The 72,089-nt window shown below is 36.2% G+C and overlaps 1 pseudogene; it reads right to left on the bottom strand.

Moving 5' to 3' along the window:
• Nucleotides 1-39,923: 39,923 nt before the first annotated feature.
• LOC112629610 lies at nt 39,924-40,025 on the bottom strand (annotated as a pseudogene).
• Between the last annotated feature and the right edge of the window lie 32,064 nt (nt 40,026-72,089).

The raw sequence follows: 72,089 nt of genomic DNA, 5'->3' as shown, positions 1-72,089 counted from the left end.
GGGTTCTTGGTCTCGCTGACTTCAAGAATGAAGCCACGGACCCTCACAGTGAGTGTTACAGTTATTAAAGTTGGTGTGTCCGGAGTTTGTTCCTTCAGCTGTTCAGATGTGTCCACACTTTCTTCCTTCTGGTGGGTTCATGGTCTCGCTGACACAATGAAAGCTGCAGACTTTCGCAGTTACTGTTACAGCTCAAAAAAGCGTGCAGACCCAAAGAGTAAGCATCAGCATTTATTGCAAAAGGCAAAACCACCAACCTTCCACAAAGTTAAAGGGTACCCAAGTGGGTTGCGGCTGGATAGCGCCAGCAGCCTACTTTTATTCCCTTATCTGGCCCCACCCACATCCTGCTGATTGGTCCATTTTACAGAGAGCTGATTGGTCGGTTTTACAGAGAGCTAATTGGTCCATTTTGACAGAGTGCTGATTAGTGTGTTTACAATCCCTGAGCTAGTGCTGATTGGTTCATTTACAATCCCTTAGCTAGACAGAAAAGTTCTCCAAGTCCCCACTAGATTAGCTAGACACAGAGCACTGATTGGTGTATTTACAAACCTTGAGCTAGACACAGAGTGCTGATTGGTGCATTTATAATCCCTTAGCTAGACATAAAGGTTCTCCAAGTCCCCACTAGGTTAGCTAGATACTAACTAATCAGAGTACTGATTGGTGTACAAACCCTGAGCTAGACACAGAGTGCTGATTGGTGTATCTACAATCCCTCAGCCAGACATAAAAGCTCTCCAAGTCCCCACCAGACTCAGGAGCCCAGCTGGCTTCACCCAGTGGATTTTGCACCAGGGGTCCCCGGCTGGGTGGAGCTGCCCACCAGTCCCGGACCGTGCACCCGCACTCCTCAGCCCCTGGGTGGTCCATGGAACCCAGGGCAGGGGAGCAGGAGGTGGCACTGGTCAGGGAGGCTCGGGCTTTGTGGGTGCCCACCACCGGGGTGGGGGAAGGGTGGGGGTGTGGCAGGAGGGTTGGTGGGGGTTCGGGCATGGCAGGCTGCAGGTCCCGAGCCTTGCCCTGCGGGGAGGCAGCTGAGGCCCCGAGAAGTCAAGCGCAGCATCAGCGGCTGGCACTGCTAGCGGACCCGGCTGCTGGCCTTGGTGCTAAGTCCACTGCCCTGGGTCAGTGGGGCCTACCGGCCACTCAGAGTGCGGGGCCCACCCCCACGCCCGCCAGAACTCGAGCTGGCCTGGACGAGCACAGCTGCAGTTCCTGCCCGCACCTCTCCCTCCACACCTCCCGGCAAGGGGAGGGAGCCGGCTCCGGCCTTGGCCAGCCCAGAGAGGGGCTCCCACAATGCAGTGGCGGGCTGAAGGGCTCCTCAAGTGCTGCCAGAGGGGATGCTGAGGCCGAGGAGGTGCCAAGAGTGAGGGCTGCTAGCACATTGTCACCTCTCAAAGGAACTCTGCAGATGTAGTTAATGCTGTTCATCAGCTGACTTCAAGATAGAAACAGTAGCGTGGATTATCCAGGTGGGCCCACTGTTACCACATGAGCCCTTAAAAGCAGAAGAAGATGGCAGAAATCTCAAAGAGATGCAGTTCAGAGAAAAGCTGGGGAGTTTCAAACCATGGCAGGGCGTTGACCCCATGGTTCCTGAAAGGTGAGGTGGAAAAAAATGAGAAGATATGCAGATGGCCTCTAGGAGCAAAGACCAACATCCAGCTGACAGCCAATAAGAAATGGTACATCCTTTAACTGTAAGGAACTGAATTCTGCTGGGAACCTGAATGATCCTGGAAGCAGAGTATCTTCCAGAGCCCGTGGTAGGAAATGTAGACTGTCTGACATTGATTTCCACTTTATGAGACTCTAAGCAGAGCACCCAGCTAAGCCCACCAGACTTCTGACCTAAAGGTCTGTGAGCTAATAAATGATCACTGTTTAAAGTTGCTAAATATATGCTAGTTTGTTCTGTAGCAGGAGAGACTGATAGGGCATCCTATAATTAGAATAAAAGTCTGGCCCTTACAGCCCCTTGACCTCTTCTTTCTCTCTTCTAGAACTACTCCAGTCATCTTTCTGTCATTCTCCTCTTAGCCACAGAGGTGTGTGTTTGTTCTGAATGAAACATTCTCTTGACTTCTTCATACACGTAGCTGCTTCTGTCCCTTCTACACGTGAAATACCAGTTTTAGAACCTCAGGAAGGAGATATTGTTAAATTGAACCCTAAAAATTTGAATCTCCACATTATATTGCCACGTAATCACTCACTCTCCTTCCCAACACTTTGAGAAGTTGTCAATGTACATTTACCAGGCAGTTATTTTATTGGTCAATTACCACAACTGGAAAGCAGGCTTCAGAGAGCGAAGATCATCAGCTTTTAATCACCATTACACCTTCAGCATTGCACTGGGCTGAAAAAATCTGAGGTGAATGAATGAACGAACTGAAGAGTTGGGATACCACAGATAAAACTGGCAAAACTAGATTCAGGTTAACACCAATTTAAACTGAGTTCCAACCAGGGGTAGTCATCATGTTAGGGAAGAAAAAAGTTCTTTTTGGCTGTGATCTGATAAACTTTCTGTCATTCATGTTCTAGAATTTGAAAAGTATACCCCGACACAAATTTAAACAAACTACATCAGATATTTCTATTTTTCCTAGAGAGATGGCAGTGCAATCAGAGGCAGAACATGGATTAAGCACAGCCCTAGTTTATCAACACCAGATTAATATTTATATTCCGTACATAGTCCCTAAAGACAACAGTGGAAGAGAATTTCCATTCTGAAGAGAGAGAGAGAGAGAAAGAATCCAAACCAACTAAGATAATGAGCCACGTATTGGCCAAGTTCACCAACCGGTGGTGATTCTGTGTATATATAACAGAAAAGTGGGGAAAAAACAACTAGGAGGCAGTAGGTAGCTTAGAAATCAGCAGCACCTGACTGGAGAAACAAAAATCATAAGCAGTATTGGTGGGGTTCTGGGCCTCAGCTCACCTGGCAGGACTGTAGCCCTGGCAGGATATGTCATGGCAGGATCTATAACTATGAGAGTGTTGTAAGTGCTCTTGAAAATGCCCATGGGAGAGGAAGAAATGCCAGATTTCCCTATTCTCCCAAATTCCAGTCTTCCATTGGTACCCTTTATTGACCAACCTAGTTGAAAGCACTTTGATAGGCCCATGGAACTCAACCTTCCTACAAAACAAAGCAGAGTAGAAGGAGGAAGAGAAATAGATTCACCACAAAGGGGCTCAAGCATGAAACAGCCAACCACTCACCTCCAACAAGATCCTATTTGAATGCAGGTCCATGGCCAGATTCATTACTTGAACTTCCAAAAAATTTCTTGTTTGTTCACATGCATTCTCTCTCTTTCACAGTTCTTGGTGGAAATATTTCTTACTTCATTCTCTAAGTAGTAGCAGAAAATATTTTATATGACCACATATAGGAAAATCTCACATAGTCCCTAAAGACAACAGTGGAAAAAGATTTCCATTCCATTCTTATACTTTAAGAGCAACAGAGATAGAGTTAAACATGAAGAGTAATATTTTTCCTTGGGAAGAATGCACTGTAATTAATTATTTCTTCATTTCCTTGGGAAGGACTAACTGCAATCCACCAGCTCTTAATGATGACACATTGTTATTATTAAACCGAGGTTTGATTAACAATAACTTGATTCACTAGAGTACATTTTGAACTCTTATAAAATGAAATAAGTAGGAATAACTCCCAGGAAAACTGGAAGTTACTACACTAGATTAGATATGATTAGTACTATCGCAAATGGATTATATGAATTAAAAAGTTAATTTAACTTTGATACTTACAATATCTAATGTGTTTCTTCAGCTTGAGAAAAAGTTTTCTGGCATTAAGAGTAAACTGAAGTAACATGAGACGAAAGTAAGGAAAGACTTTTTCCTTAGTCCAAGTTTTTACTATTCTCTAGATTGAGTTTCCTCTCTTAATGCTCATATGCATTGTATAGTATGAAATGTAAATATCATTGTATGTTAAAATATTTACTTTTAAAACAATTTTTGGGAAAGGAATATTCTACTTAGATGTGAAAAACTGTAATAGGTAATAGAGATCATCTCCCTTATTTTACTTGCATGTGATACCCAGCCTTATCGTTTGTTTGCCACTTTCAAATCCTAGAGTGGATTATTGAAATTTTTTGAATCTAACCAAGTGTATTACAAACCTAAGCCTCATCAATCTCTTTCCTGACTGACTAATCACGGCCGCAACTTCCACATTTGACCTTACCCTGGGTCCACTTCATAGACAGCAGCCTGAGTAATCTTTCAAGAATGCATATTAGATCCAGTTGCACCCTGGCTCAGGCATCCTCAGTGCATCCCCATTGCATATATGCCACATCCAGAATCCTAACCTGGCTTGTAAGAACCCATAACTGGCTCCTGCCTACCATTCTGTATCTTGCTCTCTACATCCCACCCCATTTGGTGGTTTTCTTTTCCTTCAACATGACAGTTCACTGTACTGCCTTGGGGGCGTTGTACTAGCCATCGTTCTACCTAGAATTCTTTCTTCAGATTCTAGTTTCTCTGTTGATATGTCACCTCTCCATAATCCTTAATTAGAGTCTCAGTCAATCCCAATTGTGTTACTACATTTTACTTTTTATCATACTGTATTACTATGTTTTACTTTTTATATATTTCAATATTTTATTTTTATCATAGTACTTCTGACTACCCAATAATCTCACAATAAAGGAGAATGCGTCACACAAAAAACGAGAGTAAGAACTTTATATGTCTTGTTTAATTTTTTATCTCAGCTGTATCTCAGCTGCCAGAACAGTATCTGGCATACAATAGGCTCACAGTAAATGTTTGTTAAATAAATAAATACATTAAAAATCCTAGTACTCAACTTGGGGTGGCTCATCAAGAGATTTCACTAAAGAAATTAATTCATAAATCTGAATTTCAATATAGTATCCTTTTTACTTCTACCCTGAATTTGATTTTGAGGGAGAAGGGAAAAAATAATCATTATTATGTAATTTTGGAAAGCTGCTAGAGTTTACATGAACCTTTTTATGTTAGAGCAAAGCTATGTCGTAATGTCATTATTTCTATTTATTAGGGAGAACAGAACAATACACATTTCCTAATAGTATTAGTAGGATCAAACTGGCCTCTCGTCTGTGGACACCTTGGGATGAGACAAAACCAAACACTTTCTGGTAAGAATAATAGATAACTAGGCAACATTTTGCTTCTTCTTCTGTTTTTATCCCCACAAAAAATAAGACAGTTTTCATGACACTTTTGGGAAAATTAGAAAAAATATAATGCATTACACTCAGATAAACCAGAGATATTGTTCTAGTTCTCTAGGAAAAGCTACATATCCATGACTCTCTCATGCTAACATTTGCCTATAGTAATTTTTTGAAGTTGATATATATTTGATTTGCTACTTTGCACATATTAAAATGTTCAGTAATTTCTCTCACCCACACATCAAAATTTATTTGTTTCAAATGCCCTTCCTACTTCCAAGAGGACTTGAAAGAACTTGTAATTTAAAACAGTATTCAGAACCAGACAAGTAGGAATAAAATAGAACTCTATTTAAAAAAGAAAAAGTACTTAGGAATTGCTAGATTTCTATGATGAAAAAACTACTGTACTTGGATCCTTGATACACACTCGGTTTTCCAGCAATTAAGAAAACCTTTTTGTCTTAACCAAGGAAACATGTTGGTTTACAATGTTTGTCTTTTCTGACAATAGATAGCCTGCAAACCTATAATAAGCTCTACAGAACCAATATTTTCTTTTAGCTCTACAATTCAAGCAGGAAGTTGGGCTTTGCAGTGTATTGAATTATTGAGCCCGATTTTGCACTCTCTTTTTATAGAATGTTACATCCATATGGTTTCCATGGCCTCTTGGTAGGCAAAATATACTTCTCTGTACACTTGACATTGGCCTTAGCCTTGTGATATGGTCTGTTCAATGCTATGGTAGGGCACCACAGGAGAAGTGTTTGGGATTGCCTGCTTGTGCTTCCATGACTATTATGAGAACATACCCCACATAGGAGCTACTTCATTACGGGGTCCAGAAAACCATGAAGCATAGCCATCCAGCCAGCCTGTAACTTAGAGCAAAGCAATCCAATGCATGATGTATAAATAGAGCATAATTCTGGCAATAGCTAACACTAGTTCCTTCCTCAAGGCAAAAATGGAAATCATGCAAGGGAAATTGAGTAATAAAGAACAATCTCTTTATATACATACTCTAAAACTACACGCTAGTGTCTTTAGATCAGCAAAACATATATATGAGATTTCTATGTTTATTCTTCTCTTCCCATGTCAATGTATAATAACATAATCCCTAAATTGCTTGATTATATTAAAGGTGCAATAACACCTTTAATATAATTTTCTAGTGCAGAATTAATGTATACATATGTGCGTGTCACACTACCTCTAAAGATTTGGGAGAGGCCGGGCGCGGTGGCTCAAGCCTGTAATCCCAGCACTTTGGGAGGCCGAGACGGGCGGATCACGAGGTCAGGAGATCAAGACCATCCTGGCGAACACGGTGAAACCCCGTCTCTACTAAAAAATACAAAAAACTAGCCGGGCGAGGTGGCGGGCGCCTGTAGTCCCAGCTACACAGGAGGCTGACGCAGGAGAATGGCGTAAACCCGGGAGGCGGAGCTTGCAGTGACGGCCACTGCACTCCAGCCCGGGCGACAGAGCGAGATTCTGTCTCAAAAAAAAAAAAAAAAAAAGATTTGGGAGGTTTTTAATTATCAAAATATATTGAAAACAAACTTGTGTATATCTTACGACTGAAAATATGTACTTCAAAGGTATTACTTGTAACAAACTTGTGCATGTGTATAAAACCTTTATGAAGGAGGTCAGTTGTTTTTAATGGGTATAAAATTGAAAAAAACAAAAAGAAAAATCCAACAGTGACTAAATGTTTATATCATGGTGCATGCAATAAACATAAATAAGAAAAATATAAAAACTTAATTTTTATATTTTTGAATTTTCTAAATTATTTTCAATGAGCATAAATTAAATTTTTAAAAACTTTATTTTAAAATTTAATTTTTAAAAATTTTGTTCAATGCATATAAATTAAATTTAAAAAATTGTTCAATGAGTATGAATTACATTTTAATTTTAAATTTTAATGTTTTTAAATTTAATTCATACTCATTGAACAAAATTTGGAAAATTCAGAAATATCTGAAGGAAAAGAATTGTCAATATTTTTATCTTCTAGTCAGTCAATGTCAACATTCTGTTATATTTCCTTTTTGGCTTCTCTTGTGGTCCTTTGGGTGGTTAAGGAGAATATTGATATAATGGAGACTTCCATCAATTATATTAGGTGTAATTTGTCAGATTGCCTTTCACTTAAAATGTAAGCATTTGTTTTTAGTTAACAATTATTAAATACTAATTTTAGATGGCAGGGAATACTAATATATTTCTTTGGTCAAGTTAATCTCCTTTACTATGACTATTTCAAATTTTCTTCATTCTCTTCCAATATCTGGCCCTCCCATATTTTTTCTTACCTATCTGTTTTCTGTAGATCACCTTATTGAAAATTGGAATCCTCCCCTACCTTAGTACTGAATATGTATGGGCACCCTGCTTATCATTCTTGTATTTTGCTATGGTGAAGGTACTGTGGGTAAACCTATCAGATGTTGATCCCTCCTGGCTTTTCTTGCATACACTAGTAATTTTGGTTATTTCTTTCCTTCTTGTCTATTCACCCTCACCTTGGTAATAGATCATTCTGATGGCTGTTTACAATATTCAAATGACTCATAGTAAAGTGGAAAAAATTCTTTATAAACTCATCCATGTTGCCACTGCATCCCCCACACTCTATGTATGCCTTTCATAGACAAACAGAAGATCAATCCATACATGTGATTTCCTTTTAATCAAAACCATTCAGTTTTCAAGCCACTAAAATCTAGCTCCTGGCCTCATCCTTTCCTGAAATGACTGTCCAACTGGTCTGATTAGCTAAATCAAACATGTTCCATATTTAACTATGTAAATAAGCATATTGCTCTGACTGTTCAAAAATACCCTATGACACAAACACTTTTTGGAGCCATTTGGCCATCAAATGAAATGTAATAACTTGGTATTGCTGAATTCTTTAAGGCCTTTCCTAGGGTTCAGAAATTTATGACAGCTATTTTAAAATATGAATATTGTATGTTTTAGAGATTGACACCCTTCAGTCCCTCAACCCTGGTTCAGTTTATTTTCAGTTGATAATTTCCCTCCTTGCTCTCAAATTAGGAACAAAGCAGATTCTTTACTGTGGAATATGAGACCGTCCATAACCTTGTGAGTCACAATCTTTCTAGGCTTTTCTCTTTGTGAATCCTGAGCAGCCCTATTGAGGTTTTATTTTTATTTTTTTCTTCTAAGTAACAAACAACTGGTTGTGGTTACCCGCACATATCATATTACTAGGAACATTAAGATTATCAAGTCCTATTTTGCTTTTTTGTTGTTTGTTTGAGATAAAGTCTCACTCTGTTGCCTAGACTGGAGTGCAATGGTATGATCTCGGCTCACTGCAACCTCTGCGTCCTTGGTTCAAGTGATTCTCCTGCTTCAGCCATCCCAGGCCTGGGATTACAGGTGTGCACCACCATGCCCAGCTAATTTTTTGTATTTTTAGTAGAGGCAGGGTTTCACCATGTTGGCCATGCTGGTCTTGAACTTCTGGCCTCAAGTGATTCACCCTCCTTGGCCTCCCAAAGTGCTGGGATTACAGGTGTGAGCCACCACACCTGGCTCAAATCCTATTTTGGATATGTTTTCTCGTGTTTATCATTAAAACTTGGGAATATTTCTGTTCTATATAAATGTTTAAATATGTATAAATATATATAAAGTAGGTATTTACTATATAAATAAGTAAATAAATGAATATTAAATCCTGGATGAAAGCAGTTGCATAGCTTGACTAGATTTATACAATATGGACATACAGATTCATAAAAATAAAGGTGGAGTTAAGCATATGAATCTGTTTGCATGGATATTTTTACAAACAGTTCTTATCACTATATCCTGTCATTTGCTCCTCAGCCCTTCTGCCACTTTTTTCTGGGATCTGATTTATTAATATTGTATTTAGTAGCCATAACCCCTTCTTTTATACAACTGGGCATGAAGGTAAGCAATAAGAAGAAAAGGAAATATTTTGCATTCATTTTTGTACTTAATAAAAAAGATTCAGCATAGTGATTGAGCATAAAATTTGAAATTAAACTGCCTAGGTTTGAATGCCAGCCCTACCACAGATTAGCTGTGTGATTTTTCTAGAATTATCTATTCCCATCTCTTCCCCAGTTTTCTCACTTGTAGAATGGGAGACGCAGGAGTACTTCCTCCTCAGGTAATTAAACTTAGTGCAGAAATAAACAATAGCAAAAACAATCAAATGAAAACAACCTGGTATTATTTGCATTCCCATATTTTGTGAACTGCACACTAAACTAAAAAGAACCAATGAAACGTCACCCGAAATACAGAGGCTTTTGGTTGACAGAGTCTCATTTAATTTTCAGATTATATACAATTTATAACTGCTATTTAAGTCTGGCCTTTCTGGAACACCTGCTTCTATGTCATTTCCAAAATCTCTATATGATGAAAAATTGATGTTTAACTTTATTAACGTCATAGGAAGCTATGACTGAGAAATTGGAAAATTAAATAAAATAGAAATACATGGTTTGCCCTGAGGGAAAGGGAGACAGGGAGGCCCCCTTGAGAGCAAGACTTCTTCCTGGATTCTCCTCACTGATAAATTCCATGAAGTGCCTTTGTTTTACCCACACCTTATCTCCGGGGTGAGTAACACAGTTTTAAGAGTGATCAGGTTTCTTGTTAATTCATGCTACAGGTGGACCTGCTTTTGCTTTAATTCATCCAGCTGCAGCTTTTGAAGAAAGACAAAAATCATGTCATATATAGTAAGGATCTCTTCACTTCAGACCCAAGTGAAAAGTCAAACAATAGCGTTGGCTTTTATGCAGGAGGAAACAGTTATTTGTAGTGCCGTGGTTCTTAACAAGCAGATTCTTCTTTTATGCCATTAAAGCAAAAAGAACTGAGTTAGAAATTGTAACAATGGCCCCATAATGAGACCCAAAGTTCTGTGTTTGCAAAAATGTAAATTAACATATTATCTAAACTGTGATGGCGAGTATCTGTGTTATGTTAAATTCCTTTAATGCTGCCAAGGAGGTTAACCAAGTAGTAATGATAAAAGTGTTTCTATCATATGAGTAAGAGTGCCTCAATAGCTCAGACACCTGCATTTATTTTGTTGAAAATGTTATGGCTCCTTACTCAGCTTATACCTGCTTCCATAGATATTAACATCTAGTAGATGATGAAAGAAAATGTGTATATTTTCAAGAAGATCATTAACGCATTGCATACTCTCAGCACATTCCTTTTGGTTATTTTCTGTATTTCACTTTTTCTTATAACAGATTGCATAATTTTGCAAAATTATTTTTCTTTTAGCTGAGGGAGCAAAGGACACATGAAAGGATGTTTGCTGTATTTTTAGAGCTACTACTCATATATGAATTCCCTACAGTAGAGAAAAAGTAAAATGTTGCTGACTAATAGGAGTGAAGGCAAAACAATAGGAACGTGGCCATAGAATGCAGTGGCTTAGTTTTAAAGCACACACTAGCTGTATGATTCTTAGCAAATCATTTCCTCATCGGTAAAATGAGAAAGATACTTAAAACCTCATTTCTTAGAGTTTCTGTTATGAACATAAAATTAATATTTTTAGAATATCCAGAACTCTTTCTGAAATAAATTTTTACTGCTACAAAACTCAGAAAGAATAGACACCAAAGGTGCTTTTCTTTCTCTGGCGCCACTGCGCTAGATATTAACAATTACACTAATGAAAACAATTCAGTCCAATGTTAATTGAGTCCTTGCAATGCACTGGGTAGTTTGTTAAGCGCTATACAAATATGAATGACTTAATCCACATAAAACATGGCTTTGTATTTGCTATTTCTATCACTATTTTCCCAATGAAAAAAATGACTACCTAGAAAATTTAGCTAAATTGACATCTGACAATTGTCCTACATTAAATTAATGGTAGATATAGAATCAGTGCCCTTTTCTAAATGCTCTCACCTGCTCCCCATGTTTATAATAAATACATCCCCATCAGTCTCTCGATACAGCTGATATCTGACTTTAATTATATTTTCATCAGCTTTGTTCTTGCATGTGGGACTTTTTGCTGGAGGAGCAGAGAGGCCAGCAATTCTCTCATTTATGAAGTTGAGACAGGGAACATAAACTTTCCATTTTTCTAGACTACCTCCACTTCCTCTGTCCACTGAGCTGGAGGGTGGAGTGAATAAGGGAAACATTAACCAGATGTATCTCTACCTTGAAATCACATGTTTGACTCAATTACTGTTACAATAAATATTTTCTAAGTAAATTCTTTATGTTGTTTTTTTTTTATTATTATACTTTAAATTCTAGGATACATGTGCACAACGTGCAGATTTGTTACATATGTATACATGTGCCATGTTGCTGTGCTGCACCCATTAACTCGTCATTTACATTAGGTATATCTCCTAATGCTATCCCTCCCCCCTCTCCCCATTCCCCCTCCCCACAATAGGCCCCAATGTGTGATATTCCCCTTCCTGTGTCCAAGTGATCTCATTGTTCATTTCCCACCTATGAGTGAGAACATGCGTTGTTTGGTTTTCTGTTCTTGCGATAGTTTGCTGAGGATGATGGTTTCCAGCTGCATCCACGTCCCTGCAGAGGACATGAACTCATCCTTTTTTATGGCTGCATAGTATTCCATAGTGTATATGTGCCACATTTTCTTAATCCAGTCTGTCACTGATGGACATTTAGGTTGATTCCAAGTCTTTGCTATTGTGAAGAGTGCCACAATAAACATACGTGAGCATGTGTCTTTATAGCAGCATGATTTATAATCCTTTGGGTATATACCCAGTAAAGGAATGGCTGGGTCAAATAGTATTTCTAGTTCCAGATCCTTGAAGAATCACCACACTGCCTTCCACAATGGTTGAACTAGTTTACAGTCCCACCAACAGTGTGCAAGTGTTCCTATTTCTCCACATCCTCTCCAGCACCTGTTGTTTCCTGATTTTTTAATGATTGCCATTCTAACTGATGTGAGATGGTATCTCATTGTGGTTTTGATTTGCATTTCTCTGATGGCGAGTGATGATGAGCATTTTTTCATGTGTGTGTTGGCTGTATAAATGTCTTCTTTTGAGAAGTGTCTGTTCATATCCTTTGCCCACTTTTTGATGGGGTTGTTTGTTTTTTTCTTGGAAATTTGTTTGAGTTCTTTTTAGGTTCCTGGCAGAAATGTGAATTGAAACAATATGATTCATGAGACTTATAATCAATATGCCATGTGATAAGGAAAATGATAAAAAATGAACACAATGTTATGGACAAAAACTTTCAAAAAATCTAAGGTAAATATAAGGATCAGGGGAAAGAGTAATATTTGAGGTTCATCATGTCAAATTAAACATTTGTGAATGATACAATGTGAGAAAAGCAACAAAGAGAACAGCTTGCCCAGAGACCTGGGACACTAGGTTTAAATTAAGTAATTTACCATGCTAAGGGGTGGTGCTTGAGTATAGTTGAGAGGCAGCAGGTGGACCAAGGATTAAGCCCTGGTAGACATATGGGCTAGAGAAGGCAGCAAGTACAAATAATGGCTAGCCATAGATAGCATACAAAGATTTCTTATTTAATTCTGTAGATTATGGGAAGTGAATGGAGGGTGTGGGGTAGTGAAATAAAGTGATCAGTTTTAATTTTAGAAATATGATTCTGGTGAGAGGGTTTGAACATGCAAACCTGGAGGTAGTGAAGTGTCAGGAGTCTTTAAAAATAGCCTACTTGCAAAAAGATAAACACATTAGGTGGTCAAATATATTGGTTAGGAACAGAAACCCTACAGTTTACTGTGACTTGTCTATGTGATCAGTCAGGGCACCTCTGATCTGGAAGTTCTATGGTCTTTTCAGATACTGATTAATCACAAACTGCAACAGAGAGGAAATTTCTAATTTTGTCTACAGGTACATGGGAATCGAATTTGTTATGAATTATTTCAGACATATAAATGATATTATGAATAAATATTCAACACATTTAAGTTTAGAAAGCACATTAGTACATACACAATTAATGTCATTGTGGAATCCTTGCTGATATATAGAACCCTCCCTAATAGGCATAAACACTGTGGTAGTTTTCAGCCCCATGCATGTCATTCTATTTTGGGGTCATATGTGTGTTTTCATAGAAATTAATATTTTACTACTCAATACTATGTTTATGGTATTTATACATGTTATTAATGTTAAGTATAGTTCTAATTTATTTGTGTTTCTGTACAGTATATTCCATTTTATAAACAAACATAAACTTATTTTCTACTGTGGCCATTCAGATTGTTTATAAGCTCTCACTTTATCAAATCATGTTGCTATGAACAATCATGTTAACTAGTGCAATATTCTAGAATGTTTTAAATGTATATGCCAACTGGTACAATTCCTAAACCATAGAGTATTCCTATCTTGCAATTTACCAGGTATAAACAAATTTCCAAAATACTTTAACAAGCTTATTCTTCCTTGAGCAACATATAAATGAGGGATACTGCATTTTTCACAGAACTTACCATCATCATCACATTTTTAAGTGTTGCTCAATCTCATGTGTGTAAGAGAGAGCGTATGTTTGCTTATTATTGATATTTTAAAATTTTAATTCCATTTAGCTACCGTTGAAATGAGCGTGTTCATCAAAATCTGGCTAACATTTGTCAATGCATCAATTCCTTTAGTAAAATTCCTTTGTCATTCCTCTTAATTTTTTTGTGAAAGAAAAAGTCAACAGGCAGTTGGATGTGGAATTCATTCAGGCTGTTACTCTTCAATTCATATAACAGCACTTCAGATCTATCTTTTATTAAGAAAAAAATAATAGTATGGTACCGGCCAAGGAGCGCTGGGATTTATTTCATGGTAATACCTAGTTCTCAAATATTCATTTTAATCCATTAGAAAAATGTCAGATCATCCTCCCATGAATAGTGATCTATGTTTTTATTGTGGGCTTCAGATTAATATTTTGTAGCAGAAGCATCAATCTGATTAAACTGAATGAAAAAGCAATGATGCCGAAGCAGCAAATTTCCACATACAGATGGTGTATTAGCTTGAATCTGGGATAATGGTGATGATTGGGTTTATTTTTATGTAAGATTTGCTGCTATGCTTATGAGTGCTGACATTTGCATACTCTGCTTTATATTCTGAGGTTCTTTTTAAAAAATGGTTCAATATTTGCTTATAATACATTGTTCTACCATTATCCCAGCATGTGGCTACTGACCACTAACAATTTGTGTGTGTAAGTGTGTGTGTGTGCGCGTGTGTGCTATTATTTTAAGCAACATAATATGATAGTATCTGAATCTGTAACATGATATGTTTACTCAAAGTACAAAAATGTGCTAGAGTCAGCATTGGTTTTCAATTAGCATCCATTTTTTTCCCCTAGTAGGAAGAGTTGCCTGAGGGATAAGGGATAAAGATAGAGAAGAAAGTGACTGACTGGATATGGAATTCAAATGACTTACCATCAGGGTTACCTGTGGCAAATAATTCAGCATCTATTGCTTTTCTGAAAATGAGAATGATATTGACTACACAAAATATTGTGATGTTTCTTCAGTGCCTTGTTTATGAGCAATCAGCTGTATGTATATATATATATATATATATATATATATATATAAGTTCAATGTGAGCTGTTGTTTATAAACAAACAACAAAGCAGAAAAAAATGCGACAAAGTGCAACATTATGCCACATAATACTTTAGAATTCAAATGATTTATGTACCTCAGAAGTTTATAAGTTACTACTTCTTAAACAGGCTTTCTAGACCCCAAGAATCTGCTAATGCTTTCCTCTTTTATTTCCACACAAATTTAGGCCAAAATTTAATAATAATAAAAGTACATTCTGGATCATCCATATAACTCCCATACATGCTCATTTAATTATGCTGGTTATATGTATATCTTTGGTTTTGCTTGTGTTGGATATAAGTAGTACTAATTTTATTGACAGAGGCTAATAATATAAAGAAAGGGTAAACACTGTATGTACATGAGCTGAAGATTGCCTAAGTGATTTCATAAAGTTTGAATTGCACCAAGATACTTTTGAAAGTTTGAAGGAAAAAAAAAAATATGTGCCAGAAGAATTGAGTTTCATAAAGCATAAGCCAAAATTGGCATATTAAACTTTAAGTTTGTTTGACAATCTCAGTCAATACCATAACTATATTTGCATATAAACTTAGATTCAACAAAGCAACTGAACTATTTATTTCATTGAAAATGTAGTATTGCACGAGTCAATTTGAAGGGAATTAACATGGTCAAATTTGGAAAAACTTGAGCACCAAAATAATTGAGGACAATAACAAATTGTAAGTCAATAAAAAATTATGTTAAGTTGTAAGTCTACACTGATAAGATAATAAGTTAATAGAAGAGAAGAAGAATTATTGCATTATGGTAGGATACTGAGGACTGGAGTTGGAGCCTCAATGGTTTGCATACAATTATTACATCTGCCACTTATATTTAAATGTTTCAGTTGAACTAAAACTAACTTTTACTGCAACCATCATAGTAAAGTTTGGATCACAAAGGAATAATAAATGGATGCTTAATCTAGGGGAAAATTTGGGTGAGGAACTTAATATTTGCATAGTTCAGATCACTTTAAATTTAAAATTTAATATCATAATGGGAGTTAAGCATGCTTTAGGCAGTATAAAATGAGGGTTGTGTTAGATAAACCCAGATTAAAATAATTCATTTTCATTCAGCCATTTACTCATTTGAAAATATCTATTGGGCCAGACACGGTGGCTCACACCTGTAATCCCAGCATGCTGGGAAGATGAGGTGGGTGGATCATTTGAGGTCAGGAGTTTGAGACCAGCCTGGCCAACATGACGAAACCCCATCTCTACTAAAAATACAAAAAATTAGCCAGGCTTGGTAGCGCATGCTTGTAATCCCAGCTACTTGGGAGGCTGAGGCAGGATAAATGCTTGAATCCAGGAGGTGGAGGTTGCAGTGAGCCAAGATCATGCCATTGCACTACAGCCAGGGCAACAGAGTGAAATTCTGTCTCAAAAAAAAATAGCAATAATAATAATAATTTTATATATTTTATATATATAGAGAGAGAGAATATTTAGGTGTATCAGGTACTCTTGTAACCACTAAATATCAAGATTTTGTCCTTTTTATACCCTACTTTGTAACAAAACCCTGGCTCATGATCAAGAACATCCTGTTCAACTCCTTCGCCAAATACTTGAGAATATATTATTTGGAGCAGGGATTGTACTGATAAGTGCTTTTTTTAAGTTTGTGCTCCATAATTCTTTAATTGGAGAGAGAAGACATAAATCTGAGGCAATATATTAATGCTTCCCAACAAATTGTGAAGATAAAACCAAAGCAAAAAAACAAAAAAGCTAATAATGCTAATAGAATAAGGTGATCTTTGCTGACTCTAGTAGTGACATCACAGAATATTTGAGTAAAGAATAAGCATGACTATGCCTACATAGAACTTGATACAGCCCCTGAGCCTGCAAGCAGTGATGGCCAGTGTGAATGGGTTCAGTTCATATGACGTGTCCAGTGTCAAAGCTGTCTACTTGTGCTTGCAATTTCCATTGCTGTCCCACAAAGCACGACCTACTTTGGAGATGTCAGAAATCATTAGTGATTCTGGTTGCAGGCTGATGTACTGGATTTAAACAAAAATTACCATAATGCAAAGTTTTAGAAGGCAATATTCTTCTGATCAGTCATCATATGTAAATGTGAATGATGATGACTGACCATCAAGTGTGAAAGTTGCTACTGCCTAAGCACAAAATTCGCAGAAAGGTTGGTGAGGCTGTTATCGCCAGCTAATATAATTAAGCAGTACAAATAATTTAATAGAAGACACACTATGAAAGCCATAATTACATTTTATTTTTAATTTTGTTCATAGAAACCAGTATATAGGTTCCTGATTTGCCAGGAAGGAAAGAAGTTGAGTTTTCTGCTATGTTTAATTTGCCTATGACCTTTTAATTTACATTCTTAGTTCATCACCTCCACGTTTTCCTTCCTTCATTTTTCTTCACTAATAATCTACTAGAATACATTTGTCATCTTACAAATTACACAAAATTATAGTTTGATGTCTTTGACATTTTTGTAGTGGTTTAAATATTAAGGATGTATCAGATTTCTCCTGAACTATGTGTAATGAGTGATGAAATATTCTAATCTTTTTTACACATCCAGGTTTAGTAGAATACATTTCCTGACTGCAATAGGACTAACCAAATGATAACATTACTTTTAGCTGTATCACAACCAAAATGGTATAATCATATACATTCTATATATTTTCATATATATCATCTATTTATATGTTATTTAAAATTATTTAAAACATCTTAAGAGTTATTCAGTCATACATATTTTTTCTTGTCCTTTTTGACCCTGTCATCTACTCCAGGACTTCTCCTCACCCACAAAGAGAAGAATCTTCCTCTGTTCTGCAGCACATTTACTGTTCAGTCTGGTTTTATACATAATCCACAGATATAATGATTCCTTGGTAATATAATATCTTTATTTCATATGCATTCTCTGTAGCAAACTTCCTCATATATGGTTATGTCTCAGATAGAAAAAAACAAAAAATTTAATAAAGCAATTGTAAAACAAAACTATTCTTTCTCATTCAATAGAAATTGACTTTTGGCTTCTGGAAGTAGAAGACATAGGGTAAATAAGGAATTAGGAAGTCCAATTACAGATTTTGGTGGCTATGACCCTATATATTTATTACAAAGTAACAGTCAAAGAGGTTTTATATATTTCCACTGAGATACCACATCTGAACCTCCAGATAAATCAGCTAAATAGCTGTATTATGCGTTTATTTTTAGTTTTAAGTTGTAAATACTAAAAAAATAAAAATCAACATGAACAGATATAAAATGTAAAGCAAAAGTTTGGCTTCAGTAAAGAGTTGATAAAATGACTCAATCATGCTACTGTAAACCTACATTCATTCTGCTCTGTGTGTCCCTACATAGACTCAAGGTGGCTTTTATTAAATTCAGTGGTACATGCTTTCACATTCATATCCAGAACGACAGAGAAAAGTACTTGTCTTCACATTGCCTTCAACAATCCTGTGATTGAGTGGTGTAGAATGAGCTCGTTCTGTGCAGTATCAAAACAATCATCAGTCAGTGTAATGGAGTGTATTGATTACCTTTATCCTAAATCCCTTCCTCCTATTGGAATTGGTGGGTTAAGATTGTCTCCTCTAGAATCACATGAGGCCTGCAATGGAAATTTGAATTGTTAGGATGGAGGAGAGCATGAATACAATAAAAATATTTCTACAATAGACACCATTTAACATGACATACACTATTTTGAAGCAGCCTAGTGTCACTGCAGCAGTCTCATTGTCTGAGGTATTACCTGGAGTTCTTTGTCTCACAACCAAGAAAATTAAGGAGTGTGGACACCAATAGAGAGGTTGGAGTGAAAGTGTATTAAGAAAAAGAGGTAATCTCTCCACAATGGAGAAAGGGCCTGGGAGTGTTACCCTTTCACAGTTGAATGCAAAGGCTTTTATAAACAAGCTAATGGGATGAGGTGTTTCATTTGCATATGGTGAGAAAAACTGGTTAAGGCTGGGTGTCTTATTTGCATACGGTATGAATTCTTGTAAGCTCCACCCTGTCTCTCTAGTGTGCATGTGGGCCCTTAGCCTGAGTTACTTCATGTTGTTGCATTTCCCTTACTGTGCTTGTGTCAGGAGATGGATTTTTCCTCTGCAGACCTGTCTGATTCTACATAGATTTTCTTATCTATACAGCTGCAAGTCTGCCTTAGGCAAGCCCCCTGTGCAAGTTCTATTATCTGAGTATCCCTGAAAGGAAAGGAATATGCTCACTGAAGGCCACCGTGTACAGGCAGCACTCACTGGTTGCACAAGAGACAAAGGCGTTGGGCCTTGCTTCCTTATCTGCTCTTGCAGCTTGATTTCTTCCAGGCTGCTTTTTTGTTGGAAAGACTTCTATTGAGAACTTTCTCCTAACTATCTGCCTAACTGGTTCCTTAGTATCTCCTCTTTCAATTTGACCATGCTCACTTGTGGAAACCAAAGCGCCTTTAATTCATAAAAGAAATGCTCAATTCACAAATTCTTTGTGCATTGTATGGTGTAATGTAGTCCAGGTCAGAGGGCTAGAAAAGATGTCAGTGATCATCTAAACATGTCACATTGCAGATGAGAAAAGGAATTATGGATACAGAGAAATAAAATGACTTGCTAAAAGCTACAAGTCTAGTTGTTGGCAGATCAGAAACTAGCTAAGTTTTTTCCCAGTCCATTACTCCTTATATTAGTTACTTTCTCTTGAGATTTTTGTGGGAGTAGTCAGTCCAAGATAGAATTTTTTTTCTAATGGAAATGGTAAGAGCAAAAACTTGTATCTTCTCATTGCTGGTGGGAACTAGAATTTCAAAGTCGCTCATATAATGGGTTTCCTAGCTTAGAAAAAACTCTTAAGTATAATGTCCCAAGTTAAGAGCACCCAATTAAAATAATGAAACCAGATGCACTTTTCAAATAAATACAAGCAATGATTAAGGAAACACATTGCTCCGTAGTTAGAAATTAGCTTGTGCTGGTAGGAGACACATTATAAAAATACATCAGTTTTTCTTTGATGATTAACTAGTATAAGGAGAGGAAAGGATTTTTCATCAAACTGCTTTCTTTAGTAACTGAGTGTAAGACTATCACTTGGGAAAGACATGCACCATTTCAAAGCGCAAAGAATCGTTGGTTAATAAATGATTCGCTTGAGCAGTGATCCCCAACCTTTATGGAGTTGCCTGAAGATAATTTATCATAATTTCTTTGATTTTGTGATTTTCTCTGGTCTTTCTCTCAGGTCCAGCTGAAATTCTGCTTCCCCATGAGGCTTGCTTTTATCTTTTTCATGACACTTTCAGACCTTTCTGATCTCTCTCATATCTAAACTGTGAATACACTTAGATTCAGTGCCACACAGCCTGGCATATAATTTTTCCCTAAGGACTTGATGGGATAAATTATTGTTTCTAGTACACCATCACAAGTAATTCCATTTTAGAGAAAGTGAATTATATGTATTTTCAATCCAACAGGTCTGAGATTTGCAGAGTATTTAGTATTAAATATATAATGGTTATATGGTGGAGGAACATTCAAAACAGAGAAGGGAAAGTTCTTATCCAAAAAGCTGTTAATAGATATTTATTATATGATAATTATTTATTTTGAGATTTTTGTGACCCGAGAGACGTGAATAAGTTAAATGAGTTTTCACACGAATAGATGACAAACTTTAACTAAAAACTTGAAATTGTCTTATAAGTGTGTATGCATGTGTCAGTTTAATGTATTTTTCAAAATTGGGAAGTATCATACACACATAGCAATGTGCATAAAATATAAATGTAGACTCTAATGAATCGTTTAAGACTGAATGCTTGAATAACAATCTCCCTTGAGAAGAAATAGAATATTGTTGGCATCCTCAAAGCTGTACCTATCCTTCCACATCATAACCCTTCCCTCCCCACTAATTTTTAAATTATATTTCCTCCCCTCTTTTTTTCTCAATACTTTTGCCAATGAGTATACATGACTGAACAATAGCAGTACTTATTGTTTTGCGCCTCTCTTCTTTTGATCAGCATTATGTTTGAAAGATAAAATCCATGTGTTGTGTGTAGCTGTTGGTTATTCATTTTTCTGGGTGTACAAAGTACTATAGAGAGAATATATCACATTTCATTTATCTCTTCTATTGTCATTAAACATTTGGATCATTTTCAAATTTAGACTATCATAAACATTTAGCATTCTCCTACATGTCTCCTGGAGCGTGTTTACATGCCATTTTGTAAATTTTAAACCTAAGACAGATTTTCTTAACATAGGCACATTGGTATATCTTGAGCCCTATATATCTTGCTTTCATGGGTTGTCCTGTGAATTGTAACATAATTAGCTACAACTCTGGTCTGTACTGACAGGATGCCAGTATCACTATGCTGTCCACACGCTGCCCTCACAGTCATGAACAATCAAAAAGGTCTCCAATTATTGCCAAGTGTCTCGGGGGAAAAGTGTCAACTCAACTGCCTATGGTTGAGAAACACTGACCTAGGAGTATTTCTGAATTCTGTAAATAATGGCAAACATTTTTCTTTTTTTTTTTTTTTTTTGAGACGGAGTCTTGCTCTGTCGCCCAAGCTGGAGTGCAGTGGCGCGATCCTGGCTCACTGCAAGCTCCGCCTCCTGGGTTCACGCCATTCTCCTGCCCCAGCCTCCTGAGGAGCTGGGACTACAGGCGCCCGCCACCTCGCCCGGCTCATTTTTTGTATTTTTTTTTTAGTAGAGACAGGGTTTCACCATGGTCTCGATCTCCTGACCTTGTGATTCACCTGCCTCGGCCTCCCAAAGTGCTGGGATTACAGGCGTGAGCCACCGCACCCGCCCGGCAAACATTTTTCAAAGCAGAACTTATACTTTGCATTTACCCTGGAGACTTTCCATTACTCAACATTTTCATGAACACTCGGTGTACTAGTTTGCTAGAGCCGTCATAACAAAATACCATGGACTGGTGGGTTAAACAACAGAAACTTTTTTTTTCAGGTTCTGGAATCTGTAAGTACATGATAAAGGTGTTGGCTGGTTCAATTTCTCCTGAGGCCTCTTTCCTTGACTTAAAGACGACTGTCTTTTTGCTGTGACTTCGCATGGATTTTCCTCTGTGCAATTCCTGGTTTTACTTCCTCTTCTTCTAAAAACACAAATCCTATTAGATTAGAGCCCCATCCTGTGACTTCACATAACCTTAATTTTTCTGTAAAGGCCCTGTCACCAAATACAGTCTCACTGGGGATTGGGGCTTCAACATACTGAATTTGAGGAGCACAAAATTAAGTTTATAACAATTGGCATTATCAGTTTTCAGTCTTTCCAATTCTAGGGATGTATGTTGTATGCTGAAGTTTGACAATTACTGAGGTTGACTGCAGGGGCCTTTGAAAACAGTATGCTGATAATAGATAGGGCTCAAGGACAGTATCTCCAATTGAACTTTTAATGAAGTCCCGTAGGCGCCAAGAAGGCGGGCAAATAAGGAAGAGCATAGAAACAAGGAACTGAGTAGAAGGTTACATCTGGGAAAAGAAAGTTTGTTTTGCATTGCATTCTTTCTGCTGACGTGGGGTTTATGGGGTATAAATAAAGTGAGGCGGAGGCTCTGAGTGCGGCCGCCATGTTCTCTGTGTGTCTTTGTCTTTTGTGTGTTCTTTCATTCTCCACCACCCCCGGCACGGACCCCAACAAGTGGCGCAGCGAGCAGGGTAGCACGGGTGAGTAGGGGAGAACAAGAAGGGGAACCCCCTAGGGGTGGGTAAGGCCCGGATATTGTTAAGGGGAACCTTCTTAAGCTTTCATTATGGGAATTCCATCTCTCTGGCCTCAGAATATTTACGCCTATTTCAAGGACTGTTGCTGTCTATAGGAGTATAAGTGAAAGAAAAAGACTTTGAAGTGATTGCCCGTGTTGAACAACATTGTTACTGGTTTCAGTATCAGCCTAAAGTGCAGCTGAATCGCAGAGAATGGTTACAGGTAGTAAAAGCTCTGCTTAGAGCTCTCCAGTTAGGGGATATTATGCCTCTAAAATTGTGGACCTTGTGTAATTCTATCACTCAGACATTAGCGTTACTTAAAACTGATTCAGAGTGTGGTGATGTAGCCACAGGAGGAAAGGTATCTGAGGATTTGGAAAAAAAAATAAATCTGAAATGGAGCCCATTTGTGCCAGGATAACAGAAAATGGGGGGTGGGGGTAGCAAAAGGGGGAAAAGAGAAAAAGCCAGCTTTTCCTTCTTCTAAGGGAAATTCTGACATGCAGTGTATTATGGAAATGCTTCAACAAATATTACATATATATTCTTCTAATTCACCTTTGTGAGCTTTCCCTGTTTCTTTTCCTTCTGCCCTGTTAAAAAAGGATTTTCCAGAGCCTCCAACTCCCCGGCTTCCTTATCTTTACCTTTGTTTGGCAAAGTTGAAGCCCTGTTCACATCAGACATACTTTAAATTTATACTAAACACCTGTTTAATATGTCAAAACCAGTGTATATGTGTATCTTATTGTTTGTTAAAATATTATGAGTATTTCAATAGTCAATAAATAAGCACATTAATATTAACTATTAATATTAATATAGTATTAATAACCCCAGCTAGGAAATTGTTATGTTATAGGGGTGCATAGGTTCCACCAATTTACAATCCAAACAGAAGTTGAGTATTCGAGTTGCTTAACACATTAACTACCTCTTGATATTTTCTGTGTTTTAAAATTTTAACCATTGTATTGTGTATGTAATGATTCTCAATTTGGTATTAATATACATATTTCCTAGTGAGTAATGATGTTAGACATATAGGTTTATTGTCATTTCTTTGTTCTGCTACTTTTGGTTGGGTTATTTGCCTTTTCCTATTAATATGTTGGGATTCTTTATATTTGGGGATATGAGTATTATTATATATTATATATACTTTTAATTAAAAAAAATTTTTTTTAAGGAGCTGGATCTGTTTCTAATTATTTGTGCTTCTTTTGCTCCTAATGCTAAGTTTTCAAATGGTGGCAATAATGTCCAATTTAATGCCTTACAAATTAAATTTTTAAAAGAAATGAAAACTGCCATTTCTAACTATGGACCCCTATCCTTGGTCTTCTTGATATTTTTTCATCAGAAAATTTGATGATTCCTATAGACTGGAAGACTTTGGGGAAGGCTTTTCTTGGTCGTTCTCAGTGGTTATAATTGCACAGCTGGTAAATGGACAAGGCACATGTACAGGCTAGAAAAAATGTTATGTGTGATCCCCCAGGACCCACTGAGGAACAACTCACAGGCACGGGCCAATATGCTACTCTTAATGCTCAGGCTGGTCTAGATGATGTTGCCTTTACTCAAATCAAGACTGTTTTTAAGGGCCTGAAATAAGGTAGAGACAACAGGAAAATCTTCCCTTTCCTCTGTGAAGATTTTACAGGGCACAAATGAGCCCCCCAGAAACCAGATTTTGAAGGTTCTTTTTACCTTAATTTTTTTGAATCAATGGAGACAATTGCAAGATTCCGCTGCCGTAACCCATCTTTCCTCACCTCCCTCGGTGATAGTCCCCGCTGACAATTTAAAGGTTTGGTATCCTAATGAAGAAGGTAAGTATGTTCAAGGGCAAGTTCTAAAACAGGGACGGGGCTATGCTCTTGTCCTTACAGGGAGCGGACCTGAGCGTTTTCCTACAAGATGATTGAAACCCTGTTGAAAAGAAAACTGGATTCAGCATTAATTTTTTCCTTTGTTAGATGTGCCTCGGCCGGGGACTTATTTCTCTTAGTGAGGCTTTGTATGAATATTGGACTTATATTCCCTTTCCGCCCTTGTATCAGGGAGTCGCCTGGGAGGAGGCAAAAATTAAGGTTTTCACCAATGACATTACTTGGATGCTGTCCCCCTATATGGACAAGGACAACATAGAACGGGAAACAGGAATTGTAATCAGCACATACCAATTTGGAGTGGAAGGACTTCCAATATGTATGGGAAATAGTCCTCATTGTCTCCAAAAATCGCATGAAGCCTGGGCTGTTCGCTATAATCATAGTCATGTGGCTGCTAAAACTGTTATTATTGTAACTAGAAGCTTTTAATATAATCATACTGTATATAGTAATGAAACTTTTCCTAGTTCTTTACTTTTTTGTCCTATTCTAGAGGTTTCTCCTAATATTGAGGTGCTGGAGTGACAACAATGTCGGGGAACTAAACCCCGAATTTTATTAGAATACAATGGAATGTAAATAACTGATTGGAGTGTGCACGGTGATTTTCAAATAAAATTTAGTCACATACCTTTGAAATGACACTAGGTAAATAAAAGTATTGCCGCTAACAGTAATGAAACCTTGGTACGGCGTGAAGGAAGCCTGAAGTACAGAGTCATCTTTGGAAGTTGTTAGCTGCAGGCGATGCCATTAGCACTTTTGTGGGGAATATGTCCCTTAATCTTTCTAACCCAAATAACTCCTTTCATATTCAGTTATATCGGAATACCTCCCGATATATTATTGCTTGTGTCCATAAGCCCTACCTATTATTAGCGGGGAATTTGACATGTGATAATAATACGGGAATTGTTAATTGTACAGATATGTGTACATTTTTGTCTTGCCTCAATCATTCTTGGTGGCACAACTTTACTGGGGATATTTATATCCTCAGGGCTCGTAAGGAAATTTGGCTACCTGTTAACCTTACGTGACCGTAGGGGGCATCACCTCTTGAAACTTATACTTGGACTTCTCTCCAGCGAACCCGCCGTGCCCTTGGACTTATAATTGCCTCGGTGATGAGCATTGTCACCATCGTCTCCACTGCGGCCGTAGCAGGGCTCGCTCTACATCAAAGTATACAAAATGCTGAATTTGTGCAGCAATGGCACGAACAATCTCACCGGTTATGGCTTCAACAACGAAACATTGACTCTCAACTTGCTGAAAGATTGGACAACATGGAGCAAGCATTGACATGACTTGGAGATCAGCTCACTGTACTCAGTACTCGGATGACATTACAATGTGATTGGAACTCCACTCAATTTTGTGTAAAGCCTGTGCCTTTTAACATCTATCAAAATTGGACCGTAACCCGAAAATTATTAGTAGGCCATAAAAATATTAGTTTGGACATCCAAGAGCTCACTCAGAACATTTCCGAAGCATTTTGACAACAATTACATGTGTTGTCTGGAACCGTAACCCTGCAGAAGCTGGGTCAGCGCCTTGCTGCCTTTAACCCATGGACCCAGATGAAAACATGGATTTCTACAATCTCTGGAAGTATATTGCTTTGGGCACTTGGATTGGGTCTACTTCTTTTGGTGATTCGATGCTCCCTCCATCGCCTCCAAAAACAAAAGAAAAAACAGGAACAAATATGGGCTACCTTTTTAGGATTGAGGCAAAACAAAAACAAAAAGGGGAAAATGCAGGGGCCTTTGAAAACAGTATGCTGAGAATAGATAGGGCTCAAGGACAGTATCTCCAATTGAACTTTTAATGAAGTCCCGTAGGCGCCAAGAAGGCGGGCAAATAAGGAAGAGCATAGAAACAAGGAACTGAGTAGAAGGTTACATCTGGGAAAAGAAAGTTTGTTTTGCATTGCATTCTTTCTGCTGACGTGGGGTTTATGGGGTATAAATAAAGTGAGGCAGAGGCTCTGAGTGCGGCCGCCATGTTCTCTGTGTGTCTTTGTCTTTTATGTGTTCTTTCATTCTCCACCACCCCCGGCACGGACCCCAACAGTTGACACCTTTTTACATGCCAACTGGCCATGCAAATCAACAAATGTGTGAGGTTTCTATGAAAGTTTTTAGCCATTTTTTTTTCTTCTTGGTTTAAATTATTTTTTTCTTATTAATTCGTTAAAATTATGTAAACATTTCTATTGTTAATATTATCATTACAGATGTCTGCCCCAGTTCTGAGGTTCTGCTTTTCACTCTCTTAAGGGTAATATAAATGAAGTAAAATTTTTAGTTTTATTGTAGTTAAATTCGTCAGTCAGTTTTCATTTTGGTCTGTGATTTGTGTATGAGGCACACAGTGTAAAGTTAAGGTCAAGTTTTAATGTTTCCTTGTGGATGTCAAATTGACCAACATTATTTAGTGAAAGGTCATCCTTGCACACTGCTCTGTTGTACCAACTTTGTCATAAATCAAGTTGAAATCAATTGGAATTACTCTGTGTCCTATTTTATAAATATACTGTAAATTAAATTACAGTCTCTCAAAGAGAAATTCTCTTGCTTTAAAAATAATTCTACACACACTGCTATGCAGAAGCATTTTAAGCTGCACAATTAAGTGGAAAAATTTGATAAATTAATAAGAGATTGTCCCTACTTATTTTACATGCTCGGTCTCTGAGCTCAATGTTCTGTTTTATTTCAACAGGATTGGACAAAAGTTAAATCCATAACAATTAGAAACAGTATGTAAATTCCATCCTAGAAGACATACCAAATCATTATAGCTGAACTTACTTGTCACAAAAGACCTTAATTGAGGAAAATATCTGGAGATCATGCATGTCAGGTATTAACAAAGTAAGGAGGATCTTAAAATAATGTTAACATTTTTAGGCTCCTAGTTTGTGTCAGGTTAGTTCTTAATATGCATAAATTTTTCTCTTAATTTTCAAGGTACCCCAGACGTCAGGTAGTCACTAGTCCTTTTTATCTTGTAAGAAACTTGGGTACCCAAAGTTTCTCCACTCATCAATGCTAGAGTCTTTTCTATGTGAGTCCTGAGTCTGTACTCTTGAACAATTAGCTACATTGTATCTGGAATCATCAATCAAAGACTAATGGAAGTCACATTAAGTGATTTCAAAACTTTGAAGCTTATCAATGAGATGCAGAAGACACATATTACAGGGCTCCCAGAGTCGAGGACTAACTGATAAGAGTTTTAAGGTGCTGGCCGGGTGCGGTGGCTCAAGCCTGTAATCCCAGCACTTTGGGAGGCCGAGACGGGTGGATCACGAGGTCAGGAGATCGAGACCACCCTGGCAAACACGGTGAAACCCCGTCTCTACTAAAAAATCCAAAAAAAAAAACTAGCCGGGCGAGGTGATGGGCGCCTGTAGTCCCAGCTACTCGGGAGGCTGAGGCAGGAGAATGACGTAAACCAGGGAGGCGGAGCTTGCAGTGAGCTGAGATCCGGTCACTGCACTCCAGCCTGGGCGACAGAGCCAGACTCCATCTCAAAAAAAAAAAAAAAAAAAAAAAANAAAAAAAAAAAAAAAAAAAAAAAAAGAGAGTTTTAAGGTGCTACTTTTGGTCTCTATGTTAGTAAAAAATCTACACTTAATGGAACAGCCATTCTTCTGCAAAAAAAAAAAAAAAAAAAAAAAAGAGAAACAGCTATCTTGGAGCTCAGAATCTTCCTAAAACCAGTAGTATTTTCATTACAAATCTAGAAGAGATTTCTGCACTGGATGAAATGTCAAGTGAGAAGACTTCTAACTGCTCTTCCAGATAAAACATATTGTAATTGTTTATTACTAAATATCTACTATGTATACATTATTCTACTTAGTTCAGTTTTGTGCATGAGAGGAAGAGTGTATAAAAGAAATTTAAGACATCCAGCTTCCAGTAGTTTATAATACATAATTGTAAATACAAGCAATATATTAAACTGAAAAAATTTAAAGTATCTACTGTATTTCCCTTATCAATGACAATTTTTTAAATTATATTTTGTGTGAATAAGAGACAACAAATTCTTATTGCTTCTGTTTTGTGCAGTTTACAAAACACTTATTCTTAAGAAATGTGTAAGCCAAAACCCCATGCCATTATCACCATCCCTGCAAAGCTAGAAAAGACACTCAAATTAAGGCTGTTGATCAACTGTTGATATTCTACAAAGTAGAATTATGGTTCAAAAGAAGTACAATAAAAAGCTGCCCCAAACACATAGGTTTTATCTAATCTCCATGTCTGTAAGATGACTAACCTGATGCGAATAAAATTTTAGAATCTCAAGCATTTCAGAAAATTGATAATTGTGCCTCATTTTTCTAATAATTACAGTCTGCACATTTATCTCATATTGGTTATTCTATCATCTGCAACAAATATACAGAACAACACTGGTAGAATTAAAACAGACTATACTGTTGTAACGAATACCTACTGAATCTGTGTTTTTAAATGTAAATGTATCACTTGTGCAAGGACTGTCATAGATTTGGACTTCTCTTTGGGGCAGCTGTTCTCTTTGTAGTAACTAGACAATGGAATTGGTCTCTTCTTTTTGGTTCCATTATGTCAAAACATAGCCATAGTAGGTAAAGTGATAAAAATTCCCATCGATTATAATTACAAATGCAATTCAATGATTAATGCTGCAGCATGATAATAGCATTTTATAAAGGAGGATGCATCTAACTATTCCACATAATAGCATTTTATAAAGGAGGATCCGTCTAACTTTTCCATATCACGTTGCTATAAATGTGGTCAAATCAGGGTTTTTTACTACTTTAAATCAGGCAATAAAAATTTCATCTGTATCTCAAGTACTGGGCTTGAAAACTAAAGGAAAATACAATGGTCTTTAAAAATTAAACTTTATGCATTAAAAGGAAAATGATCGCATTAGCGGCTGTGTTATGCATGCAATATATTCATTAATTCTTAGGAATGGTGTACTATTTAAGGTTATGTTCATGAATTTGTACTTATGCTAAACAATAATGACATCCATTAAAGACAGAATCATTAGACTAAATCTGTACACGCTGGTTTGATAAAACATTTAACTGTTTTGTCAGGCAGAGTTCTGTTAAATTGACATTTATTTTTAGTTTTTTGGGTTTTTTTCATAATCTCATAGAGTGGTAGTTAGATAATAAGCAATTAATGCAATTTAGGTACACCTCACTTTTATTCTGGAGGAGACAAATTATTTAGATTGATGGTTGGCATGAATGTTGAATGTGCCAATTGCGACAATGATTTCAGAAATTATTTTGATAAAGTATCATTTCATTAGAATAAAACTTCACAGAGGAGGAAATCGACAAAATACTAGTCCGCAATCCAATTGTGGAACTCAGTCCTAATATGTTTCAGGATTTAGATTTTTTTCTGATTTGAGATAACTAATATGTTACAGAACTCCACAACCAGACACTCTGAAATTTCTCCAGCAAAAATGAGAATATTCCATCTAAAAGTCATACATGAAGAATATGTAAAGCTTTATATGTGAGCAGCACAAGTGTCTCACTGTGAGTCAAGCTCCAGTCAAGTTTGCCCAACAAATGGGTTATTTTAAAACTTGAATTTTCTGAGATTTTTGGATTTGGGAAAGATGGATAAAAATTGTAGACCTATATGAATGAGTTTTTAACTGCTGCCTATCACGTATACAACTAAATGCATACATATTCTTTCAGGCATCTCAGAGAGTAGAGATCAATTCATGCACCTAGTCATGAGCTGGACCATTCTTTGTGTCCCTGAACATCACCTCCACTTCCACCTCCTAAATTAAATACTTCCTGTGTCTTTCAGAAGAGAACCCAGGAACTACACTTTCCAGAATCCTTTTCCTCTGACTTTGAACTAACTTCCTGCCACATTTGGAAATTGTGAGGAAAGGAAAGGCAAAGGCCAAAAACTGGGTGGACCAATGACAAAGACAAAGTTCAATGTGATTTGCTGATGAGCATCTGAGAATGAGACCTACTGGTGCTACAAACTGACTGTCTAGTGGCTTCCTAGAGGTTCTGGGTGTGGGGGATCAGAGGAGTTTCTGTGTGAGCTCTTAAGAACAGCTCTGTCCCTTTGATGCTGTAGGTTGGCATCCTTGGTAACAACGTGTCTGAAAATCTGACAAAAATTCTTAATCTAAAGTACCTAGAGTGTTTGTTTTCCTGTGTGAATCCTGAGTCAAGATCCCACAATGAAGAACCAGTTCTCAAACTGTGTAAAAGTGTGGCAATTGTTATACTTGCCTTCTAGATTTACTCAAAACAAACAATGAGCAAGGTAATAAAATCTACCAATAATAGATTCCTGATTTTCTATATCTAACCTTGTCTAAATGTTTAAACAAGGGTATTTGCATTGAGCATCCTTTCATACATGGGAAGATAATTTGCTGTAAGCTTATCCCTGCTGTTCATAAATAAATCTAATATGGAATTTCAAACAAATAAATAAGAAGTAATTAGGCTTACAATATTCTGCTTCTCCAAAGCACGTCTTTATTATTATTGTTATTGTTATTGCTATTATCTAATTAATCCATCCTTTTGTTATTTACCTTTATGACTAAGCCTAGTGAAGTCCAAATCAAAGAACATCGCTTTTATTTTTAGGTCCTTTAGGGTGGTCATTTTAAAAGAGTGCTATTGAATGTCATATTTTTATTAAATAACTGAAAGTTCAAACTTGTGTATTCTCCATATTTCTTCTGTAATCTTTTGAATTTAGGCATTTATTTGAGCCTGAACCTGCATTTCTTACCTACTTCCATCGTCAGAAAAGACATTTTATGAAAATGTATTTCTCTGGGTTCCAAAAATGGGAATTTGTGAATTAGAGTGTTATCATTCTAAGTTAAATGCTTCCAAAGGCCTCCATGGGATTTTACTGCTAATTTCAAGATTTATGTTACTAAATATGTGCTGGCTAATAAAGCCATTCTTGAATGATAACTCAACAGACTATTTGGCATAAATGAAATTGTTCACAGCTGCATGCAAGATGTCACTACATGAAAAACAACAGAAGCACTTATCTTTTGCATACCGTTAACGACCTTCCCTCAACAAAACAAAATACATCTACTGATTTCTCTTTGTTCTATTCTTTTACGAGAGAACAAGAATGGAAGAGTAAACTACAGCTGAATAAACATAATAATATGCAAAATATAAGATATACAGACATATTAAAGAGATTGACACATCTGTGTGTCCATTTTTATTTATTTTGATTTTGTTTTGATAGTTGGAAGCCAACCTGAGGTTGGTAAATTAGTTTCAGGTAAATTAACTCATTGGGAAGAATATAAGTAACACCTCTTCTCTTTGTGATACTTGCCATCAACTTTATTACTTACTTTTGAGAAGTTAATAAAGATGGAAAAAGTTTAATGTTATGGGTAACATTCAGTCTCTTCCTCTCATAACTAATAATTGCTTTTGATACAGAAGATTGATTATCACTGGAAAGTCGAGTTATTCTTTCACATATTTTTGTATTGTCCAAAATTCATATATTGATGTGAATGAATTGCTAAGAAATACTTAGACTCAATTACATAAATTGCATTTATTTTATAAGGTTTTATGCACTTTGGACCGTTAAATATATGCAAGAAATTATCTTTGCATGTCATGTAGCATCAGATCCCACTTACATTTGCCAATTTAGTTGTGTCTCTGGAATGTCAACTTAACTAAGCTACTTGCTCTATTCATTAGGTCATGTGCATATAAACGGTGAAGCTGATACTGAAGGGTTATCTAAATAATTTAGTTTAAGCTTGCTCTTTTAAAATATTTATTCCTCTCTTGGAAATATCTTAAATAATTTCCTTGCTAATCTTGTTAGTTGTCCGAATCTGTTATTTTGATTTGTCTATGTAGACACAGTCTCTTTCTTAGTTTAATAATGTATGATAGATTCATACCTACAGGGGTGCAACTGAAAGCTGACATTAGGGACTTGATAAAGTGGGTAAATGAGTCCTTGTGTTGTGTACAGAAATGCCATCGTCATGTTATACATGCACATCTTTCTGAACATAGAGAACATAGCTGACGTTTTCGAAGCAATCTCTGACTCACAAAATCTTAATTTATTCCTACAAATTATTTTATTTTCATTTGCTAACAGCTTTTGGCTGAGTATATTAATTATTATAGTAACTTTCTATTGATCATCTCGTGACATCTTCACATCCTGTTGATGAATTTTACTCAACATATATAATCCTCAAACCTAGAAGCTTTCTTTTCTCATATTATCTATGTATTCCTTTACTCACCTGTCAATTTTATTGTGATCTTTTGAAATATATGGTGGATTTTCCACTGCTAAAATGTTTGGACTGTAGTGGTTTGTCATCATTGTTTCATTTTGTCTTGTTTTGAACTTAAGATTGGAGAATAAATTGTAAATTATATTTTAGTAGTCATTTAGAAGAGCTTAAAGCCTAGTCTAAGCCAGCTGGTACCTTTGAAAATATACTAAACAAACAACCAAGTGTCAAATGTCTAGCTGTCAATTTCAAGCAATGTATGTATTCCAAGGAAGAAGATGGCCTTTGAAACTTAATTCTTTTAAACATCTTAAAATCTATTAAGTGGCTATTCATTACTCTAAGGCAAATGACTCACGCTTTAAACATCATGTCACTCTGAATAGCTCAACTAAATGTTACAGTTACCAATTTAAATAGTACTTAACAATGATGACATTCAATTATATTCTATATTCTGAGCACTTACTTTTCTTCTGATAAGCTGATCTTGTGTTTGGGGAAAAAATAATATAAAAACACAAAAATGCATCCGGATATCTTAGAGTTAAATCGTAAAAATAAAATAATGCCTATTAAAATCAGCCACTTTGTATTATATTAAATTAACAGAACATGTTAAGTAGGAGTTGGCAGTCAACAAGCTGTTAGAATTGTATTGCTCGCTGAATTTCATGCCATTCTTTACCTGTGATGAACTCAATGAAAACTGAATCTTAAAAAAAAAAAAACAAGACAGCCATTAAGCAGACGTAATTCCAGATCCAAATAAGATTTTATATTTTAAGTGGCGGTTTCAAATACATAAAATAGATATTGGACTTTTTTCTGCCAATAGCAAATGTTTATCCTAAAAAAAAGTCATTTTTCAAGAAGATTGCCTTGTGCACAAAATAACGTTTCTCAAGATTTGATTTACGTGAGCTTTTCTTATCGTGCATTGAGAAAAGCAGGAAGAGAAATACTGAATATTAGCAAAATACAGATATCAAGTGTGTTTCCAGCTGAAAATAATGATTTTCTTATTTTAATATAAGACACGAGATAATTTATTCAATCGACACTGAGTATGAGATGAGAAAACTGTGTGACTGTTAATTTCTTTTCGTAGGCTGGTCATTGTGGCTACTCTGAAATGCCTTTTGCTGCTAGCAGTTTACTCTTGTTCCTTCTCTCAGCATGCCTAAATCCAGCATAAATCTCCTTTTCTTTTGTGAAAGTGTATTCCTATGAAAGCTAGTTGTTTTGCCTACACAAAGTTGATACTTCTTGTTGATTATTTAAGGAAATAAAAAAAATCATGTCCATGTGAGCAGGAAAAATGCAGACAGGTGGCACCAATGTTGTTTACATTACAAAATGTTACTATATTTTTCTTTCTATTCTTATATACTAAAGATGAAAAGGCATAAAAAAGGACAATTATTAAAAACTCCTTTACTAATAATTGATCTTGGTTAGACTCTGTTGTAAATATAGGTGCCATGTATAATGTTTTTATATGTCCGTTGCTATGTTCTAGAATGTGTGTGTCCCCCAAGGCGGTAATAAGAGTCTTTGGGAAGTGATTAGATCATGAAAGTTCTGCCCTCACGAATGGGATCACTGCCTTTATAAAAGAGGCCCAAGGGAGCTTGTTTTCCTCCTCTGCCCTTGAAAATGTGGCAAGAATATGTCATGTATGAAGCAGAGAATAAACCTTCACCAGACACCGAATCTTCTGGCACCTTTACCTTGAACTACCCAGCCTCTAGAACTATGAGAAATATATTTCTATTCCTTATTAATCACCCAGTCTAAACTATTTTTTTGTGATAGTAGTCTAAAGGAACTAAGCCACCAATGATAATACCACACACCATGTTCCTGATTGACTGAAATAGAACAGGCATTACTTTTTTCTGTTTTTGTAACATCCCTGGATTCTGTCCCTAGAAAGGATAAACACATGATAAATAAGCGGTTTTCTAGTATAAAAGTTAAAATATAAACTTGGTAAAATAACTATAGCTACAATAGTTTGTTAATAGATACACAATATAAAATATGTAAATTGTAACATTAACAAATAACCAGTTTGATTACGATGTCATGGAAGTTACTTTTACCTTCTGAATATCAAGATGTCTCACATACAATATATTCTAATATGCTGAGCTATTTAGGCATAATTGAAAGTTTGAATAGAACATGTATTCATTTATTTCCCTTTAGTAAATATCTACTGAGTTCTTCAATTCTGTGCTTGGCATTAAGGATAGAGAAGGGATAGCCAAAATATCCTAGTTAAAGGGGCTTTAGAGCATAGGTATTCATGTCACTTTATAACTTTCAGCCATTGACCTTAGTTTTCTCATTTGTGTACAAATTATGGTTCGATCACATCTCACAGATCCTTACATATTTGAGTTAGTATGCCTCTATGAAACAAATTTAACTAACCTTGGCAAAAAGAAAATGTTAAAAAATGAAAATACATTTACTTACACAAACCCAGGCAGGGCAGAGGTGCCAAGATTAGGGGATTGTGGGAGCAGGAATGGGGCACCACCAGCACTCTTTCTTTGGCCTTTACTTCTATGTTCATCCTCATATCCCAGAATTTTGGAGAAAGCTACACTCCTGATATGGTTCACAGTAGTCCTTAGGGTCTATATTTTCCCAGATATTCAATTAGAGAAAGAGATTGCAAGGATTCTTTTGGCTATGGAGTTTCAAAGTATCATTTGGATAGACTTCAACTTGCCTGACTCTCATGACATGTGTTATAGTCAGAAAGCTGCACTATTTTCAGAGCCTCCATTCAAAACTAAGGAAAAATTAAATTAATAAATAAAGCCCAGGAAACAAATTTGAAAAACGAACCTCCAGGGTAAGCATGTGGTGGGAAGGAGGCATACATGTACGCTGTGCCCATCAATGAACTTCTATTCAAATATGCTAAGAGAGCATGCTTGTTTTGTTATTAACTCATAGAGATGTTTTAATCAACTAAAACTCTAGGCTTCTTATTTAATTTTTTGTGGATTTTGAAGTATGTGGTGATTTAACATAGAAGTCAGAATTTATATTTATTCTGTATCATAATTTAGCCACCGTTATAGAAAATAATCATCAAAAGAAAGTAAAAATGACTAACATAAAATGTATTTTTCTTTCTAGTAAATGAATTCCAGAAGTTGCTGGTACAGGATTAGTGTGATCAATGCACATTCATCAGAACCATAGCCTCCTGGCCCCAGAATATTCTCCTGCATATCCAGCTGTCAAATCTTCACTCCTGGCAACAGGATGGAAGCACCAGAAGAAAGGTATGTCTTATTAAAATGGAAAATTCAAAGAAATTTCATAGATCATATCTACCAAATATTTTAGCTAGAAGGACACCTGATGAGTGTCATGTTTCACTTTAAGAGCAATATACCAGCTTCGATCAATGTTCTGCTGCCGACAAGGAAAGGAGAGTAGATATTTTGGTATCAATGAGTAGTCTCTACACTGTGAAAGTGTGTGTGTGTGTGTGTGTGTGTGTCCTAAATATTTTTGATGCAGATCTTCCTGAAAAGTTGTAATGAAAACATATAATTTAATTTTCTGAGATACTTATTTAGAAACTAAGTGAAGCAGCTCTCAGAAAGAATTTTTGAGAAGTCAAAGCACTACATTCTTTGTCAGTTTTACTTAAAGAAGTTTATACAATATTTACATTTTAGTTATCATATAATGCATATTAAGCCTATACTTTTCATATACTTTTTATTGTAAACATGAGTTTCTAGATGTTTTCTTAAATGTGCAATGTCTTTCCTATAAAAATACAAAATGCATTTAAATAATTTCAAGGATTATTGATTTGTCAATTGAAATATATTTTAGAATATTAAATATCTTAGGATATTACTATGAAAAACTTTGCATATTCATTTAAAGTTGGAACAGTATTTGTGATAGAAGCTAAATTTTCCCAACAATTTTATTATAATTAACCTACTGACTATGACATAATTGCTGACTGTTAGATAATACTACAAAGGTTTTCTTAGATATATACGCAGTATTTTCTCTCAGATATATATATACACACATACATATGTATGTATATACACATGCACATATATATTTTTATTTCAAGCAAATTGGTTTTTGCATTGTTTTCCAAGCAAAATAAACACAATTCTAGTTATTTAATACACACTGCAGAATCTTCATTACCTACAAAAGTCATTGTTGGTTGGGAATTATTATGATTTTGGTTCTGTTGTCAAGTATTCTAGGAATACTTTCTCATTTCATTTCTGTGCAAAATGGATTGGCATGAGAAAGGAAGAGAGTCAAGGTTGCCAAGGTTCATTTGTCAACATGCATTGAGTCTAATCAGTCAAATAACTCTGACTTTTTACAACTGGACTATCATTCACCCTAGATTAATCCTGCTGATTCAATATTTGGTAATGATTTACTTTATAAAATACCTTGCTGAAATGAACATGAGCTATATTTGTCATTTTTCTAATAAAACAATTTTTCAGTAAAAATTTAGTTCATTTGACTTTTTAAAAAATGAATCAATAACAGTTCCAAGAGATTGGACTTTAGTTTTAAGACATCATAAAATATTAGTCCATGGTCCATTTCGTAATCTTGCCAAGCTTTATGTTCATTGAATTACAGTGTTCTGTAGTTGAAGGGGGAGTCACTTCTGGTCGGCCAGTGTAGTAAACACTGTCGAAATGCCCACAATTCCCCTTTGGGAAGAAAAAACGTAATTCTACCATGGTCAGTAGTGTTATGAGATGATAGTTGCAGTTTTCAGCTTTTCTTTGAGAACTGCCCTTAGCTGAAGAGGAGAAACTGGTCCAAGGTCCTGCCCGCATTTCCAGGGGCAGCATGTTTTTAATAACTAGTTGATGTGAGTATATAGAAACCTAAATTTCTGGACACCTAAACCCAAATGGACTCAACTTGGAAGGACGATACCTCATCTTCATAGCTCTCTAAAATATCTTCTGTGGCTTTGGGAGGATCAGCTACTCCCTCTACCTAACTAAGCCTTCTTTCCTTCCACAGCAGGTACTAACCTTAAAAGCACTCCCTAATCTCTGGATGTTTGTTTGTTTGTTTGTTTGTTTGTTTTTTATTATACATTATGTTCTAGGGTACATGTGCACAACGTGCAGGTTTGTTACCTATGCATACATGTGTTATGTTGGTGTGCTGCACCCATTAACTTGTCATTTACATTAGGTATATCTCCCAATGCTATCCCTCCTCATTCCCCCCACCCCACAACAGGCCCCAGTGTGTGATGTTCCCCTTCCTGTGTCCAAGGGTTCTCATTGTTCAATTCCCACGTATGAGTCAGAACATGTGGTGTTTGGTTTTCTGTTCTTGCGATAGTTAGCTGAGAATGATGATTTCCAGCTGCATCCATGTCCCTACAAAGGACATGAACTCATCCTTTTTTATGGCTGCATAGTATTCCATGGTGTATATGTGCCACATTTTCTTAATCCAGTCTGTCACTGATGGACATTTGGGTTGGTTCCAAGTCTTTGCTATTGTGAAGAGTGCCACAATAAACATACGTGAGCGTGTGTCTTTATAGCAGCATGACTTATAACCCTTTGGGTATATACCCAGTGATGGGATGGCTGGGTCAAATGGTATTTCTAGTCCTAGATCCTTGAGGAATCGCCACACTGTCTTCCACAATGGTGGAACTAGTTTACAGTCCCACCAACAGTGTAAAAGTGTTCCTATTTCTCCACATCCTCTCCAGCACCTGTTGTTTCCTCTGAATGTTATTCTCAGTCTTAGTGTTTGCTTCAAAGAAAACTACCTAAAATCGCCACCATTTCTGATGTGCTGTGATTATAAATTAAGTGACCTGGACCCGGAAACTGAAACTCTTTTGATGTAGTAGCAAATTATAACTATGTCTATTCTTAACTTTATGATTTCAAGTTAATTTTACTTTATCTTGAACATGAAAGTAAAAACTGGGTTAAACTGCTCTGCCTTATTCTAATGGGAATACTTCTCTTTTCTTCTTCATGTACTTTATAAGGAGATTATTTTTAAAGAAATAACTGGTTGGTTTAATATTTGAAAATGAATTAATGCATTTTAGCACAGTAAGAGAGTAAAAACAGAAAGAAATCATTTCCACACATGCACAAAATAGCATTTGTTAAAATCCAGTGTCCATTTCTGATAGACATACATACACGCCAACAAAGAAAATAAACAAACCTCTCACTAAACTAGAAATCAAAGTAAACTTCCTAAATTTGATAATTGCAGCTATAAAAATATCTACATTAACATCACACTTGATGATTAAAGACCGAATGTTTTCCTTTACAATTTGGAAAAAAATACAGTATTTGTTCTCACTATATCTATCATTCTATTAGTATTTCTAGGCATCAAAATAAGAAAAAGGTAAATAAATAAAATAAATTCCTATTTGCAAAAGAAGAAACAGCATTGTCATTAATTTTCCCATTTAGAAAACTTTGTGGAATCTTAGAAAAACAACTTAAGCTAATAATTGTGTTTATCAGAATACAAGACTATTATACAAAAAAAATCAAACCTATGCGTATATACTTGCAACAGATCATTGAAAGCTGAAATTTAAAGAAATACCATGTAAAACTGAATCAGGCTATGAATTTTTTTTTTTTTTTAGATGGAGTCTCAACTGTCACCGAGGCTAGAGTGCAGTGGGGGGATCTTGGCTCACTGCAACCTCTGCCTCCCAAGTTCAAGAGATTCTCCTGCCTCGGCCTCCCGAGTAGCTGGGATTACAGGCATGCCACCACCAGGCCAGACTAATTTTTTGTATTTTTAGTGGAGACGGGGTTTCACCGTGTTGGCCAGGCTTCTCTCAAACTCTTGACCTCAGGTGACCCGCCCACCTCGGCCTCCCAAATTGCTGAGATTACAGACTGAGCCACCACACCTGGCCTGAAACGATGGTTAGATGCCACGAAGTAGGTGGCAATGCCTTAACCGTGTGCGTATTGTCAGGCCCAAGGGCCTCTTCAATGCTTGTCAAGGGGAGTGCTATGAAATTTTAAGACATAAATCTGACAATGAATGAAAAAGAGCTCTACACTGAAAACTTTAAAATTTGCTGAGAGAACTTAAGAAGATATAAATAAGTGAAGAGAAATACCTGTACTGTGTTTATGGGCCAGAAGACTCAATATTCTTAACTTGAAAATTCTCTTTAAATTGATCAATAGATTCAAAAGAATTTTAATTATAATTGTAGCACAATATTTTTGTTTGGTAAAAATGACAAACTGACTCTAAAATTCATTTCAAAGTACTTTGAAAATGAAGGACAACTTTGATGGACTTACACTTCTGAATTTAAGTCTTATTAACTTACAGTATTCAAGAGGTTTGGTATTGGCATCAGTTTAAACAAATAGATCAATGAAACAGAATAGAGTTCAAAAATAGACCTACACATATATGATTAATTGATCAACACAGGTGTAATAATTTGTTGTGGATATGAAATAATAAAAATTTTGATCCAGGTCTCACATCATTTTTTGAAATGAACTCAAAATGATTACATCAATATGTAAAGTTTATAACTATAAAACTTCTAGAAGAAAAACATATTTTGGGCCTTGGGTTCTTATACATGATAGTATGATGTATAAAAAAACATAAATTGAATTTCTTAAATTTAGAGATTTCTGCATTTTGAATTACACTGGTAATGGAATGAAATGACAATCTACATATGGGGAAAACATTTGTAAACCACATATCTGATAAAGAGTATGTGATTCCGAATCCATATAAAACAGCCAATATTCAAAAATAAGACAACAAAAAACTCAATAACAAATTGTCAGATGATTTGAACAGACAGATAACTAAGTAAGATATAGGAAAGGAAAATGAGCAGTGAGAATATGTTCAACATCACTAGTTGGTAGAGAAATGCCTACCAAAACTGCACAGAGACACTGCTATAGGCCTATTAAAATGTCTAAAGTTTCAAAGACTGAGCATGCCAAATGTTGGCAAGGAAATGGAGGAACTGAAATATTCATACTGTTAGAACATAAAATTGTAAAACCACTTTGCAAAAGAGTTTGGCAGTATACAAGTCAAAGACTCTATTTTTTATTTGATCAAAGACAGCTTTCAAATCTCACACTTTCCCTCTCCCCTTTGTTCCACCTCTTCGGAAGCCAGTAAGAAAGCCAGCTTGCTCCCTTCCTTGGAGCATGCAGAAAGTTTAAATTCACCTGTCTTCCATCATTATGAACTGATACTGCCCTATTTTCCTTGGGGTAAATGTTTGCCCTTTTCCATATGAGTAATAAACTGTATTTCATACTCATTGGTCCTGTGGGTCCTTTGTCTCAATAATTGTATAAAGTCTTAAAGCTGGTGGTGGGGAGGGAGTGATGACCAGTGTGCAATAGGGAAAGTGGTGTCCAATTAAAAACTTAAAAGAGACAATTTCTTAAATAGGTAAACAAATATTATCATCTCATTATTCCAGTAAAATGACAGTGTGTATCTACACAAAGACTTGTACATGAATGTTCATAGAAGCTTAAATTTTAATAGTCTCAAACAGGAAATAACCATCAAAAGGTACATGGGTAAACACATTGTGGTACAAGCATGTAATAATTATACTGAACAAAAGAAATCCTACACAGGAATTGTATGTACTGTATAATTCAATGTATTTGAAACTGAAAAAGATGCAATGAATCTGCAGTGGCAGAAAGCAGATCAGTGGTTCCTGGGAATGAGGGAGTGATTGTAGGAAGGGCTGCAATGAAGGTGATATGGCTTGGCTGTGTCCTTACCCAAATCTCATCTGGAATTGTAACTCCCACAATTCTCATGTATTTCAAAAGGGAATCAGTGGGATTTGACTGAATACTTGTGGGGGTGGGTCTTTCTCATGCTGTTCTCATGATAGGGAATAAGTCTCACGAGATCTGATGGTTTTGTATAGAGGAGTTCCCCTGCACAAGCTCTCACTCTACCTGCTGCCATCCATGTAAGATGTGACTTGCTCCTCCTTGACTTCTGCCATGATTGTGAGGCCTCTCCTGACATGTGGAACTATAAGTCCACTAAACCTCTTTTTCTTCCCAGTCTCCCAGTCTCGGGTATGTCATTATCAGAAGCATGAAAAGGGATTAATGTAGAAGGGATTAAGTAAGGAAACATGGAAAGTTTTGGCAGAGGGATACACTCATTATCTTGAGTGCAGTGATGGTTTCACAGGTGATTCATGTGTAAAAGCTTATCGAATAGTAGAATATAAACCTGTACCATTTATGATATTCACTAATGTCTTAATAAATGTTTTTTAAAGGTCACTTTGTCTTTATTCAATACCAGCCCGCATTACCCTTTCTTTTCATTCCATTTCTTCTTTGTGAATTATGGCTAGTTCATATTATATGAACAGCTAAAAAAAAGAAAACCCTCATCATTCCATATTCACTCTATTGATTCCTTTAACTCTCCTTATAGTACACCAATACTAAATTGCTTTTTATATGTAACTAACTCTTATGGCTTGAATCTTCCCTATCTGTGGTGCTTCTCCTGCCAACAAAAGTCATCTACTCCTATTTTTCATTTGGCTAATACACAGTTCTTTCTTCAAGACTGAATACATTTTTTTTCTACTTCTTCCCCAGTGCTCTGTTTTAGGTGATCCTCCTCCTCTGCATTTCCAGCAAAGTTCTCAGAGACTGTGTGTGACTCCTTCATTGCACTCGTGCCTACTCCAAGTAGGAGTCCTGGATTTTATAACCCCTAGCAAAGTGAAAGATGCCAAGAAAGCATCATATAAGTATTTGTTCAGCTGAACTCAGCTCCACTTCCTATATGCATTGCTGTGTTCCTTAGAAGGACCACTAAAATGCTTTCAATATCATTAAGTATGCAATTATAATATATGTTTGCAAGCACATTTAAAAAAACTAAGAATTGACTTATACATAAAAATAACATGATATTTAAAGCAAAGAAAACCATGTGAAACAAATACAAAAAGAAAAATTTCAGACTTTGGTTAAACTGCACACAAATCAGAAAACACATTTTACTTTCAAATGGAAGAATAAAAGCAACACTTTAGGTTAAATAGTATTTTGATGATAACAAGTATCAAATATTCATGTGTACATACGTTTATTTACTAAAAAATTCAATATATATTTGTTACATTTGTCTTTGGAAAATGAGTAACGTAGTGGAGAATATTGGTGAACCAAGACATATCTTCCATTGGGCCATTTTTATATTAGCTATATAGAAAATTAGATATTGAATCAAAACTTGGAAGATATTTCTTTAAGGTTCTGTGATCACAGGCCACAGCTCTTCTATTTCTGATAACAGATCAGTACAAAGGAGAAAGGTAATTAGGGGAGATTGCCAGAGACACATGCTCATACTCCCTATATACCATAAATCATAGAAATGTGCATTTGCATTATTACATTACCCTTTTTTTTCAGTTAATCCCAGTGTCACAGTGTCATAGGACAAAAAAAAATGTGAAGATCTATGTGGCATTTAATTTATTTCATAGAAGACAATGGTTTTAAAACAACAGTATTTTGGCTATATTAATATTCTCCAAAGAAACAAAACAAAGCATATTTTATAAACAAAGTTATGCTTAATAAAATATAGCTTATTTTTCATGAAATATAGTTACATAAATTGTATATAAAGTATATAAAATATGCTTTATTTTATAAAGCATAAATGAATAAGATAAGCAAAACCAAAAAGGTATACACACACACACACATAGACACACGTACAAAGAGAGAGAGAAGGAGAGAGAAAGAGAGAGAGAAAGATGATTTATAAACTGGGAGCAGCGACTCATGTCTGTAATCCCAACACACTGGGAGGCCGAGGCGGGAGTAATGCCTGAACTCAAGAGTTCGAAGCCAGCCTGGGCAACATGGCAAAACCCTGTCTCTACAAAAAAAAAAATACAAAAATTAGTCAGGTGTGATGGTACGTGGCTGTAGATCCATCTACTTTTAGGACTGAGGTGGGAGGATCACTTGGGTTGAGGCTGCAGTGATTCATGATCACACCACTGCATTCCAGCCTGGATGACAAAGTGAGACCCTGTCTCAAAAAATGTTTTAAATATGAAAACTAAAAATAAGAATTTGGTTCATGTGATTATGGAGACTGACAGGTTTCAAACGGGTGAGTTAGGAGCTGGAGACCAAGGAGAGCCAATGGTATGGTTTCAGTCTGAAGGCCAGCATGTTCAAGGCCCAGGAAGAGCCAATGATTCCATTTGAGTTAGAAGGCAGGAAAAAGCCAATGTCCCCGTAGAAAGTCAGTCACTCACGGCGAGTATTTTTTAATTGAGGAGGGAAAGCCTTTTCATGCCATTCACGCCTTCAACTGATTAGGGGAGGCCCACCCACATTAGAGAGGGCAACGTGCTTCACCCAGTCTACCAATTTAAATAATATAATCTCATTTAGAAACACTCTCACAGAAACATCCAGAATGATATTTGACCAAGTTTTGGCACCTGATGGCCCAGTGAAATTGAAACATAAAATGAACACTCACATTGGCATTTCTGGGGACTTCCATGAAATCTGCCTCTCTCATCCCAGCAGGAAGCTGCCAAAGTTTCAAGATTATCCCTGAATGTGTGTTGTTAACACATTAACAACATTAACACATTAACACATTAACAATCCCTTCTGTGTGTTGTTAACAAGTGCATGCACACTAAAGAATAATGTCGGCCGGGCGCGGTGGCTCAAGCCTGTAATCCCAGCACTTTGGGAGGCCGAGGCGGGCGCATCACGAGGTCAGGAGATCGAGACCATCCTGGCTAACACGGTGAAACCCCGTCTCTACTAAAAATACAAAAAGAAATTAGCCGGGCGAGGTGGCGGGCGCCTGTAGTCCCAGCTACTCTGGAGGCTGAGGCAGGAGAATGGCGTGAACCCGGGAGGCGGAGCTTACAGTGAGCCGAGATCGCGCCACTGCACTCCAGCCTGGGAGACAGAGCGAGACTCCGTCTCAAAATAATAATAATAATAATAATAATAATGATGTCATATTATTCTCATCATTTGTTTCACAACAATTTACCTTGACAGGTGTTCTGGGATTTTTTATTAAATAGTATATAATTTTTGTGATCTATTAAACCTATGACACAGTGTTGTCTCATGTCCTCTGACGACAAAATTGAACCATCCTGTTTTTGATAGCCTCACTAAGCCTCACTGCTCTTACACTGAGTTTTAGCTTTTCTATCGGGATAGAATAAAAAGCTACTATTGACTTGATACGATATTTTAGTGAGAAAGTAGCTTTTTAAACAATTGTACTTAAAGTGCTAGTATATAAAAGGGCAAATATATTGTTAATCTAAATTTTCTAGCACACTCTCTTCTCTCATTTATAAATTCAGTACAGATGGTGATGATGAAAGCATATGTGTTTCAGATCCATAGTTTGTGCAACATTATTACCCAGTTCTATAGAGTACTCCTTGAGGAAAAGCCAGTTCAATAGTATTGTCTTACCTTTAATTTGTCTCCAATTCCCCTAAGAAATAATCATTGTACATTATGCAATTTTTAAGACAAGCTCTCTCCTAGATACAGATGAAAACTTCATTATTTTGAAAAACTGGATAAATAGAGCAGAAAGTACATTATAATTTCCCTTGCCTTTTGCCTTAACTCCACAACCATGTGATACAATTCAAATTCAACAGCAAGTAAGTGTTTTGTTTGTGTATGTAGGTGTTTGTGTGCTTGTCTAAGAAGCATTTAGATTTCTGACAAATAAATAACAGGGATGATAGGTTTCCCTTATCTGATTGAGGAAGAGAACAGAATTTTGAGTCCCTCAATTGTTTATTTCAGGAAAAAAATAAGTGGACAACTCTCTTTCTGAATCATTGTCGAAGATGTGGCAAAGACCAGGTCTTAAAAGGATAAACACATCCAAGTAAGAGTATCCACCTCTCCAATTTGTTTGTTTACTAGGAAATAGTGCAACATATATATTTAATGTAATTATTCAAGGCTAAATAATTTTAAATGATGTTAATGCAAGGGAAACTGACAGGTGCAATTAGCGAACTCCTGGATAATATGAGTGATCCTTTTGGAAAACCCAGCTGCATCTAGAAAAAAGCAAGAGGTACCTCTCCGCTTGCCACCATTTCAGTGAATGATCTATAACAGACTTTGGAAACATGGCAGCAATATTCAGGTTATTTTTAAAACAGATGGCATACTGAGAAGTAATCATAGACTCAACATTCACATTCTTTGCTGGCATTATAAAAGGCCAATTGCAGGAAAGCATAAGATCTCTTTCCCTTAAATACTCTAGCTAGTGACAAATATTCAAGATGGTTCAAACTAAAACCCCTGCTCACACTATCCACCTGATAGGAAGTTTGTGTCATAGCTAAATCTTAGAGTACATCATAGAATCTCGTGGTCTGACTCTGGGCAGTACATGAAACCCTGTTATATCTTGACGTCCTATCAAGCAGTATCTTGCTCAGTTGAGCTGAGTAGAAAAATAGGTCGCTTGCTTTTGTGCACTTCTAATTCATTTTGTGCATAGGATTTTGGATTATCTCGTGGAGAATAAATTTTAAAAATTGAGATATGTTGCTAGTAAAAACAAAACAAGAAAATAGAGGATGATAAAAGACTATTTTCTTGACAGTTTCACATCCCTGTTCGCTTTTGTTGTAAATGTCGACTATATATTTATTTTGTTCAAATCCTCTTTAAAATAATATATATTTTTTCTAAATAGAAGGTCAAAAGTGAATTCTTTTTTCTGTATTGGACAGTTGATAAGAATAAATGTGTCTATGAGCTAGTAAGGTCATTTAAAACCAAACTGACTGGTAAATCTCTTTGAAAAAAGGTTGACTGTAATGCAGGCATCATTACTGTACCTCAGTCTAAACTGCTCTAAAACTAGTACATATTAAAACAAATCTACGGGAGTTGAGAATCTGATAACTTTGATAAGAGTAAGTGTCGATTTAATTTATTTGCAGTTAGGTAGAGTTTTGTCATGTCAGATTTACTTTACTCATAAATAAACTCTCATTATTTTAAATTGCATTAAAAGATGAGCTGAGCAAGGATAGGCTAGACAGAGCCAATAAAAGTGAAGTTGATTTTTTTCCCCCCAAAAAATAATTACTATTTTCTACTTTCAACAAAAGCCAAAATTTGCTTTTGTAATCTCGATCAAAAATAATAGTTTCTGTCTTCCCCAATCTGTTTGAAAAGGAGTATTTGACATAACGCTATAGAAAACTTCAACTATTTTATTAGAATAATAAATATATCTGAGGCCATCAGTGATCTGCTGAAACAATATGGCTCATAGAGAATAATGGAAAAGAAAGAACACCCGTCACAGTAGCGTGAGTCCCCCCAGTTTCATGTGATAGGGACTTTTGGTACTTGAATCTTCAACTCCCATAAGAAAAAAAAAGTTAGAATCATGATTATGTTTGATTACTGGTGCAATCCTGTCTCTTACAAAGTAAAATTCAATGAATACGAATGGAGTACATTTTTTCTGAATAAGCAGGTTTCCTTGTTGTTAACTCTCATTCATCTTCCTGGAAATGGATCCATGTGAGAATTCAAAGCCAGTGTAAAGTGCTTCACTGCTTAGCAAGAAAAAAACCAAAATTTAGAAAATGTCCAAACCAGAGATTACCTAGCGATCAGTGGAATTCAGATGATGTTAAATTAAATGCAGTATAATAAAGTCTAAAGAAATCATGTAAATATTTTTTTCAAGGATGTGAGCTGGTTTTCACCTGAGACTGCAGAGGGGATAAAAAAAATTAACATCAAAACCCATGAGCCATTGTCATGTAAGTTCCTGAAATACATGTACATTTATAATTGATGAATTTATCCTATTGAGGAGGAATATTAACTGCTACACAAGTTATTTTTTTCAGATTTCATGATCAGTCATTTGCAATGGATTATTTCAAACAGAGAAATTTGGACCACCCTGGAGGTCAGAGGAAATTGCAATTGCTTCTACCTCCCCAGAGCAATTTTAGCAGCAAAGTTACTACCCAGGGAATGACAATTTTATGTTCCATTAGTGATAAGTGCTATTTTTATACTGCTCATGACCATTTCTCACTCTCCGGATACATGTGCAGTTATCTCCCTCACATTCCAATTATTTCCAATTGCAAGAACTATACTACACATCTCAGAAGTTCAAAGGTGGTTGTAGAGTGAAAAGAGGACAGTGTAAGGGCTATGAATTCACATAAGTGAATGCATATGTGATCATTGGCATTAAATATTATCCAGTACCTTTTGTGACCAGCGTTTAATAGTGAAGAGTCATTTTCAAGACATGCTAGGCTCTCACTATTAGCTTGAAAATCAGTTGCAAATATAGAATTATCTATTGATATAAATAATACATTTTTCACTTCTAATGTATCTTAAAAATGTAGATGCATCTGGATAGAATAATAGAAATAATGCTTTAAGTAGGATTTAAGTGAAATTAAACTGACTATAATCATGAAGCATTTACAGTAGTCCAGGCTTTGTTCTAGGAGTTTTCCATGATGAGATTTCTGATGTAGTCTTCTAATTCACCTAGAGCATCTTCTCCATACTACAAATGAGACAAGAATGGCAAAGCGATCTTCATGAATATATCATCTGAAGCGTGTTTAGTGTACATTGTGAAAAGGAGAAGACTCAAGAAGCAGTGGCAATGCTAAACTTTACATGCCACCATGTGCCTAAGGATGGAGGTTCTATCTCGAGGAGTTAATTAACAGACTCATTTCCTCCATGAAACTCAAAAAAATTATATTGCCAAATTTACATTTTAATAAGGAAGATATATTTTAAATTTATTAGACTTTGCTGTATGCTCAATCTCATAATCTGCTACTAGTGATATTCTAGTTACCTCTAGTTCAGCATTTGTTAAACTGACCACTTGTTGTTGCCTTTTTAACTCTGTACGTAGTCATAATTCTGAAAGTAAACAAGTCGATATGGTCCTTAGAATGCCTGGCTGCTGAATCAAAGGGAATATACAAAACTCTTCTGCAGCAAAACTCAGCTGTCTAGTGACAATAAACTCACAGTAAGTGTTACCAAATGGATTAAAGATGAAGTTTTTTTTTTTTTTTTTTTTTTTTGAGACTGAGTCTGGCTCTGTCGCCCAGGCTGGAGTGCAGTGGCCGGATCTCAGCTCACTGCAAGCTCCGCCTCCCGGGTTCACGCCATTCTCCTGCCTCAGCCTCCCGAGTAGCTGGGACCACAGGCGCCCGCCACTTCGCCCGGCTAGTTTTTTGTATTTTTTAGTAGAGACGGGGTTTCACCGTGTTAGCCAGGATGGTCTCGATCTCCTAACCTCGTGATCCGCCCGTCTCGGCCTCCCAAAGTGCTGGGATTACAGGCTTGAGCCACCGCGCCCGGCCAAGATGAAGTTTAAGCTTTTCTTTTTGTCGATATCTTTATGGATGGCATTATGTATAAAGCAGTTAATCTTTTAATATATGACATAAACTTTTATATGTATCTTAAAATGTCTTTTCACAATTCCAAATGCAGAAAAAAATTGAAAGTCTATTTTAAAAGTCATTAATTTATCCTATCCCGTGTAACTAGATTTGGAAACAGAAGAAAGCAAATTAGTATCTGTTGGGTGTCATCTAAGTTGTAACTATTTTGGTAGGAATTCACATATATCACCTCATTAAATTAAATTTAATGATCACAGCAATGACTTGAAGTAGGTATTTGTAATCCCGTTTCTCAGCTGGGAACACAGGGAAGCCTGGTGGTTAAGTTGTAACCAGTAATCACACTGGTAAAAAGAAGAGGCTCCAGATTCAACTTGCCAGGGTCAAATCTCGGTTTTTCCTCCTTTGTAGGTGTATGTACTTAACAAACTCATTTAATTTTCTAAGCACAATTTCTCAACTTAGGAACTAGAAATCACACCTGCACATGCACATAACATACTTAGGATAAGTATTTTCACGCCTGCCTGTTTACATACTCACTATGATCATCATTCTTATCATCATGGTCATCCCTGTCTCCCTCGGTTAAAGGACATGCAATAATCTGAGATTTGAACACAAAGTAACTTGATCCTCGAAAGCATACTATTTCATCTATAAACCCTAAATTGTAACTACCTATTAGACTATTGAAATATAGGTTCCCATTTTTCTAAGACTGACATGTAGTATTGATATAGTCAGTCCTCCTATTGGTTTGGTTAGCACATGTGATATTATCACTTTAACTGCTGCTTCCTCTCTCTCATGGCTTAATGGTTCAGTTTGTCTTTTCCATAGAGAAACTCCTCGAATTTTATTTATAACTCTCTATCACCTTATAGTATACATGTTCCCTAGGTGACCAAATGTATTGTCAATGCTTCAATTAGCAGAAAAATATTAAAAAGTGAAAAATGAAAGTTCTGCTACCAGACAGTATTGTATTTACAATTTTAAAATGTAAAATTTGACATATTTATTAGATAACCATATGGATATGCTACATAGACAGATTTATGGATCTGAAGTCAGCGAGGAAGTCAGGGCTGGAGGTAGGCATTTGGGAACCATTGACCTATCAACAGTACTTAAAACTGTGGAACTGAGCATAGAAGCACCACTAACATAGATTGCACCGCAAGTGGTTCTTCCTGAGGTTGTGCAATATGGTAGCCCCAAATATTCACCACTGATTATTGGACTTCTCCACCTAAATATACCACAAGCAACTCAGCATGTACCATATTAAGCTCAACATAATTATCCTCAGATATATCTTACTTCGCATGATGCTTCACTTGGTAAATGGGTGACCAACCATTTCTAACTTATCCAAAGCAGAGACTTGACCAAAGCAGATGTATTTCTTGGCTAGGTCTTTACACTTATCTTCATATCTAATAAACTCTTTTTGACATTGTCCTTTAGAAAAAGAAATCACTGCCTCCTGAAAATAATTCAAAAGCTATACAAAATATTTTGCATGTATTACTCTAAATCTTGTAACAAGCATATGACATCAATATTATTATCATCCGGCTGGGCGCGGTGGCTCAAGCCTGTAATCCCAGCACTTTGGGAGGCCGAGACGGGTGGATCACGAGGTCAGGAGATCGAGACCATCCTGGCTAACACGGTGAAACCCCGTCTCTACTAAAAAATACAAAAAACTAGCCGGGTGAAGTGGTGGGCGCCTGTGGTCCCAGCTACTCGGGAGGCTGAGGCAGGAGAATGGCATAAACCCGGGAGGCGGAGCTTGCAGTGAGCTGAGATCCGGCCACTGCACTCCAGCCTGGGCGACAGAGCAAGACTCCGTCTCAAAAAAAAAAAAAAAAATTATTATCATCCATTCTATTTTAGGTAGAGAAATATGAATTGCAGAGAAGTTAATTACCTGAAAAATATCATACAGCTAACAAGTGGTGGAGCCAAGACTTCAAGTGAGTCATCCTGACTCCAGATGACATGTACTTTCTCTCTAAATATAAAGCTTTCAAGACTTGGTGATGGATTATTAGTAGAAGCTGTAGGTCACACAAGACTCAAAAGTACCCTGACAGTTTTAGCTTCAGTAACTGGATAGACTTACTAAGACGAGGACACCTGAGAGTAAGTTTTGGAGCCAATGAAATCAAATGTAAAATTTGACATCTTTATTAGATAACCATATGGATATGCTAAATAGACAGATTTATGAATCTGAAGTCAGCGAGGAAGTCAGGACTGGAGGTAGGCATTTGGGAACAATTGACATATCAACAGTACTTAAAACTGTGGAGCTGGATGAGAACTTTTAAAGCCAGCATGGATGGGAAATAACTTTTTGCACCGTTAGCATTTATTCAGTGACCAAATCACAGTAAGCGTTTCACAAATATCTGCTGAATAAATAGATAGATACATAGAATCCCATTATGTGTCAGGAACTAGACCAGCATTGGATATAAGGAAGAATTGAGGAGCTCATTATTTTAGCTGTTTCCATTACAGGTTTACAAGCTAACTGGGCAAAAAAAAAAGTGTCAAAATGTGAAATTAAAAGAGCAAGGCCATACAATGTTATGAAATTCCAGTTTAGGGCTCAGATTTGGCAATTTGGTCCTAGGCAAAGCACTTATTTATAAACACTCTGGTTTTGGATCAATAAGTTGATCTGGAGGGTTGGTCCTTCTAACTTTAACAATCTTTGAAAGAAGGAATTAGAAAATATAATCTCCCTAAGGTCAAAAAATAAAAGTACATCTAAGTGGTCTATAACACAATGCAAGGAAGTGAATGAGATTAAGTTAAGATTTCAGAAGTTAGTTGAGAAACATAAACTTTGGTCTACATACAACAAAAGTGATAGGAATTTCAAAAGAGCAAAGAGAGCTTTCAAAAAAGTAAAGGGAGATTTTGGGCTGCAATCTGCTGATCTTGCCAGTTTATCAGCCATACTTCTTAGGATGTATGCCAATAAAAAATCTTTTGTAGCATTAATCACTGGTGAGAAACACCGTTATCATAGAGACATGCCTGCATCCTCCAGAGGAAGTTTTATAAATGGACAACCACCATTTTGCCTTCATGGTTCTTAGATTTATGCAATAAGACAGTTTTTAGGATGAGTTAGCACCCATCATACCCAATAAGATTGCTACCAATTTTTTTGTGTGTGTTACTAGGGCAAATAAAGAGTTCCCCTGTGCTTACTTTTCAAAAATCTTTTTTTTTTTTTTTGCAACATCCAGAAACCAGTAAAAATATTATATGTAAAAATATATAATTTTCTGCTAGTAAACAGTATTAGTCCTTTTTTATATTTCTCTGACATTTGCAATAGCAGAATTTTGTGGCTATTGGAAAAGAAAATTTCCTCCCACTCCTTCCAACGTCTCACCCCAACTAGAAATCTCCCATTATTGATTTGGAAGAAAAGATTGAGAAGTTGTCATTATTTCTTTCCAGCTATGTCTCTTATCTAGATGTTTAAAAACCATGTTGTTTTTTACTAAACACACAAGTGACTACTTTTTAGGGGTCAACTAGGTGAGGTGTTAATTCAGAGAGACAGAAAAAAAAATATATATATATATATATATACACACACACACACACACACACACACACATACACACACACTTTTTTTTTTTTTTTCCCAGACAGGCTTTCATTTGGTTACCCAGGCTGGAGTGCATTGGTGTGACCACAGCTCACTGCAATCTTAACCTCTGGGTCTCAAGACATTTTCATGCCTCACTCTCTCGAGTAGCTAGGACCACAGGTGCATGCCACCATGACCAGATAACTTTTTTCCCATAGAGACAGGGTCTCTCTATGTTGCTCAAACTCCTGGGCTCAAGGGATCCTCCTACCTTTTCCCCTCAAAGTACTGGAATTATGGGCATGAGCTACTGCACTTGGCTCCATTCTCTTTATTTGGACCATAAGTTAATAACAATTTAAAATGAGGAAGATCTCAGTAAGGCATAATATTTGAGTACAAACTTTCCTATTCATCCCTGCTGTCAAACTCACCATAAATCTAAAATAAATTACTTCTAATGATGTAATTTTCTGTTTAGTTACTTTTTCAATATTATTTAATGGGGAGTAAGGTCTGTCGTATGATTTGTATCCACCTTGGCTAGATATCATTAGATGTTCATGGTGCAGACCGTCTAATTATAGAAGTTAATAGGTAACATTTATATGTAATAATCTGACATAGGTGACTATATCTTAAATTTATTGTATTTCCCCAAGAATTGAATGGGGAAAGGAGACTGAAGAAAACTTCAAGGATCAGTTAAGTATTCAAGAGTCCCTTCTCCTCTTCTCTGAGCTCTAGGATAACTATAAGGATCAGAGATGGGCACAAATCCAGCTGGACTGAATTCTTCTGTGTATGTCACAGACATCCATACCTCAAATGGGATCCTGATAGGCTAAGAAGGTATTGCAATATGACTTTTGTAGACAAAGTTTATAAACATATCAGTTTTTGAAAATCAGAATATCAGTTGCTTTAATATTGCAACCACAATCTTTTCTTCTTTCAAAATTGCCATTTCCTTCTTAACACTACTGAAATTCATTACCAATGACATAACAATTATTCCGATATAATATTGTGATCCAACCAAGAAGAGAGTAGTAATTAATAAAATTGCTACTTGAGAAACACTCCAGATCCATAGGAGAATTCAGGATGTATAATGGCACATTTGTTTACCTGATTATATTTATTCATAAGTGTCTTGATTATTGTTTGATGTTTATCACACATATACATGTAAATTTAAAAGTAGTCATAAGATTTCAATATTGACCATGATGTTTTCTGCAGGGTTTTTCCCAATTTAGGAAAATTCTCTTCTACTCTCATTATACTATCAGATTTTATCGTACATAATTCTTAAAATTTGTGCTGAATGTTTTATTCTGAATGTTTTCACATTCCTATTTTTCTTCTTTATTCTGCTTAAGGAATGCAGTTCTTTAATCCATTATTCTATTGGTGAAATAACTTTACATTATTAGAATAAACCCATCTTGGTTGTGATATTTTATTTTGCTTACAGAATGCTGGAGTTTGTTTCTCATGACAACTATTTTTATTTAACATTTTACAGGAAACAGATATGTATATATATAAATTACCTTATGTGGTTTGCTTTTCTCATTTTATTGTCAAGTTAAAACCTTATAAATAACCTGGAGAACATTCTATCTTCTTTTTCTTTTTTTTCTCAAAAAAGGATTTGTGTAAGATTGTGGATAGCCAGTTCTTCAATAAGTTTTAGAACAAGCCTGTTAAATCATCTTGACTTACAGTTTATTTTGGGTGAATATTTTAAATATACATTCAATTTTATATACTTTACAGATAATACAGCAGGTTTATTATTTTCTCTTGATTTAATTTTGGTGAGTTTATTGTTTGGTTCTTTGGGGGATTTTTATAGTTATTGTTAATACATAGAGTTCAGCTAGGTTTTCAAATGGTTCGACTACAAAGTTGTCCTTTTTACTAAAAAATAATATCACATTATTTTAATTTCTGTTGAATTATGTTCTATTTTTAAATCCTTAATATTCATATTTTTTACTTTATTTTACTTTCTTGACTCGTCTTGTCAGAATTTGCTATTTTTCTCTGTTCCAGCAATCAATTTTTGTCTTTGCTAAACCTCATTATCATTTTGTTTGCAATTTTATTAATTGCTACTCTCTTCTTTACTGTTTCTTTACTTTTTCAGTGTGTTTACTTATTAATTTATTTATCTGATTTTTAAGTTGAATGTTTGGGTCTTAGACATTTTTTAAAAAGACAATACTTTAAGGATATATATTTTCCTCTAAATACTCCTTATATTCACCTATACTTACATTTTTAGATAGTTTACATTTTTAATCATATCTAAGCATTTTTCACTTCCATTGTTCTTTTTATTTGTCTCATGAGATATTTAAATACAGATTTTTGAATTTTTAAAGTGCATATTTCTAACTTAATTGTGTCATGTTCAGAGAATGTGGGGTCTATAATATTGAAATTGGATTTCATATTTTTTTTGCTGAGTAAAAGCTCTACATTTGAAAATGTTCCATATATCTCTGAAAGAATGTGTGTTCATTCATATGTTATTTGTTGCAATGTTCTATACATTTCACTTTAAAAATAGTTTGCACTATCTAATTATTTTATTCTCATTATTTCAGTCAATTTGCCATGATAGGCATGCTGTAATGTGTCCTAGAGATAGTGAATATAAAAACTTATTTTCATTGGTTAACGCTATTTGCCTTAAAATATACTTTGTCTAATGCAAAAATAATTATATAATCTTTCTTAGGATTAGTACTTAATTATTTATATTTTCTAAAATTTTAATTTCAGTCTTTCTGAGTCTTGATCATTTGGGCGTGTGTCTTGTAAAAATCACATGTGTAGAATTATTTTCTTCATCCAATATGAAAAGCTTTGTCTTTTAATTTGACTTGTTGGTTCATATATATTGATTGCTCTTATTATTTTGAATTTGCTTTCCTCATCTTATTTATTTATTTGTCTTACTTTTAGTATAACACTTCTTTGTTCCTCTCTTGAGTTGGATTGATTGGATTAAATGGACCCATTGCATTGAAATATTTTTTGCTTACCTAAGTTTCTTTTTCTTCTTCCGCAAGTAGTTTGACAGATATGCACATTATTCTTCTTGTTTATGGATTAACTTTTAAATATCAACATCAGTATTTAATTAAAGTTTTATGCCAATCACTGAGTCACTTTGTCTTTGTAATCTTGCTATTTCGCTTTAAGTGTCTGGTGTGAATGTCATTTAATTTCTTTTCCTCTGTATTTATTTGGGTTCTATGAAAAGATTGATTTCTTTAACCATCTTGGTAAAATATTTTATTAAATAGTATGTCTCCTTCATTATTTCCATTGTCTCATGAAACTCCTACCAAGGCATGTGGACTTTCACACTTTTCCCTTGTCTCTTACAACTCTGGGTTCCATTTGCTATAAATATCTGAAATTATAGCTCTCTCTTTGCTAGTTCTTGGTTTAATTGAATTTCCTTTTTTCTTTAGCATCGAATTTAAAATTTCAGTTATTTTAGCTTTATGTTTATAGTTCTATTTTACTTTTTATATGATAGTCAATTTTGATAGTCTTTTCGTTATAGCTTAATAAATACATGTATAATTACATAGTATTAGATATGTTTTCTATATTTTATATTTAACAATTTACATATGTCTGTAAATCTAACATTATACCAAACTTAACAAGTTTCAAAATAAATTCATTTAAATAACACAGGTCCTAACTTTTCCAGATGCCCTAAGGAAAACTCCAACACTATTTTATGTATTCTCTGAAGACAAATTTGCTAATTTTTTTTTTCTCTCTGAAGAATGTTTCTCCTTTCTCTTCAGCCTAGTTATGTGATAAAACACTTTAATATTCTTTTTTCACTTAAAAAGGTTAAATATGCTGTATATACCAGGAGTTCTTTTTTCTAATTATCTTTTTCACTATACTGTATAGAAAAGAAAGTTTCTTAGAAGTCATTTCTTTATTTAAATTTCATTTATTTGTCTGCTTAGTTTCTGATGCTCATCTGCTTTCTGAATAGTTGAGGTGAACATGTAGTATAATTCTAGAGATGGGAAGTGTTATTTTAATAAAATATTTAAGATTCTTACTTGAGTTGGTTTTCTCAAGTTTCAGAGTGATTAGTAAAATCCTATGCTGTTCAAAAGGTAATCTGAGAGGAAGTCAATGAATCATCCCCAAATATTACATATTACAAATCTACTTAACATCAGCATATATACCTATACATATATACATATATATACACACATACACACATATATATATATATAAAATTTTATGATATGGCAAAATATACATAGCCTAAAATTTACTATTATAACCACTTTTAAGAGAACATTTCAGTGATATGAAGTACATTCATATTGTTGCACAGCCATCATTTCCATCTATGTCAAGAGCACTTTTACACTTGCAAAGCTATAATTGTATGCCCATTAAGTAATTCCCCATCTCTATTTGTTGCTGGTACCTTAAAAAGCAATTTGTTTTTGTATATTGACCTTGAATCCAGTGGTCTTGCTGAATTATCTTATTAATTGTAATTCCTTCTTTTCTATGTATATCCTTATGCCTTTTGTAAATTGTATCAGTTTTGTTTTTTCCTTTCAGATCCTTATGAGTCTCTTTTTTTTCTTGACTTAACAACTTTACTGACTAGACTTTATGGTACATTCTACTACATATCTTTTAGTAAACTTAGGTGTGCAGCAACAAATAAAAAATGAAATTAAAATTATATTCACAGCAGCACTATCCATAAGAGCCCAAACTGAAGACTACAATGATCAGGAGGAAAGGTAAAGGGTATTGCATACACAGTGTGGAATTTGCAACACTGAGAATGAATAAAGGGCAACTATATACGACATAGATGAATCTTACACACAGAATCTCCAGTGAAAGAAGCCAAACAGAAAATCGTACATATTCTATAATTTCATATATATAAAGGTCAAAAATCAGCAGCATTAGTCTATATGTTAGAAGTCAAGATAATGGATTGCTCTGTGGGAGAGAGACTGGGAAGTGAATGGAAGGGGCAGCCTGAGGGCTGTGCCAACTCTGTTAATGTTGTTTCTTGACGAAGGTGCTAGTTATGTGGGATGTATTTATTTGGTGATAATTAAGCCATATATTTATTTAGGACATGTGATGTTCTATGTTTATTTATTATACTTTAATAACAAGTTCTTTAAAACAATAACTCCCCATCTCCTTCACTCCCCAAACCCTGACAACCACCATTCTGCATTGTCTCTATCAATTTGACTACTTTAAGTACCTTGTACAAGTGAAATCGTGTAATATTTATTTTTTTGTGACTGGCTTACTTCACTTAGTGTAATATTTTTTCTTTATTCTTTTTTTTTTTAACATAAAGTTGTTTTGTCTGATATTCGTACAGCCTTTCCTGTCCTCTTTTGGTTACTATTTGCATGGAATGTATTTTTCTCTCTGTACTAGTCTGTTCTCATGCTGCTATGAAGAAATACCCAAGACTGGGTAATTTATAAAGGAAAGGGGTTTAATTGGCTCACAGTTCCATATTGCTGGGCAGTCCTCAGGAAACTTACAATCATGGCAGAAGGCGAAGGGGAAGCAAAGCACCTTCCTGACAGGTGGCAGGACGGAGTGAGTGCAAGCAGCGGAAATGCCAGACACCTATAAAACCATCAGATCTCATTAGACTGAATCCCTATCACAAGAACAGCATGGAGGAAACCACCCCTGTGATCCGATTGCCTCCATCTGATCCTGCTCTTGACACGTGGGCGTCATGGAGATTACAATTCAAGATGAGATTTTCGGCAGGAACACAGCCAGACCATATTACCATCTTCTCCATTTCAGCCTATTTGTGCCTTTGGATCTAAAGTGAGTCTCTAGTAAATACTGTATAATTGGATCATATTTTTATATTAATTCAGCCAATCTTTGTCTTGTGATGTGACAGTTTAATTTACTCACATTTAAAGTAATTACTGTTGAGTAGGAACTTACTTAGGTCATTTAGATGTTAGTTTTTTATATACCTTACAGAATTTTTTTCCTTATTTTCTTCATTGCTATCTTCTTTTGTGTTTAGTTGAATTTTTGTAGTGAAACATTTAAGTTTCTTTCTCATATCCTTTTTTGTATATTCTATAACTATTTTCTTTGTATTTGCCATGGGGATTATATTTAACATTTTAACATTATAACATTCTAATTTGAATTTATGCCAGCTTAACTTTAATTTAAACATACAAAGCCCCTGCTCTTTTACAGTTTTGTCCCTTACCTTTTCAGTTTTTCATGTCACATGAAAACATTTTATACACTTTATGCTCACAAACATAAATGGATAATTCTTTTAAATGCATTCATTTCTCAAATTATGTATAACATAAATTTGGAGATAAAAACTAAAGTTACATTAATAGTAACTTTCATGATTACTCATGTATTTATCTTTACTGAGATCTTTATTTCTTTTTATGGCTTCATGTTACAGTCCAGTATCCCTCCATTTTAACCTGCAAGATTTCATGGAATTTCTTTCGGGGAAAGTCTAGTGGTAAATAACTCCCTCAGCTTTTGCTTATGTGGGAATGTTTTCGTTTCTCCTTCACTTTTGAAGGACAGTTTTGCTGGCCATAAGATTTTTTGTTGACAGTTTTCTTTTTCTTTTAGCATTTTGAATGCATTACCTTACTGCAATTTGGATTTCAGAATTTCTGATGATAAACCAGCTGATTATCTTACTGAGGATCCCATGTATGTGATGAGTTGCTTCTGTCTTGATGCTTTCAAGATTCTCTCTTTGTCTTTGGCTTATGACAGTTTGATTATAATATGTCTCAACTGATTCTTTGACTTACTCCTTCTGGGAATTCATTGAATTTCTTAAATATTTATACATTGTTAAGCAAATTTGGGAAGTTTTCAGCCATTATTACTTCAAACATTCTCTTGCTTGCTCTATTCTGCCTCTGGGACTCACACAATGAGTGTGTTGATAGACTTTATGGTGTCTCACAGTCACTCTGTTAGCTTTTCCTCAATCTTTTCTTTTCTGTTCTACATACTGAATAATTTCCATTGCCCTGTCTATCCTCACATTTGCTGATTCGTCTGCTTGTTTAAATCTGCTTTGAAACTATCCAGTAAATTTTTATTTTATTATTTAATTTTTAGCTTCAAATTTTTTTGTTTGTTTCTTTTTAGGTTTTCTATCTCTATTGATATTTCCATTTTGCTTACACATCACTTTCTTGACTTTTTGAACATCTTCTTTTAGTTCTCCGAGTATCTTTTTGAAAGTTGCTTCAAAGTCTTGTCTGTCAGACTGTTTTAGAAACAGTTTCTGTTCATATTTTTCCTTTCAAATGGGCTATACATTCCTAATTCATTTATGCCTTGTTATTTTTTTCTTGAAAACTGTACACAACACTTGTATCTAACAATGCAGTAATTCTGGATATCTAATTTCTCTGTTTTCTTAGGGTTTACTGCTCTTTGTTTATTTTTGTTTGTTTGTTTGTGTGGGTTGTTGTTTTCTTTTTGAATTGCTGTAGGCTGTTTCTGTGACAAGGGCCAGACTGAGGTGTAAATTTAAAGTGTTTTTAGGTATTTTCTGAGTCTGCTGCTTCCTCTGTCATGCTTGGTAACTTCCTAATGTCTGTCATATATGTTATTGAGTTTAAATTTCTTAATCTTTAATATTTGGCTCCCAAAAGAAGAAACAGAAAAAATGAGGAAAGGAAAAATAGATTATCAGTCCTTTAAGTCCCTGGAAGTCATATTAGCAATGTGAATAATTTGCTACAACAGAGTGAGGTGCAACCACAATGGCCACCCATTCATTTTTCTGTAACTGTCTGATTAGAAGTAGCAATCAGAGATCAGAGCACAAATTCTCAATATTTGGAAAATAGTGTTTCTTTTTACTCACGCTGGCTCCTGCAAGCTGCATGAAAGTTGCTCAAAGACTGCATGGGGCTGTCTGCGACAGTGCTGGGGGTGAAGGATGGGTAGCTGCTTCTGTGCTAAAAGCTAAATTTGACCAAAACTTACTGCAATTTAACATCCCATTCTTTCTCTGGAAGTAGCAAGCTTTGGTGTAGAGAGTTCTCAAACAATTAGATAGATTCTATCAGTGTAATTCTTGTCCAGCTGAAGAAACAGACTGCTAGTGCTTCCTACTCTGCTACCTTTTCATTTTTCTCTATCACAATTAGCTTTTCAAGGCATTAAATTATCTTGTCTTGTGTAAGTATCCACACGCATTTTGACTGGGATATGTGCTATAATTCATATCAGAGAAAATAGTCAGGAAAAAGGAATCAAGATGAAGGTTTTAATGGGAAGAGCAGAAAAGGGAGTTTCATTGTGAGAGTGAATGCATGTCTGTATGTGTGCAAAAGGTATGTGTGTATCTATACAGGATCTAACATACTAACTATAGCTATACATATTGATTACATACTCTAAGCCAGGTATATGGCATAAACATTTTCATTCAACTCATAGAAGAACCCTATGAGGCAGTATTATTATTGTCATTAGAATTTATAAAATTTTAGCTTTTAGTTTAGGTACAGGTGCAGTTCATGTAACAATCCTAGGTAGTGAACATAATACCCAATATGTAGTTTTTCAACCCATTCCCTCCTCTGTCCCTCTGTCCTCTAGTAGTCCAATGTGTATTTTTCCCACGTTTATGTCCGTGTGTGCCCAATGCTTAGCTCCCACTTATAAGTGAGAACATGCAGTATGTGATTTTCTGCTCCTGTATTATTTCACTTAGGATTATGGCCACCAGCTCCATTCATGTTGTTGCAAAGGATATGATTTAATTCTTTTTTATTGTTGCATAGTATTCCATAGTATATATGTATTATATTTTCTTTCTCCAATTAACTATTGATGGGCACCTAGGTTGGTTGCATGTCTTTACTATTGTGAATAGTGCAGGAATGAACATATAAGTACATATGTTTTTTGGCATAATGATCTGTATTCCTTTGCATCAGAAGAGATGTTTAAAAAAAAAAAAAACCAGATGCTGGTGAGGCTGTGGAGAAAAGAGAATGCTTATGTAGAGTTAGTGGGAATGGAAATTAGTTAAGCCACTATAGAAAGCAGTTTGGAGATTTCTGAAAGAACTTCAAACAATTACTACTGTTATTTTAAAGATGAAAATGGGGATTGAAGCAGTTAAGTCAAACTTCACCTAATAAGGAAAGAAATTAACGTTCCAACAGAATCTCTGTAACCCATTCTGCACTCTTAAAACTAAACCCTTTGTATTATACCAAAAAAAAAAATAGTAGAAGGAGGTGAAATGTAAATTTCTTTCAGACTCAGACCCATCCTTCTATAATCTACTTCAATAGCATTTAATTCATTTAGTCAAGATATCGCTTAACTAACAAGCCTCAAATATTTCATTACTAATTATTTCTATTTAAATGATAAACTAACTTTCTAACTTACTAAATTTATTAGTGCATTCTCATGCTGCAAAAAGGACATATGCAAGACTGGGTAATTTATAAAGAAAAGAAAGAGGTCTAAATGACTCAAAGTTACTCAGGGCTGGGGAGGCATCAGGAAATTTACAATCATGGTAGAAGGGTAAGCAAACACATTCCTCTTCACATGGTGGCAGCAAGGAGAAGTGCCAAGCAAAGGGGGAAAGCCCCTTATAAAACCATCAGATCTTATGAGAACTCACTCACTATTAAGAGAAGAGCAGCATGCGGTAACCACCTGTATAATTCAACTACCTCTTCACGGGTCCATCCCATAACACATGGGGATAATGGAAACTGCAATTCAAGATGAGATTTTGGTGGGGACACAGCCAAACCACATCATCAGCCACTTGCCCCTCCCAAATCTCATGTTCTCACATTTCAAAACGCAATCATGCCTTTTCAATAGTCCCCTAAAGTATTAACTCATACTAGCATTAACTCAAAATTCCAAGTCCAAAGCCTCATCTGAGACAAGTCCCTTTTGCTTATAAGCCTGTAAAACCATAAGCAAGGTAGTTACTTCCTAGATACAATGGGAGTACAGGAGTTGGGTAAGTACACCTATTCCAAATTGGAGAAACTGGCCAAGATGAAGGGGCTACAGGTTACATGCAAGTCCAAAATCCAGAGGGTCAGTCAAATCTTAAAGCTCTGAAATGATCTCCTTTGATTCCTTGTCTTACATTTATGTCATGTGGATGCAAGAGGTAGGCTCCCACAGCCCTAGACAGCTGTGCCTCTGTGGCTTTGCAGGCTGTAGCGCCCCTCCCAGCTTTTCTCACAGGCTGATGTTGAGTGTTTGCAGCTTTTCCAGGTGTGCAGTGCAAGCTGTCAGTGGATCTACCATTCTGGGATCTGGAGGATGGTGGCTTTCTTCTCACAGCTCCACTAGTCAGTGCCCCAGTAGGAGCTCAGTGTGAGGGCTCCAACTCTACATTTTCCTTCCACACTGCCCTAGCAGAGGCTCTCCATGAGGGCTATTCCCCTGCAGCAAACTTCTGCCTGGACATTCAGGCATTCAATACATGCTTTGAAATCTAGGCAGAGGTTCTCAAACCTCAATTCTTAAATTCTTTGCACCCTCAGACTCCATACCACATGGAAGCTGCCAAGGCTTGAAGCTTGTACTCTCTGAAGCCATGGCCGGAGCTGTAGCTTGGCCCCTTTTAGCCACAGCTGAAATGCAGGGCTCCAAGTCCCTAGGTCACACACAGCAGGTGGGCCCTGGGCCTAGGGAACCATATTTCCCTCCTAAGCCTAGGAGCTTGTTATGACAGGGGCTGCCTTGAAGGTCTCTGACATGCCCTGGAGACATTTTCCCCATTGTCTTAACGATTAGCGTTTGGATCCTCATTACTTATGCAAATTTCTGCAGCCAGCCTGAATTTCTCCTCAGAAAATGGGTTTTTCTTTTCTATAACATTTTCAAGCTGCAAATTTTCTAAATTTATGCTCTGCTTCCTCTTGAATTCTTTGCCACTTAGAAATTTCTTTCACCAGATACACTAAATTATCTCTCTCAAGTTCAAAGTTCCACCGATCTCTAGGGCACAGGCAAAATGCCACCAGTCTTTTACTAAAGCATAACAAGAGTTGCCTTTCCTCCAGTTTCTACCAAGTTCCTCATCTCCATCTGAAACCACCTCAGCCTGGACTTCATTGTCCATATCACTATCAGCATTTTGGTCAAAGCTATTCAACAAATCTCCCGGAAGCTCCAAACTTTCCCACATCTTCCTGTCTTCTGAGCCCTCCAAGTCTCTAGGAATTTCCAAACTTTCTCACATTTTCCTGTCTCCTTCTGAGCCATCTCAACTATTCCAGTCTCTGCTTGTTACCCAGGTTCAAAGTCACTTCCACATTTTTGGGTATATTTACAGAAGCATTCCACTACTTCTGGTATGAATTTGCTGTATTAGTCCATTCTCATTTTGCTATAAGGACATACTTGAGGCTGGGTATTTACAAATGAAAGAGGTTTAATTGACTGACAGTTCCACAGGGCTGGGGAGGCCCCAGGAAACTTGGAATCATGATGGAAAGGGAAACAAAAATGTCCTTCTTAACATGGTGGCAGCAAGCAGAACTCCGACACAAAAGAGGGAAAAGCACCTTATGAAACTACTAGGTCTTGTGAGAACTCACTCACCATCATGAGAACAGCAGTATGGGGGTAACAACCCTCTTAATTCAATTGCTTCCCACCAGGTCCCTCCAATGACACATGGAAATTATGGGAACTACACTTCAAGAAGAGATTTTGGTGAGGACACAGCCAAACCATGTCACTAAACTTCACACTGTATGATAGAAGTCCACCAAAGTAGTCAATGCTGTTGCATCCCTCTATTGCATAACACAATTTCATCTCTAGTAATAATGAGATGTTGGAGAGCTAATGAGGCAATGTACAGCCAGATAATTCAGTTGGTAGATTTTATGCAGTAGGACTGATTTTATAAGCACACTAAACCAAGGTTGGATCTATGGAACCCAGTACAAAGAGTAAATGGTCCTAGTTAAATGATAGAAAGGAGTGTCATTAAAGGCAACAGAATATAATGCTTTTTTTATTCTTCTATGGTCTCTGTCTGTCAACTTGACATAGTGTTTTGTGTTTACTATTTAATATCATTTTTATTTTAAAAATTGTATATTTTTTCAATTTTATTTTAGGTTTGAGGTTACATGTGAAGTTTTGTTACATAGATAAACATGTGCCATGGGGATTTGTTGTACATATAAATACATCATCCAGGTATTAAGCCCAGTACCCAATAGTTACCTCTTCTGCTCATCTCCCTTCTCCCATCCTCCCTCCTCAAGTAGACCCCAGTCTGTTGTTTCCTTCTTTGGGTTCATAAGTTCTTATCATTTAGCTCCCACATATAAGAGATAATATGTGGCATTTTGTTTTCTGTTCCTGTGTTAGTTTGCTAAGGATGATAGCCTCCAACTCCATCTATGTTCCCACAAAACACATGATCTTGTTCTTTTTTATGGGTGCCTAATATTCCACAGGACATATGTACTTTTACTGTTAATTTTGATATTGCATGATGTTTGTTTTAAATGCAAATATAAAAGTGTTTAAATTGTATGCAGAATTGCTGAAATTGCATAGTTCACATATCACAGCTCATACATACATATACCAGAACAGTGAAAACACCACATCAAACTGACTTAACTCTTTATTTGATTTATTTATGTATGTGTATTCTATTTCTATTAACACTCTCTACCGTTGGCTTACTGATTGAGTAAGGAAGCTTAAAAAAAAAACCAAAAAACAGCTATAGGTTGCCATATGTCCCTCTCTTTCCTCTCTTCTATGCCATCATTTTCAGTATAAGCAGTTTGTTAATACATAGACATAACATGGATAACAAAAATATATTCTGGGATTCCTTGGTTGTCATGTTTTATAGAACACTATTTTCTGCTTTCTACATTCAAAAAAAAAATCCTCTTTAAAAAAAACTGTGATCTCTTATAATTTCAGAAAGTTCAGTGTCAAATTAAATTCTGGACTATTTACTTAAATATTTCTTCAGCTTACACATGAAGACAGAATCATAATGAAATTATGAACTTTCCGGTAAATGAAATCTTCAGGATTTTTCTATCCTCTATACATCAGTGAAGACATAATATTTTAACATTTGCTAAAATCATGACACAAGTATTATCTACAAATTTAATTTGACATTTAATACCTAGTCATATTTTTAATTGGTACATAAATTGCTCTTTAAATCTTTAAATACAAGTTTTATTTCAAAAAAAGAAGCAACTCTTCTTCATTTAATATCTGCTTAAGAGATTCTCACTCTTAAAATCCTGAAAAATAAATAAACAACAATGTATATTTCCAAAACAAAATTTAGTGCCCAATATTGGTAGGCTAGAACCACAAATACCCTGATCCCTTTCTTTCCACTTACATTGCAATCTACCAAAAGTCACTTGGAGACACTGATATGGCTTGGCTCTGTGTTCCCACCAAAATTTCATGTTGAATTGTAATTCCCAATGTTGGGGGAGGAACCGGGTGGGAGGCGATTGGATTATGGAGATGGATTTCCCTATGCTGTTCTCATGACAGTCATTGAGTTCTAATGAGATCCGATGGTTTAAAAGTGAGTGACACTTCCCACCTTACTGTTTCTCTCCTGCCACCATGTGAAGAAGGTGCTTAAATCCTCTTCACCTTCTGCCATGATCATTAGTTTACTGGGGCCTCCCAATCATGCTTCCTGATAAGCCTGTGGAATTATGAGTCAATTAAATCTCTTTTCTTCATAAATTACTCAGTTTTAAGTAGTTCTGTTTAGCAGTGTGAGAAGGAACTAACAGAGAAAATTGGTACCAGAAGTGCGGTATTGTTATAAAAATATCTGAAAATGTGGAAGCGACTTTGGAATAGGGTAATGGGCAGAGGCTGAAACATTTTGGAGGGCTCAGAAAAAGACAGGGAGATGAGGGAAAGTTTTGAACTTCCTAGAGATTTGTTGAATGGTTTTGACCAAAATGCTGATAGTGATATGGACTATGAAGTCCACAATAAGGTGGTCTCAGATGAAAATTAGAAACTTATTGGGAACTGGAGTGAAGGTCACTCGCTTTGTGCTTTAGCAAAGAGACTGACAGCATTTTGCCCCTGCCCTAGAGGTCTGTAGAGCTTTGGACTTGAGAGAGATTATTTCGGGTATTTGACAGAAGACATTTTTAAACAGTAAAGAATCTAAAATGTGACCTGGATAGTTCTGAAAGTGTATGCTTATATGCATAAACAGAGAAATTATCAGAAAATGGAACTTATAATTAAAAGGGAAACAGTCATAAAAGTTTGTAAAATTTGCAGTTTGGCCATGTGGTAGAAAAGAAAAGGCCATGTTCTGGGAGGAAATTCAATCTGCCAGCTGCAGTACTTTGCAAAAGTAAAGAGAAGTCAAACATTAATAGCCAAGATAATTGGGGAAATGTTTCCAGGACATTTCGGCAACCTTCGTAACAGCCCCTCCAATCACAGACCTGGAATCCTAGAAGGGAAAAATGGTGCCAGGCTCGGTGGCTCACACCTGTAATCCCAGCACTTTGGGAGGCAGAGGTGGGCAGATCATGAGATCAAGAGATCGAGACCATCCTGGTCAACGTGATAAAACCCCATCTCTACTAAAAATACAAAAATTAGCTCAGTGTGGTGGCATGCACACGTAGTCCCAGCTACTGGGGAGACTGAGGCAGAAGGATCACTTGAATCCAGGAGGTGGAGGTTGCAGTGAGTCAAGATCACGCCATTGCACTCCAGCCTGGTGACAGGACAAGACTCCATCTAAAAAAAAAAAAAAGGCCGGGCGCGGTGGCTCAAGCCTGTAATCCCAGCACTTTGGGAGGCCGAGGCGGGTGGATCACAAGGTCAGGAGATCGAGACTATCCTGGCTAACATGGTGAAACCCCGTCTCTACTAAAAATACAAAAAAAAACTAGCCGGGAGTGGTAGCGGGCGCCTGTAGTCCCAGCTACTTGGGAGGCTGAGGCGGGAGAATGGCGTGAACCGTGGGGGCGGAGCTTGCAGTGAGCCGAGATCGCCACGGCACTCCAGCCTGGGAGACACAGTGAGACTCCGTCTCAAAAAAAAAAAAAAAGAAAAAAGAAAAATGGTTTCATCTGCCAAGTCCAGGGCCCTGCTGCTCTGTGCAACCTTGGTACACTGCTCTTTGCATTCCAGCCACTCAAGCTCCAGCTGTGGCTAAAAGGGACTTAGATAGAGCTTGGACTGTGGCTTCAGAGGGTGCAAGCCCCAAACCTTGTTGGTTTTCAAGTGGTATTGGGCCTGTGGGTGTACAGAAGATGGAAGCTGAGGTTTGGAAACCTCTGCCTAAATTTCAGACAATGTATGCAAACACCTGGATGTCCAGGCAGAAGTCAGCTGCAGGGGCAGAGCCCTCACGAAGACCCTCTAGTAGGGCAGTACAGAGGGGAAATGTGGGATTTGTCCCCACATAGAGTCTTCACTGGTGCACTGCCTAGTGGAGTTGTGAGAAAGGAGCTACCATCCTCCAGACCCCAGAATGGCTGATCCAACAACAGCTTGAACTGTGAGCCTAGAAAAACTGCAGGCACTGAATGCCATACCACGAAAGCAGCAGTGGGGGTTGTACCTGCAGAGTCACAGAGGCAGAGCTGCAGAAGGCCTTGGGAACTCATCACTTGCATCAGTGGGCCATGGATGTGAGACATGGAGTCAATGGAGATTATTTTGTAGCTTTAGGATTTAATGACTGTCCTGCTGGGTTTCAGACTTTCATGGGGCCTGTAGTCCCTTTGTTTTGGCCTATTTCTTCCATTTGGAATGGGAGCATTTACCCAATTCTGGTACTCGCATTGTATCTTGGAAGTAACAAACTTGTTTTTGATTTTACAGGCTCACGTGTGGAAGGAATTTGCTATCTTTCAGATGAGACTTTGGACTTGGTATTTAAGTTAATGCTGGAATGAATTATGACTTTGGAGGACTGTTGAAAGGGCATGATTGTGTTTTGAAATGTGAGGACATGATACTTGGGTGGCGCCAGGAGCATTATGTTTTGACTCTGTGTCCCCACCCAAATGTCATATTGAATTGTAATCCCAAGTGTTGGAGGCCAAGCGTGGTGGGAGGTTATTGGATCATAGGGGTCCTTTCTAATGGTTTAGCACCATCCTCCTAGTGCTGTCCCCATGATGGAATTCTCATGAGATCGGCTTGTTTAAAATTGTGTAGCACTTCCCCCTTCTCACGCTCTCTCCTACTCTACGCTGGTAAGATGTGCTTGCTTCCCTTTCCCTTATGCCTTGATTGTAAGTTTCCTGAGGGTTCCTGGCCATGCTTCCTGTACAGCCTATGGAACTGTGAGTTGATTAAACCTCTTTTCCTTATAAATTACCTAGTCTCAGATAGTTCTTCATAGCAGTGTGAGAACAGAATAGTACAGACACTTTCACTTTGGACCTTGATGGCTTAACTTGCATCAGATTGATTCTACTATAAGAGCCATTAGAGAAAATGCACAAATCATCACCAGTATAACTACCCTCACCTTCACCAACAGTGAAGGCATCAGAGAGTAACCAACGTTGTCAGAAGTTTATTAGCTAACATTTTTGAGCAAAGAAAATGCAACGATGAGAGTCCAGTATTTTTTATTCCTTTCCCTTTATGGTACTGACTGATAACAGTAAGTGGTATTACGCAATATGTAGACAGAAATCTAATTGGTATGGTGAAAGAACTACGTTTCAGAAATATAAAGGAAGGATGACTTTAGGACATTAAGCCTAAGACATTAAGAGAAAGAACAATGCAAATAAATGCAATAATTTATGCTGCTTTTTCTCTAGAACAATTTGCTGGTTCTTAAGCTGTGAGAGGACAAAAGGGCAAGAAATTTGGAAGAGAACCAGGAGGTAGTATTCAAGAGGAGTCAGTAAGTGGGGTATTTTCCTGTTTTCTGTTGTTGGAGATTTTTGGGGTTTTTTTAATGGAACTTAGAGTTTGTTGAGAAAAAAAAAAAGCAACTCTATAAACAACTCAGGTTTTCAGGTAAACCTAGGAAAAACTACACCCTAATAGTAAGAGCAAACTGGAAAATCCAGAAGATAATAGGCAATCTGCAGTTAATTCAGATATTAGAGTTATAAAACTAGGACTTTGCAATATATGTGATTAATATCTTCTGAAAATTGAGAAACTATATATTTATTTCCCAGTGAAATTAAATTAATAAAAAAGATCAAGTTTATAACTGAAATAATATGAATAAAATAAATTGAGTTAGAAGCAGATTAGTCATAGCAGACCCAGGATTAATGAATTAGAATATAGTTCACTAGAAAATCCTGAGGAAAAATAATTTTAAAAATCTACAAAAACCACAAACATACATGAAAATAAACAAAACATATGTAAAAAGCAAAGAAAATGTATTTTTCCTATTAGCAGAGAAATTAAAATCAAAATGTGAAGCCTTTATTACTTTCTCTTGCTTCCATAAAAGTTAACCAATTTGTCTATGTGAAAGTTATCAGAAAATCCAGATAAATGAATGTACCTTTTAATTGAGACTTTTAAAGGTTTGGGGAAATAATTTAGTAAAGAACTTCTACTGAGAGGTGTATTGCTGCTCTAAAAAACACTTGAAAATATGGAAACAACTTTGCCACTGGGTAATGGATAGAGCCTTCAAGAGTTTTGGGGATGTATGCTACAAAAAGCAAATGCTGCCATAAAATGACTTTTAAAGGAGATTTTTATGAAGGCTCAGAAAGAAGATGACAGCTGAAGAGAAAACCTTCATCTTTTCAGATAATACATAAATAAGTATGCATAGAATGTTGCTAGAACTATAGACAGTAAAACCTGTTCTGTTGATTTTTTAGACTGAAAGAAGGAACATGTTATCAGACAACAGAGAAAAGGTAACCCTTGTTATAAAGTGGCAATAAAATTGGCTGAATTGTGCTTATATTCTAGTGTTTTGTGGAAGGCAGAAATGATAAGCGATGAAATTGTATATGTGGCTGAGTAGGTTTCTAAGCAAGGCATTGAATTAGCTGCTTGGTTCCTCACAACTGCTTATAATACAATATGAGAAAAGAGAAATGATTGAAGAAGAAATTGTTAAGCAATAATAAACCAGAACTTTAATTTTGGAAAATTCTCAGCCTATTCATGCTGTAAAACATGAGGAAGTTTACTTCAAAGAAAGCACTGAAGATGTGGCTTATAAAATTATGTAAGTATTCTTTTATTCTGTTTGTGCTCCTATAACAAAATACCACAGATGCATAATTTATAAGGAACAAAAATTTATTTCTCACAGTTCTGGAACCTAGAAATTCAAGATCAAGGCACTGGCATTTTGTGTCAAGTGAGGGCTGCATCCTTCAGAGGGGAGGACTGCTGTGTCCCACATGGTAGGAGGTGGAAGGGTAAGAGGAGACAAAAGCTGGGTCCTCACATGGCAGAAGAGCAGAAGGGAGAGAACTTACTCTTGCAGGGTTTTTTTCATAGCAGCATTAATTTATTCAAGAAGGCAGAGCCCTCTTGACCTAAACACCTCCCATTGGTTCACATCCCAACACTGTTTTATTGCAGATTAAGTATATAACATATGAGCTTTGAAGGACACATTCAGACCATAGCAAATGTGGACTGTTGATTTAGTCAGACACCCCAAAGTGAAAGTTGTGTTTGAACTACAGGGAATGGAGATAAGGCAGAGTAAATAAAGGTTCTTGGACTTCTTGGGTTTTGCAAGATGTGACCACAGAATTACTTGGCTGCTATTGTCACTGTTCTATAAGACAGGGAAGCAATGGCCCTAAAG

This window comes from Theropithecus gelada, chromosome 7b (assembly GCF_003255815.1).
Source record: "Theropithecus gelada isolate Dixy chromosome 7b, Tgel_1.0, whole genome shotgun sequence".
Taxonomy (NCBI): Eukaryota; Metazoa; Chordata; class Mammalia; order Primates; family Cercopithecidae; genus Theropithecus; species Theropithecus gelada.
Note: the sequence above shows the minus strand (reverse complement) of the source record. Positions and strands in the feature narration are given on the sequence as shown.